The sequence below is a fragment of the Mesocricetus auratus genome, unplaced genomic scaffold (genome assembly GCF_017639785.1).
Source record: "Mesocricetus auratus isolate SY011 unplaced genomic scaffold, BCM_Maur_2.0 Super-Scaffold_100062, whole genome shotgun sequence".
Lineage (NCBI taxonomy): Eukaryota > Metazoa > Chordata > Mammalia > Rodentia > Cricetidae > Mesocricetus > Mesocricetus auratus.
Genome location: NW_024429234.1, coordinates 2,275,704 through 2,346,498, shown reverse-complemented (window position 1 = coordinate 2,346,498; position 70,795 = coordinate 2,275,704). Strand labels below are relative to the sequence as shown.

The 70,795-nt window shown below is 44.8% G+C and overlaps 4 protein-coding genes and 1 long non-coding RNA gene across 5 annotated transcripts in view; 4 read left to right on the top strand and 1 right to left on the bottom strand.

The window, feature by feature from the left end:
* Positions 1-1,572, top strand: part of LOC101837070 (pyrethroid hydrolase Ces2e-like) — a 9,841-nt gene extending 8,269 nt beyond the window's left edge. The window contains exons 11-12 of the mRNA XM_013117831.3: positions 435-507; positions 919-1,572. Coding sequence (XP_012973285.2) covers positions 435-507; positions 919-1,105 — 260 coding nt within the window. The 3' untranslated portion in view covers positions 1,106-1,572. The remainder of the gene's footprint in view (positions 1-434; positions 508-918) is intronic.
* A 14,718-nt stretch (positions 1,573-16,290) lies between these two features.
* LOC101837339 (acylcarnitine hydrolase-like) lies at positions 16,291-23,791 on the top strand. Its single transcript, XM_040736540.1, has 10 exons — positions 16,291-16,365; positions 18,684-18,796; positions 18,883-19,141; positions 19,824-19,922; positions 20,940-21,080; positions 21,191-21,271; positions 21,450-21,594; positions 22,001-22,136; positions 23,127-23,195; positions 23,599-23,791. The coding sequence occupies exons 1-10, from the start codon at positions 16,291-16,293 to the stop codon at positions 23,789-23,791; spliced, it is 1,311 nt and encodes a 436-aa protein (XP_040592474.1).
* Positions 23,792-28,407: 4,616 nt separating this feature from the next.
* Positions 28,408-43,276, top strand: LOC101842264 (pyrethroid hydrolase Ces2e). The gene is made up of 12 exons (XM_005076183.4): positions 28,408-28,505; positions 35,626-35,830; positions 37,111-37,252; positions 37,968-38,101; positions 38,188-38,446; positions 38,865-38,963; positions 39,238-39,378; positions 39,976-40,056; positions 40,294-40,438; positions 40,849-40,986; positions 41,604-41,676; positions 42,107-43,276. Exons 1-12 carry the CDS (start codon positions 28,433-28,435, stop codon positions 42,291-42,293), a joined length of 1,677 nt encoding a protein of 558 aa, XP_005076240.1. The 5' UTR covers positions 28,408-28,432; the 3' UTR covers positions 42,294-43,276.
* Positions 43,277-55,832: 12,556 nt separating this feature from the next.
* On the top strand, positions 55,833-66,283 carry Ces3 (carboxylesterase 3). Its single transcript, XM_005076185.4, has 13 exons — positions 55,833-55,947; positions 57,516-57,720; positions 57,827-57,965; positions 58,129-58,262; positions 58,989-59,142; positions 59,256-59,360; positions 60,628-60,720; positions 60,838-60,978; positions 62,774-62,854; positions 63,997-64,144; positions 65,274-65,423; positions 65,552-65,630; positions 65,730-66,283. The coding sequence occupies exons 1-13, from the start codon at positions 55,860-55,862 to the stop codon at positions 65,923-65,925; spliced, it is 1,713 nt and encodes a 570-aa protein (XP_005076242.1). The 5' UTR covers positions 55,833-55,859; the 3' UTR covers positions 65,926-66,283.
* On the bottom strand, positions 56,480-57,624 carry LOC121136315. Its single transcript, XR_005873453.1, has 2 exons — positions 57,489-57,624; positions 56,480-56,688 (listed from the first exon to the last, which is right to left on the bottom strand). It is a non-coding gene; the product is annotated as an uncharacterized LOC121136315 (long non-coding RNA).
* Positions 66,284-70,795: the final 4,512 nt, after the last annotated feature.

Genomic DNA, 70,795 nt, shown 5'->3' with positions numbered 1-70,795 from the left:
GAGCAATAGCTAACTAAAAGCTTACATCCTGATCTACAAGCGCAGTACAGAGAGACAGTTAACTGGAGTAGACTGGACTTTTAAACCTCAAAGTCAACTTCCAATGATACACCTCATCCAACACATCCATTCCTCCTAATCCTTCCCAAACTGTTCCACTAACTGGGCACCAAGCATTCAAATATGTGCGTTTAGAGGAAGTATATCATTCGAGTCACCATACCTATGCTACATGGAATGAGGACACACTGGAACAGAACTGAACCTGGAGGCATTCAATTACAGGTGTGGGTGGCTCTTGGATCTGAATCTTGAAGGGGGAAGGGAAAGAGGCCTAAAGGTCAGGTTGCAGGAGGGGTGGTGAATGTGGAATGTGAATAGGCAGCTGCATCAGGTGACTGGAATCTGGACCTTTGTCTTCCCCATGGCTACAGCTGACTTCACTGAGGAGGAGGAGCTGCTGAGCTGGAGGGTGATGAAGTACTGGACTAACTTTGCACGATATGGGTGAGAGGATGCCCCCTCCCTCCACCTCCTCAGTGGTGGATCCCTATGAAGGGCTCCTTTTGTGGTTGATGGCTTCATTAGCATGCATGGATAACTCATCACATGATAGAGTCCTCATCATCCCAGGGCACACTTAGATACATTGGATTAGTTACTGGTCATACTGCAGTGACCTGGCAGGTGTTATGGTATTGTTCTTTAGATTTGGGCTCCCAGAGGGAGACATAAAATTGGCCAGGTAGACTTGACCCACATGGAGCAGAGAGTAGCAGGTGACACTAGTGAGGACACATGCCCCATCAACCTCCTCAACCATTGGTCCAATTGGTACACAGCCCTGACACTAATTGAGGAATCAAGCAATAGTTGGGAATGACCTTCACCATTCCTTGTTGGGTGGTATATCCACAGGAACCCCAACAGTGAGGGTCTACCCTACTGGCCTGTGTTTGACCACAATGAGCAGTACCTGCAGCTGGACACCCTGTCTGCCGTGGGCCGAGTCCTGAATGCCAGAAGGCCGGGGTTCTGGGCCAAGATTCTGCCAAAGAAGATCCAGGAGCAAAATAGGGGTCAGGAGAATCACAAAGAGTTCTAGTACCCTGTGAGACCAATGGTGTGAAGGGTTGAGTACACATGGGGTCACCGTAACATCCTTAGAGAATTCTGGTTAAAATGCAACAGTCACAGAACCAACCATCCCTTACAGTTGTCCATTTGGCCAGCATGTATGACACACCCTTGATGTGTCACTCATTACTCAATATGCTGGGACACCTTTCATAAGACCCACACAGTAAATGCCCCAAGACTGTATAGATTGTGATCCCCTAAGTGCCCCCAGTCTTCTTTCACAGTACACTGGGACCCAGCTCCTCCCTTCCTTTCATCATCTGCTTTAATCCTCTGTCCTCTTCCCCAAGCCCCACACATTATTCAATGAAACTGAAGTATTGAAAATATTGACTACATGGGAGTGGCCTGTGTCAAAATCCTATGTTCTCTCAGCAAGTCTCCTGTCTTTCTTACTTGTAAGTAGCCAATAAAGAAACCTAATAACCCAAAGTTCTATGGTTTCATTTCTTCAGGCTGTGATTCCAAAAGTTCACAGATTGCAAGCTGGGCTCTGTAGGTATCTGCGGCCCCTACTATTCAGAGGCTGAGACAGGAAGTTTCATGATTCATACAGTTTCAGGTCAGTATGAGCAACACAACAAAAACAACATCTCATATGTATCTAGAGGACACAGAAATAACAAAAATGTGTATAATTATTTATAAACCAAGAAATTCAACTTCAAATATCATCAGACTTGCTGTGTGGTAAGAGTTAGACCTCTAACTCAAAGATTTTATATTACATCCTCACTGAATAGAAGGAATGAATAATGATACACTTGATCTTCCAAGAGTCATAACTCTTAATAGCATCGGATTAGAAATTAGATTTCAGCAAATAAATTTGATCCCATGGCTTTCAGACCATAGCTCATAGAGGTCTCTGACATCAGCCACAGAGGATGCCAACTGATGAAAAACACCATGATATATATTATAGCTATATATGAAATTTTACAAATGCCTGCAGAAGCAGAGCTAAGCATGTTTGTGGGATTTTCAGTCTGGGTCAGAAGTTAGGGAATTGATCAGAGCTACATGGGTTTCTCAGTGCCAGTTTTCTAAAGTTTTCTCTTTGGATCAGGAGTTCTGCAGACAGTATGGAGTCCACACTTGCTTGATTCCACCACCTCTGTGAAAATACTTGTCTATGGGGTGTGTCCTGGAAATGGGGTGGTGGCATAAGAGATTCCTGTCCCTGGATCTCTGAGCAAGATTCTCCTTGTATGGAAATGCTTACCTGCCCTTCAATGAATTCTTCCAAAGCCTCTTAACATGTTGGTCATCCCTAATCTTCTTGATAGTCCATATGATTGATTCCCTTCGATGTTCCCAACAGCAGCACAAAGTCTCTTGCACTTTGCCATTTACAAAGGTGCCAAATTCTGCTGTCTGTACTTCTGCTCCCTCAAAGCACTTACTCTCTCTTTAAGGGCTATTGTCTTGTGTTCTGCAGGCTCTATGACCTTCCCATAGCTCTACCTCACACCATCTTGCCCTACTTGGACCAGTTTCCCAGAGCAAAGTCCCACTTTCCCATCACTGTACTGAATGCAAATTATAATGTACCATCACCTTTAGGTTAAAAAAAGATTTCGCCGGGCGTTGGTGGCACACGCCTTTAATCCCAGCACTCGTGAGGCAGAAGTAGGGGGATCTCTGTGCGTTCAAGACCAGCCTCGTCTACCGAGCAGGTTCCAGGACAGGCTCCAAAACAATATAAATAAACCCTGCCTCAGAAAAAAAAAGATTTCTGTGTTGCCTACCCAGGACACCAGGGAATAGCTGAGGTTAGTGTTGAGCCTTGTTTAAGAAGCTGAGCAGAGGGTTATTCTCACTGGGGTCTTAGTACACTGTTGAGATTCTGGTGAGACCAGTAGTTGGCTGCACCCCACCAGGCAGTCATATTGGGGTTTCAACCCTGAAGGCTTTCATTACTGAAAGCCTGGTGTCTGCTGACAAACACTTGTCCAATGCAGCTGAAGACTTTCCTGGTTCCTAGAAGAAAAATCAGAGGCAGACAAATAATCGTATGATGACTGACAGCTCATGCTGCATGCCACCCCCGTGGCTCTGGTTTGCCAAGCCTAAGCAAAAACAGAACAATGAAAGCTGGTCTTTGTGCCCTTCCTGCCACGTGTATCCCTGTTGACGGTTGATCTGGATCATCCTAGTCATCCTACCTTCTCACCACTCTCACTCTCAGACACTCTCCTTTTCCTGGTGATAAACTGTAACTGGTTTTTTTTTTTTAGTTTTCAAATTTATAATCTGCTTACAGAGACTTCCATATCAAGATCAATTCATTGTCTTGTCAGTTCTATTTTTTATTATTATTTAGGTTAAAACAATCTTGTTTCACATGTCACTTTACCCTCAGTGTCTGTGGGATTTCATTTGTCACATCTGTGAGACATGAACCAGCATTGGCCTCTGGTGTCAGAAGCTTTTGTGATGATTGCCCAGCACCGTTGCTCCAATACCAAGCTTTCAAAGTGTTTTAATGGGACTCTGTTGCAATGCAGGAGATCACTGAGCCTCACTACTGCAAACCCACTGCCAGGTGGCTTCCATTTCTCTGAATACACAGGACATATCACCAACAGCAATCTCAGGATACCCGTTAGACTCAGTAATTAATATGGTAACTACCCACAGAATCATGTCTCTGGGTGCTTGGCCCATAGGTAGAGTGTAACAAAAAAATAAATAAATAAATAAAAGACCTATAGAGACATATTGGGTTCATTCGTCAAGCTGACGATCAGAAAAGCTAAGCAGCTGGAGACTAGTGTGTGTATGTGTGGGTGTATGTGGGGCTGAGCACACACATGCACAAACACACATGCACACTTGTGCACACATGGCATGTAACACGGGTGGAAGGCAGAGGAAAACTTTTGAGAGTCTGTTGTCCCCTCCTGCCTTGTGGAGCCCAGGGATCACACTCAGCTCATCAGCCTTGGGAACAGCAACCTTACCCACTGAGCCACCTCACCTGGCCTCTCCTCAGACTCCTGTTTCCATTGTCTTTCCATGTCATCTTCCTCTTTCCATGCTCTGACTCTCTGTGTTTCTGTTTCTCTAGTCCTCCAGGTTTCTGTGGCAAGTTTTCCATCACCTCCCAATATACACAGAAATACTCTTGAGTTTCCTCTTCATTGAATAATACATTTACACAAATGTGTGTATGCGTGCATGTGTGTGCATACAGAAATGTCCATGAGAACAAGAAAGAATCCATACAGATTTTCAGACCATGACTATGAGAATTAAGAGACCAGGGCAGGGAACCAAGTAAATCAGGATTCCAGAAACTAAGGAAAGTTCAGGGTTAAGGGGAAAGTTATGGTTTCATGTATTTGCTCTTCCAGTCCGTTCACCCCATAATAGGCATGTCCGTTCTCACTGAAGGTGTGTCACTTCAGAGGAGCCCTTCTGAGTCTCCACTTACAGCAGCTTCACTCTGTCCTTTCATACCCAATGTTATGTTTGGACCTGTGACTGTCACCGGGTAAACTTAAAGACTGCAGGTTTCAGGTGCAGGAAACTGTATTTAAGGGGCTGCAGATGCCTCATGTGCCTTCAGAGGAGGCCAGAAAAATGCAGAAAGTGTGGAGGTGATGACAGTCCCTGTCTGCTGATAGTGATTTCACAAGCCAGCCTGTTCAGTGTTGTTCCCCTGCAGCACATACTTCCCAGGCCCTACCCAGGGCCCCACCTACACTGCTGGGTCCAAACTCCAGCTCTAGTCCTCAGGTGCTGTCTGGTAAAGCCTAACTTGCCCTACAGGATTCAGACACACTCCTGTGCACCACCACGGGACCGAAACAATTTCTCACTCGGCTAACCACTGGGGTCTCTAGGTTCATGCTTCTCCTCCAAGTTCAGGGTGAGGCTCTCATGGGAGTGGTGGGAACCATGTCAGAGCTGCCACATTGTGCAGAGTCAACAAGGAAACTAGGGGAGGAAATGGGCAATGGAGGACTAAAATGGTGAACTTCACTGCTCAGGAACCTTGCATCCCTCAAGAGTCAGAGTGGGCCCCCCAAGCCATAGAGCAGAGAGGCTACCTAAGGATGCCAACCTTCAAGGAAGGAGCTCAGAAGGAGGGGGTTTTGAGGAATGACAGATGAGCAATGCTAGACAACAAGCAGCCTCTAGATAGGGAGTCAGGACAATCACTCCTGGGTTTATGGCTGGAGCTATATGCACAAATTAAACAGCATGAAGATACCCTACATGGCCATTTGACTCTGATGTATCATTTCCTTGGCCTGAGGAGTAGCATGGCCTTCTCAGAAGTTTTCAAGTAAAGTTTCTTACACTTGAGGATACAGGAGCTGAATCCAGCACCTGAAATTGATTCTGAGAGGTCCCAGGGTGCTTTTTTACATCATATATTTGTCCTGGCCTGAGGCGGCTGTGTGACTTGGCATCCAGGAGAAAGATGACAGAACTCTGTGCCTGCCAAGTAGTTTCCACCTTATTTGGAGTTAAGTGGATAGAATTCCTGAACACGCACCTCAGTCATCATTCTCTCCTCTCAAGGGCTCTTCCTGAAGGGACTAAGTCTTGCCAACCTTTTCCAAGTTTCCAATTTCCATAAACCTATTCGTCATGCCTTACCTCCAAAGGCCTTTCTCCCTCACCTCATTTGACATTGCTCTCAAAAGTCACCAGGACCTTCCAGGTAAGAGATCTGCCTACACTCCCTAATGGCTCCCATTTTAAATAGTGGTTGAGTTGAGCCCGTACCAGGAAACACCATTAACAACTCACAGGAGAGCACAAACATGGATCCACCCTCTTCTGTCTCATCAACTCTTGGTTCTTCTACAGGAAACATAAGGTCCCTTGGACTTATACACAGGTTTCAGGAGTTTGTCTAAGAATAGATAGAGCTGTTAACCCTTGATTTCAACCGAAATACTTACAAATCCACTCCATTTCTGTCACCACAATTAGTCTTCCTAGCAAGGAGATCACCTCACGCTACTACATGCTGGAACTCCCTAGTACCATTCAATGGGAGGCTTCACTTCAAAGATAATCAGTTAATGCAACAAATCTAAAATCATGAATATTGTATCATATTCTTTTCCATTGATATAACGATGGACCTGAGGCCTCAGTAGCTGGTAACTAAAGTGAAACCCATGAACAGAGATCTCATTCCCCATGAAACACTGTGTCAGCAGCATGTGACAGAGTAGAAGGTGCCTTTTGACTTGGATATCTTAGTGGATTGGATAGCCATGCCAAACTTCCTGAAGCCACATAAGGGCCAAAGGAACAGTCTTTGTTCAGATTGCAATTTAGAGTTTGAAAATTTATTATCAGGTGGCTCACTCTAGTGAGGCTCTGCTCAGGGTCTTCTAGCTATGTCACAACATGCCAATGGCATTTCACAGGAGGTGTACACGGGAGAGAGATCTCATGGTAAAAGAAGCAATGCACCCTGGGAATGTTCATAGTCACTCTTGTCTGACAGCTGCTCACTCTCACCACACGACCTAACCTGTTTCAAAATCCAGCAGTAATCCCTGTATGAGGGTTCCCATGACTCAGTCACCTCCCACTAGACCATATTTCTTAAAGGTTCCACAACCTCAGCAGCAGAACCCTACAGTAAGCATCTGGTATATGAATCTTTGAGGTACAAAACATATACAAGTCAGTGCATTCCAATTTAGCCCCCTCCCCCTCATTCATGTGCTTCTCACAGTACAAAATATGAGCATGCCACACTTTCAGCCAAAAAAAAATAACTCCCAGCCTGGTCTCCAGAGCAAGTTCCAGTACAGGATCCTAAGCAATACAAAGAAACCCTGTCTCAGAAAAAAAAGACTTAACTCCTGTGGGCATGATTCCAAAGTTCAAAGTCCGAAGTACCACCTGAATTTCATGGAAAACTCCATCTAGCTGAAAGCCTTTAAAGTAAAACACATGTTTAATGGTTTTAAAAATTAATGTGCTGACTGGCTTTTGTCAACCTGAAACAGTCCTAGATATCTGAGAAGAAGAACTCTCAAATGAGAAATCAATTACAGGTGATTGGCCTGTAGGCAAGTCTATGGGAACATTTCTTGATTAATTATTAATATCAGAAGGCCCAACTCATCATGAGTAACAACTCCACTGAGCCGGGGTCCTGCATTATAAGAAAGCCGACTAAGCAAGCCATGGAGAACAAAATCAACTAACAATATTCTTCCATGGCCTCTGCTTCAGCTACTGCCTTGAATCCCTACCCTGCCTTCCCTTCAGGACTGTAATCTATAAGATGAAATAAACCCGTTTCTTCTCTAAGTACCCATCAGTCTGGGTGTCTTCAAACAAATAGAAACTAGGACATTCCTGATGCACAAAGATGAACAGGAAAATAGAAACTGGTTTCAAGGATCAACCAAGAGAGATAGAGTCTCAAAACTCAAAACTCCCCAGCATGCTATGCCCATGAGAGCAGGCAATGGGCCACAGGGACTCATGTGCCCTCATACCTATCATGTGACACTGCTTGCTGTATGAGTTACTTTTTTTATTTCTGTGATGAAACACCTCAGCCAAGGCAACTTAAGGAAGAAATGTTTAATTGGGATTACAGTTCCAGAATGACAAAAGTCCAGAATGGCGAGGATAGCATGGTAGTCAGCCGCAGATACAGCTGAGAGCTTACATCTCAAACCACAACAGAGAGAAACTGGGAATTGAGCATAGTTTTTGAAACCTCACAGCTCTGTTCTCAGTGACTTCCTCCAGCAAGGCCAGGCCTTCCAAAAGTATCCAAGCAGAGCCATCAACTGGGGATCAAATATCCAAATATCTGAGCCTATGGAGACCGTTCTCATTCAAACCAGCATTCTGGCTGCAGCCTACCTAGTTGCTCTCTCAACGTGCATAATTTTGCCTCCTGGCTTTCATAGGCTGATGCTGCCAATTGCCTGTATTTGCACAGTCCTGGAATCTCAAAAGCCATGGTCCCACCCCACAGCTCACACAGCATTCTGGTGAGAAATCTTGGCAGTGCTGCTGGGGTAGAGCCTCCCACATTTTTCTTAGAAATCTCAGTAAACCTGCTACCACTTTGAATTATGTATGCAACATATTAGTACCAGGTAAATCCCCCAAGATATGCTGCTTAACCCCTTTGGGGCAGTGTCAAGAGTCCATCCTAGACTGGTTCTGCCATGGCTAGAGCAGATTTACTTCATTATTCCACAATGTAAAGAAGCAGAGTCCTAAAGCTACCCTGAACAAGAAGCATATGGAGTGCACTCAGTCCCTAAACTTCCAGCCTTTCTGCTTGTGATATGAGGTTAGAAGAGGAAAATGTTTGCAAATGGAAGATTTCTATGACGTCTCCAGGGTGTCTTTCCCATTGTTCTAGGTCATTCCTCTGAGCCTGGCTTCCTTCTACCCACAGTATTTTCCATTGTACCTTCACAGTCTTACCAAAGTCGTCTTTGCGCTTTACATGGACATGATGTGAATTATCAGATTTATAAGCTCTGCCTCCCTCTCCAGGGATTATTGTGAATTTGACTGGATATGGCCCAGAAGACTTGCACAGTTCCTAATATGGTTTACTTTGAATTTTTTTCTCTAAAGGCTTTTGGACATCACTCTTAAAGTTGACTTTCTGTATACTTTAGTGTGTGGGTGCAATGCACTCGGTATCTTCACAATACATGACACCAGTTCTCACTTTCTCCTGGGATTTTCTTATTATATCTTTCCTGTCAGCGTTGTTATTGGCAACATTCTGGACATGACCATGTAAACCATCTATGAACTGCAAGATCCTTCCTAGTCCTTTGTCATCAGAGCCCTCATCATAAAAATTTATAATATTTACTTTACAGTAATATAGGACTCTTTTTTTTTTTTGGTTTTTCGAGACAGGGTTTCTCTGTATTGTATTGGAGGCTGTCCTGGAACTTGCTCTGTAGATCAAGCTGGCCTCAAACTCACAGAGATCCTGCTGCCTCTGCCTCCCGAGTTCTGGGATTAAAGGAGGGTGTCACAAATGCCCAGCTAAAATACGACTCTTGTAGGTTGTCCCTCCAAACCCTTCATATATTTTGCCACTAACGTGTTCAAATCCCATTTCTATATCTTCAGTTATTGTTACAGAGCAACAACATGCTTGTTGCTTTTACAAAATAACCAACACTGGATACTGTTTTTTAAAATGGCTTCTTTAATTCATAGCATTGAAGGCAGAAAATCCATGATGAGTGAAACTCTCTGGTGAGCTTCTGGTAATGGCATTGGAGCCCTGTCACAACATGTGGCAATGACATTCCATGGATGAACGATATGGACAAGCATCAACCAATAGAGAGGAGAGGGGTCAAGCTAGATTGTGATTACAATCTGCTGTCACTCTCAAAAGAAGTAACCCACTACTGTGAGATTAAATTAACTCCAAAGGACCAGCATAAAACCTTTTCAAGGCCAGCCATGATCCAACCACCCTCCACTATCCTGCCTCTCTACAGATCTACCACCTCAGCGCTGCCACTGTTGGCAAACAAACCACAGCAGAGAGACAGTACAAGCTTGTCCTCTCTGACACCCGTGAGTGGCTGCCAATTCTGGCCTTTCTTTTAGCAGGGCACTTGAAACTGGTTGATCCCTGCAGAACTATGAGTGTGATACAGCAATAGCTCCCTGAGTCCTTAGCTTCCCCCTGTAAATCCTGGCTTAGATCAGCCAATTCTATACGAGTGAAACAGAAAACTAGACAGAAGGTCCAAGAGAAGTGAGTGGTTGAGGAGAAAACAATAGCAAGGGAAGGTACCCTACAAGGATACATCTCCCCCCACCCCGAAGCACGTAGTGGGCTGGAGGTGCTTGAGTCCTGCACAGCATGGAGGACTGAGATATCCTAGGACTTGAAGAAATATTTAATGAACAGGAGTGCCCAAAATCCATCTTCAGGTATTTCCAGTCTGACACAACCTAGAAGTACTTGGATTGCATCATATTCTTTTTGCCATTATTTGATGCAAATCCCAGTTATCAAATGTGTATTATTCTCTGTGAACAAAGGGAAGGAGAAGAAAAAACTGACAGATGATAGAGAGATTATAGACAGACAGACAGACAGAGACAATTAGATGTTTCAACAGTTAATTCTCACTGTAATCAATTTTCTTTTCAAATTTTTTCTCTTTTTGTTTTTTATTTTATTTAAATTAGAAACAAGCTTACTTAACATGCCAATCAGAGCTCCCTCACCCTCCCCTCCTCCCCTGGCCCCCAGCAAACCCCCACTCCATCCCCCCTCTGCTCCCCAGGGAGGGTGAGGACCTCCATGGGGAATCTTCAAAGTCTGTCATATCATCCTGGGCAAGGCCTAGGCCCTCCCCCATGTGTCCAGGTTGGGACATCATCCCTCCCTGTGGAATGGGCTCCCAAATTCCATTTGAACGCCAGAGCTAAATACTGATCTACTATCCAAGGCCCCAAAGATTGCAGAGGCCTCCTCACTGACACCCATGATCAGGGGATCTGGATCAGGTGCATGCTGGTCTCTCAGTCACCATGAGCTCCCCCTTGTTCAGGTCAGCTGCCTCTGTGGGTTTCACCAGTCAGGTCTTGACTTCTTTGCTCATCATTCCTCCCTCTCTGCAACTGGATTCCAGGAGTTCAGTTTAGCTGTGTGTGTCTGCCTCTGCTTCCATCAGCCACTGGTTGATGGCATATAAGGTAGTCATCAATCTCATTATCAGGGGAGAGCATTTAAGGTAGCCTCTCCACTATTGCTTCGATTGTCAGTTGGTGTCATCCTTTTAGATCTCTGGACATTTCCCTAGTGCCAGATTTCTCTTTAAACCTATAATATCTCCCTTCATTAAGGTATCTCTTCTTGTTCTCCTCTGTTCTTCCCCTGGCTGGATCTTCCCGCACTCTCCTGTCCTCCTCTCCCCTCCTCTTCTCCCCTTCTCTTTCTTCTAACTCCTTCTCCCCTCCCTTCATGCTTCCAATTATCTCAGGAGAACTTGTACCTTTCCCCTTCTCAGGGGGACCATGCATAATCTCTCTTAGTGCCCTCCCTGTTTTCCCAGATCCTCTCACAGTGGATCTAAAATCCATATATGAGTGAGTACATACATTTTTGTCTTTTTGTGTCTGGTTACCTCACTTAGGATGGTTTCTTGTAGTTCCATCCATTTGCCTGCGAATTTCAAGATTCCATTGTTTATTTTCCACTGAGTAGTACTCCATTTTGCAAATGTACCACATTTTCTCTTTCCTGTCTTCAGCTGAGGGGCATCTAGGTTGCTTCCAAGTCCTGTGTATTACAAGTAATGCTGCTTTGAACATAGTGGTACAGATGTCCTTGTTGTATTAATGTGCATCTTTTGGGTATATGCCTAAGAGTGGAATTGCTGGACCTGGTGGTAGACTGAATCCCATTTTCCTGAGAAATATCCATACTGATTTCCAAAGTGGTTATATAAGTTTACACTCCCACCAGCAGTGAAGGAGTGTTCCCCTTTCTCCACATCCTCTCCAGAATAAATTGTCATTGGAGATTTTGATTTTATCCATTCTGACAGGAACAAGATGGTATCTCAGAGTTGTTTTGATTTGCATTTCACTGGTGGCTATCAGTCATTTTAGACTCCTCTACTGAGAATTCTCTATTTAGTTATGTATCCCACTTTTTAATTGGATTATTTGGTGTTTTGGAGACTTGCTTTTTGAGTTCTTTATAAATTTTGGAGATCTGTCCTCTGTCAGATGTGGAATTGGTGAATATCTTTTCCCATTCTGTCGTTTTGTCTTGTTGACTGTGTCCTTTGCCTTACAGAAACTTCTCAGTTTCAGGAAGTCCCATTTATCAATTGACAATCTCAGTGTCTGTGCTACTGGTTTTATGTTCAGGAAGTGGTCTCCTGTACCAACTCACTCAAGGGTGCTTCCCATTTTCTCTTCAAAAAGGTTCAGTGTGGCTGGATTTATGTTTAGGTCTTTGATCCATTTGGACTTAAGTTTTGTGCATGGTGATAGATATGGATCTATCTGCAGTCTTCTACATGCCAGCATTTGTGGAAGATGCTTTCTGTTTTCCATTGTATAGTTTTAGCTTCTTTGTCAAAGATCAGGTGTTCATACGTGTGTGGGTTAATATCAGGGTCTTCAATTTGATTCCATTGGTCTACCTATCTATTTTTGTGCCAATATCAAGCTGTTTTCATTACTATACATTTATAGTAGAGCTTCAAGTCAGGGATGGTGATGACTCCTGATGTTCCTTTACTTATACAGGGCTGTTTTGGCTATCCTGGGTATTTTATTTTTCCATATAAAGTTGAAAATTGTCCTTTCAAAGTCTGTGAAAAATTGTGCTGGGATTTTGATAGGGATTGCATTGAATCTGTAGATTGCTTTTGATAAAATTGCCATTTTTACTATGTTGATTCTACCTATCCAAGAGCATGAGAGATCTTTCCATTTTCTGGCATCTTCTTTAATATTTTTTAATGACTCAAAGTTATTGTCACACAGGTCTTTGACCTGCTTGGTTAGAGTTACCCCAAGATATTTTATGTTGTTTGTGACTATTGTAAAGAGTGATGGTTCTCTGATTTCTTTCTTAGCACATTTATTGTCTATACATAGTAAGGCTACCGATTGTTTTAGTTAATCCTGTATCCTGCCACTTTGCTGAATGTGGAGTTCCCTAGTAGAATTCTTTGGGTCACTTACAAAGACTATCATATCATCTGCAAACAGTTGAAGTTTGACTTCTTCCTTTCCAATTTGGTATCCCCTTGATCTCTTTTTGTTGTCTTATTTCTCTAGCAAGAACTTCAAGTACAATATTGAAGAGACAGGGAGAGAGTGGACAGCCTTGTCTTATTACTGATTTTAGAGGAATCGCCTTGAGTTTCTCTCCATTTAGTTTGATGTTGGCTGTTGGTTTGCTGTATATTGCCTTTATTATGTTTAGGTAAGTTCCTGTTATCCCTGATCTCTCCAGACCTTTATCATGAAGGGGTGTTGAATTTTGTCACAGGCTTATTCAGCATCTAGGGAGATGATCATGTGGTTTTTCTTTTTCAGATTGTTTATATGGTGGGCTAAATTGATGGATTTTCATATGTTGAACCATCCCTGCATCGCTGGAATGAAGCCTACTTGATCATGGTAGATTATTTTTCTGATGTGTTCAAGGATTCGATTTGTCAGTATTTTATTGAGCATTTTTGCATCAGTGTTCATGAGGGAGATTGGTCTGTAGATCTCTATCTTAGTTATGGTTTGGGTACCAATGTAACAGTAGCCTCTTAAAAAGAGTGTGGCAGTGTCCTTCTGCTTCTGTTGTGTGGAACAATTTGAAGAGTGTTGGTGTTAACTCTTCTTTGAATTTCTGGTAGAATTCTGAGATGAAACCATCTGGCCCTGAACTTTTTTTGTTGGAAGACTTTTGATGGCTGCTTCTATTTCCTTAGGGCTTATAGGTCTATTTAAAATATTTATCTGTTCTTGATTTAATTTTGGTAAGTGATATCTAGCCAGAAACTTTTCCATTTCCTTTAAATTTTCCAATGTTGTGGAGTACAGGCTTTCAAAGTATGACCTGATGATTCTCTGGATTTCCCCAGTGTCTGTTGTTATGTCCCCCTTTTCATTTCTGATTTTGTTAATTTTCATATTCTCTCTGCCTTTTGGTTAGGTTGGATAAAGGTTTGTCTATCTTGTTGATTTTTTTCAAAGAACCAACTCTTTTTTTCATTGATTCTTTGTATTGTTTTCTTTGTTTCTACTTTATTGGTTTCAGCTTTCAAATTGATTATTTCCTAGAGTCTACTCATCCTAGGTGAGTCTGTTTCTTTTTGTTCTAGAGTTTCAGGTGTTCTGTTAATTCTCTAGTGTGGCTATTCTCCAGTTTCTTCATGTGGGCACTTAGTGCTATGAACTTTCCACTTAGAACTGCTTTCAGAGTGTCCCATAGGTTTGTGTATGTTGCACCTTCATTTTCATTGAATTCTATGAAGCTTTGATTTCTTTCTGTATTTCTTCTTTTACCCAGGAGTGATGCAATTGAGCATTGTTCAAGTTCTATGAGTTTGTGGGTTTTCTGCAATTTGTGTTGTTGTTGAATTCTAACGTTTAACCATGGTGGTCCTATAAGATACAGGGGGTTATTCCAGTTTTTTGTAGCTGTTAAGGTTTACTTTATAGCCAAGTATAGTCGATTTTAGAGAACATTCCATGTGGCGCTAAGAAGAAGGTACATTGTTTTGTGTTTTGGATGAAATGTTCTATAGATGTCTGTTAAACCCAATTGGGTCATAACTTCTGTTAGTTCCATTGTTTGTTTGTTAAGTTTCTATCTGGTAGTACTGTCCAGTGGTGAGAGTGGGGTATTGAAGTCTCCCACTCTAAGTATGTGGGGTTTAATTGTGATTTGAGTTTTAGTAATGTTTCTTTATGAATGTGGGTGCCTTTGTATTTCGTGCATAGATGTTTAAAATTGAGATTTCATCCTGATGGATTTTTCCTGTGTTTAATATGAAATGACCTTATTCAACTCTTTTGATTAATTTTAGATATTAGGATAGTTGCACCTGCTTGCTTCTTAGGTCCATTTGCTTGGGAAATCTTTTCCCAACCCTTAACTCTCAGGTAACATCTGTCTTTGAAGGTGAGGTGTATTCCTTGTATGCAACAGAAGAATGGATTCTGTCTTCTTATCCATTTTGTTAGACTGTGTCTTTTTATAAGTGAGTTAAGACCATTGATATTGGGGGATATTAATGACCACTGATTTTTGATTATTCTTTGTTTTGGATTTTTTTGGTGGTAGTGGTATTGTGTGTGAGTTTTTCCCCTATTTCTGGCTTTTGGTAAAGTGAGATTATCTGTTGCCTATGTTTTTATGAGTGTAGTTAATTTCCTTGGGTTGGAGTTTTCCTTTCAGAACTTTCTGTAGTGCTGTATTAGTGGATATATACTGGGTAAATCTGTTTTGTCATGGAATATCTTGTTTTCTCCATCTATAGTGATTGAAAGCTTTGCTGAATATAGTAGTCTGGAATGGAATCTGCGGCCTCCTAGTGTTTGTAGAACATCTATTCAGGACCTTCTGGCTTTCAGAGTTTCCATGGAAAATTAATTGTAGTTCTGATGGGTCTGCCTTTATATGTTACTTGGTCTTTTTCCTTCACTGCTTTTAATATTCTCTCTTTATTCTGTATGCTTGGTGTTTTGATTATTATGTGGCAAGGAGCCTTTTTTTTTGGTCCAGTCTCTTTGGTGTTCAGTAAGCTTCTTGTACTTTCATAGGCATGTCCTTCTTCAGGTTGGGAATGTTTTCTTCTATTGTTTTGTTGAATATGTTTTTCTGCGCCTTTAAGCTGTGCTTCTTTGCCCTCTTCTATACCTATTATTCTTAGGATTGGTCTTTTCACAGTGTCCCATATGTCCCAAATATTTTGTGTTAAGGATTTATTGGACTTAAGATTTTCTTTGGTCGATGAGCCTATTTCCTCTAGTTTATCTTCAGCACCTGATATTCTGCCTTCTATCTCTTGTATTCTGTTGGTTATGCTTGCCCCTGTAGCTCCTGGTCATTTACTCAGCTTTTCTATTTCCAGAATTCCCTAAGCTTGTGTTTTCTTTATTGTCTCTATTTCAGTTTTCAGATCTTGAACTGTTTGATTTGTTTCCTTCATCTATTTGATTGTTTTTTCTTGGCTTTCCTTGTTTCCTTTAAGAGATTTGTTGATTTTTTTTATATTTTTGGTTTGTTTTTTCTTCCATTTCTTTAAGAGATTTTCTCATATCCTCTTTGAGGGCCTCTATCATTTTCATGGTGTTGTTTTTAAGGTCATTCTCTTCTGTTTCATCTGCGTTGGGATGTTCAGGTCTTGCTGGTGTAGAGTCCCTAGACTCTGGTGGTGTCATGTAAGTCTTTCTATTGTTGGATGTGTTCTTATACTGTCATCTTCCTATCTCTTCTTTCAGAGGGTATAGATGGGGTCTCTCCCTCTCCTGATGGGTATGGTTTCAAGGCTCTATACTCTTCTCTGTCTCTCTCTGTGTCTCTGTCTCTATCTTTCTCTCGCTCTGTCTCTCTCTCTCTCTCTCCAACTCTAGGTCCTTCCCTCTCTCTCTACCAGAAAATGGAGGGGCAAGACCGGAATGGCGGCAGATGAAGTGGAATGCTTTGTTCTGTCTTTGGGTCCCTCTTTGGGGTTTGGTGGCAGGAAGGATCTGGTGGCCATGGATCAGGGATCTCGAAGAGGGGGGAGGGCTAGAAAAGCCCCTGGGACTCATATCTCACCCAAAGGGTCATCAACAACCAATTGCTATAAATCTAAGTATCTACACATTGTCTTCTCTTACCAGAGAAAAGGTCCAGGCCTCTTAATTCTTTGGGGTCTACATCATGTATGTTCAGCATCTCTAAAGAGAAGAGAAGAGAAGAGAAGAGGAGAGGAGAGGAGAGGAGAGAAGAGAGCGATTTCCTGTTTGTCCCTGCTTATATTCTTATTCTGCCCAGCTATGGCACTTCCTGCCAGGCAAATAAGTCAATCAGTGTTTTATTCATTAACCAAAAAGAGAAACATACACACAGAAGGACTTCCCCCATCAGTAGTATACATAAGCAACCCCAAAAATTCTACCAGGGAACTCCTACAGGTGATAAACACCTTCAGGAAAATGGCTAGATATAAGATTAATTTTTAAAAAGTAAATAGCCCTCCTATATACCAAAGACAAATGAACTGAGAAAGAAATCTGGAAAATAGCACCCTCCACAATAGCCACAAATAATAAAAAATATCTTGGGATAACACTAACCAAGCAAATGAAACACCTGTATTGATGTGTGATAATGTTCTTGTACAATATAAAGATTTTCCATTTATATTAGTTTAATAAAATGCAGATTGGCCAGTAGCCTGGCAGGAACTATGGGAGGGCCTAGCAGACTAGGAGAATTCTGAGAAGAGGAAGGCAAAGATACAGTCACCAGCCAGATGCAGAGGAAGCAAGATGAGAATGACTAACAGACAAAAGGTAACAAACCCTGTGGCTAAACATAAATAACAATTATGGTGCATATGTCTTCAACAGCCTGCTTATATGTGTGGCCTAACTGTAACCTCTGTGCTTCATCTTGAGTCCCATTTTGCCTGGGTGCCTACTAGCATGTACCTGGTGGCACATGTACTTATGAATAAAATAGGTCACATCTGCCTAAAAATAATGAACCAGGAGGTGAAGAGATGGCTCAGAGGTTAAGAGCACTGGTTGCTCCTCCAGTGGTCATGAATTCAATTTGCAACAACCACATGGAGGCTCACACCATATGAAATAAGAGCTGGTGCCCTCTTCTGGCTTGTTACTCTATATGTAACAAATAAATAAAATTGTAAAACAAAAAAAAAGAATCAGAGGAGGGGTAGGAAGGGAAGAAGTGAAAGAGAGAAACATCGAAGCATAATCGGGGCTGGAGAGATGGCTCAGTGACTAATAGCACTTGCTGCTCTTGCAGGGAACTGGGTTCCATTCAACCACATAGCAGCTCATAATCATCACTCTAGCTCCAGGGGAATCCAGGACTCTGTGATCATCAGGATCACACAAAGTGCCTCTCCATTCATGTAGGTAAAACCTTACACATAAAACTTAAAAATTAAAAATGAAAGTATTTGAAAATGTAAAGTAGAATATTGGGAGGGAAGGGGATCATTGCTGAGAGTTGGAAGAAGACAAGTGAGAGTATCTAGGGGTGAGTGAGATTAAAAACATTACATAAAAGTATAAGTGTCATAATAAACATTATCATGTAATAAAAAACACACTACATTGCCACAATTGCAGTGAGTTTCACTGAAACAGCCATGGCTTCACAGAGAGGGTATGTGTGGACTTATGATCACCACTGTAAAGCAGAAGGGACCTGAATGCAGACTCAGTGAACTGTGACCAAAGAAGTTTTGGAGAAAAGGGTGTTCTCGGAGCACCCTATGCTTAATCAGGCTCTTTCTTTATCAAGGCAATATTCTCGAGTATTCGTTTCACCTGTCTGTAGACAGGTTGAAGGGAAGCTTCAGGTAGTGTTCTGTTGCAGTGATAGGGACAACCATGAGACTCCAGGGTAATAGAGAGTGGGAAATGTCCACAGGCAGCCTACCTGGTCCCAGAAACCTAGTGTTAAAGACATATATCACCACGACCAGCTATGTGCCAATGATTTCTTTGTTGTTGTTGATAATCAGGAGAGTCACTGATGAAAACACCCCTTTTCATTTCAAAGGAGTCTGAGAGTGAGTTTGTCATTACTCCATATTTGGAGACATTAATATAGGTTTGGAAACTTAGAGAAGTAGAGAGACGAGCAAGTATACTGATGGTACTAGGACCCTGTTTGTGGCCCAAGTGAGGATGTTCTGAGAAATTATGTCTGTGTGTCTATGCACACTGAGACAAAGCACTAGGTAAAGTAGAAGATACCCCAAGTGGAGTGTGTGCTGGGTAGAAAACTCCGGTCATCTGACTTGATTTCCACAGGTGTGGATCCATAGTGGTCACTAGTAACGGGCATGGCTTCTGTGCATGATGGATCCATGCTGGCATCCATGGAGGATGTGGTGGTGGTCACTATCCAGTACCACCTGCGTATCCTAGGCTTCTTCAGGTGAGTCTGGAGCTGGGCTGACCTGGGCTATGGTGCCTGAGGAGAATAAAGAGAGCCCTGTGAATCTTATCCCTTCCACTTCTCAGCTCTGGAGATCAGCATGCCAGAGGAAACTGGGGCTACCTGGACCAAGTGGCTGCCCTACGCTGGGTCAGGCAGAATATCGCCCATTTTGGAGGCAACCCTGACTGTGTCGCCATTTTTGGGGAGTCTGCAGAAGCCACAAGTGTGTCTTCACTTGTTGTGTCCCCCATGTCCCAAGGACTCTTCCACAGAGCCATCATGGAGAGTGGGGTGACCCTGGTACCTGTACTTATCTCCAACAATTCTGACGTGGTCTACACAGTGAGTCACTTCACCCATCCTACAGATGACCCTAGAGCCTCAGCCCCAGCCATCTGATACACTGGGAGTTTTCTCAATTGAGAAATCAAGGAGCTTCTTTCAGTAGTTTCTGAGATATCCAAGGGCTAGAATCTACTTCCCTCTACTTTATACAGGCTGGGTGTAAGTATTGTGCATAAGTACCTTGCAGTGTCCATTACTTTCTGGAAACAAATATGTGTATAGGATGAAGATATGGTTCAATAAGTAAAAGCATAAAGATCTGAGTTCAAATTCCCCCCCAGAAGCCACAAAAAGCTGCATGTGGTGACTAGTGTGTAATCCTAATAATATAACAATGGTGAGATGGGAGAAAGAGACCAGAGAATATCTGGAGGGTCACAACTTAGATTGATTCTTGTAGGCAGAAAGAAAAAACAAAAGGTCATTTCTCAAGCGAAATAGAAAATGAGAACTAGAGACCTCTAATCTTTGAAACAAATCACATTTTAAAGTATTTAGGTAGAATGGCCCCTCTATTTGTCACATCTGAGCAATAACAAAATGGAAATATCCAGCTTAAGCTAATCCACCAGTCCAAGGTGTGATGTGATATTTGGACACAATGCCATTCAACTGGGATTGAGAAAACTCTTCTGCTTGCCTAAAAGGATTAATCAACTCCTGCCTGGTCCCTTTACAGACAGTGGCCAACTTATCTGGTTGTGAGGCTGTGGACTCAGAGACCCTGGTGCACTGTCTGAGAAACAAGAGTGAAGAGGAGATTCTGGCTATTAACAAGGTTGGAAGATCTGTGTGACTTGGAGGACCTGGTCAATGAGATGTGGGAGAGCTGGCACTTACTACTCTAAACGAATACTTCTGATCCATGGTTTGGTATCCTTTTAATCATGTGCACACAATGAACACCAAGATATCCTCAGATACGGAGACTCTCTGTATCTTTTTTTTAAATATTACTTTATCTTTCTTTTTTATTTTAATTTTAAATAGCTTGTTTTACATGTTGATCCCAGTTCCCTCTCCCTCCCCTCCTCCCGCATTCACCTTCCCCTCCAGCCTCCCACCCTATTGCCAATTCCTTCCACATAGGGGATATCTAGAGTCTGTCATTTCACTCCGGGTAGGGTCCAGGCACTCCCCTAATAGTCCAGGCTGAGAGAGCATCCCTCTTTGTGCTATGGGCACACGATGACTGTTTGTATTCCAGGGATAGACACTGATCCACTGCTCAAGGCCCTATAGGTTGCCCAGGCCTTCTCACTGACACTCATATTTGGGGGGTCCAGATCAGTCCCATGTTAGCCTCTCCGCTGACGGTCTGGGGTCCAAGAGCTCTCCCCTGTTCAGATCAGCTGTCTCTGCTGGTTTTGCCAGCCCATTCTTTGCCAATTTGCTCATCACTCCTCTCTCTCTGCCACTGGGTTCCTTGGGTTCAGTTCAGTGCTTAATTGTGTGTTTGCCTCTGCTTCCATCAGTCACTGGATGGAGGCTCCCAGATGGTTATAGACATCAAGTTCATTATCAGGAATGGGCATTCGAGGTGGTCTCTCCACTATTGCTTAGCTTGTCAATTGGTGTTATCCCTTTAGATCACTAGAGGTCACTCTGGTGCCTGATCTGTCTTCTAACCTATGATTCCCTCTTCCCCTATTCTACCCCCACCCACTCAACTTCCTGTTCCCCCATGACCTACTCTTGAGACAGTGACATGTGAGGGGTAATGGTTAGGGTTTCTCAGTGTATATAAGAATATGTATGGAATTGACCTTCAACGCTGACCTTGGATATCCATCAGGTCTTCAAGATGATCCCTGCTGTGGTAGATGGGGAGTTCCTACCCAGGCATCCTCAAGATTTGTTGGCTTCTGTGGATTTTCACCCTGTCCCCAGCATTATTGGTGTCAACAGTGATGAATATGGTTGGCTTCTACCCGAGGTGAGGGACAGTTCCAAATCTTTAAAAGTCTGGAGACTCTTAGGGTGGGTAGAGGAATCTTGATCCATATTCATCCCACCTTACACTGAAAACTGTCTGCTGTCTCCCAGATCACAGGCACTGACAAAACAATAAAGAACATAACAAGAGAGACCCTGCAGGCTGTTCTGAAGAGCATGGAAGCACAGATGGTGAGATATCTTCATTACTGCCTCCAATAAAAAGGACCCCCAATATATCCTTCTCAGACAGCATGCCTAGAAACCAAGGTTCTCAGCACTTATACCTTTCTCTATTCTTCACACTGAGGCTGTTGACTTTCCAAACCAAAACCTGCCTAACCTCATTCTCCCTGATATCCTGGTGTAGATGTTACCTCCTGAGTGTAGTGACCTGCCAATGGAAGAGTACATGGGGGACACTGAAGGCACCCAGACCCTCCAAATACAGTTCAACAAAATGTTGGGGGACTTCTTGATCATTATCCCTACACTCCAAGTTGCAAATTTTCAGTGTGAGTACATCTGTAATGAGACCAAGTTGGGAGAAACTCTGAGTCATGGGTTCTAGATGAGTTCTATAGTGTTCAGGTCCCTACCCATGTCTGGATCATGTCTTTGGTACCAAATACCCAACGACCATTAAATCGGTATTTATTCATTCTAGTGTAAGAGACATCTTATGCAGATACAGATGAGAAACCTTGTTGTTAATAGTCTGTTGATTTGCCAAAACTACTCACTTGAATGGCATGGTTGCTGTTTAGCCAAAGGCTTTCCCATAACTAGTGATCCAGCCTAGAGCCACTCACCTGAAAATTATGACATCAGATAACTTTATATCAGCATATTTTGTCACCAAGGGTTAGGCAGGAGAGCTCCAGGTGAGAAAACACTATCGCTATGTGTCCTCACCTCTAGATTCCCATGGCCCTGTCTACTTTTATGAGTTCCGTTATGACACCAACTTCTTCAAAGATGTCAGACCACCCCATGTGAAAGCTGACCATGGAGACGAGGTTCCCTTTGTCTTTGGGCCCTCCTTCTGGAGCATAAAACGTGAGTCTTCATTGGTTTCCATGAGCTGGATGGGGCCCCAGGTGGATAACTGTTGGGCAAGTGAGCTCCTAGTCCCTTTGAGAAAATCAAGGCTGTGAGAAAGGCCATGATCAAGTATGTAACTCAAAAAGTTTAGTAGATTAGTGTTCACCATGGCATACAAATGAACTTTAGGTGCCCATTCCACATGGAGGGATGCTCTCTCAGCCTGGACACATGGGGGGAGGGCCTATGTCCTGCCCTGGATTAAATGACAGACTCTGGAGATTCCCCCAAGAAGGGCCTCACCTTCCCTGGGGAAAGTTGTGGGGAATGGGCAGGGGGTGGGGATTGGGGTGGGGCTGGGATTGACATTTCAAGCATGCATGCTTCTAATTTTAATAAAAAGAAAAGAAAAAAGTTACATCCAGATTAGAATCTGCTGTGATAAGGCACTAGGACCAATTAAAGTGATAGAAGAAAGAATTTATTGGAATTTATACTTTCAAAGGGTTAGTTAGAGTCTGTGACCATCGTGGAGGGGGAGAATAGCAGCATGCAGGCAGGCATGGCCCTGGAGCAATAGCTAACTAAAAGCTTACATCCTGATCTACAAACACAATGCAGAGAGATAGTTAACTGGAGTAGACTGGACTTTTAAACCTCAAAGTCAACTTCCAGTGATACACCTCATCCAACACATCCATTCCTCCTAATCCTTCCCAAACTGTTCCACTAATTGGGCGCCAAGCATTCAAATATGTGCGTTTAGAGGAGGCATATCATTCCAGTCACCATACCTATGCTACATGGAAAGAAGACACACTGGAACATAACTGAACCTGGAGGCATTCAATTAGAGGTGTGGGTGGCTCTTGGATCTGAATCTTGAAGGGGGAAGGGAAAGAGGCCTAAAGGTCAGGTTGCAGGAGGGGTGGTGAATGTGGAATGTGATTAGGCAGCTGCATCAGGTGACTGGAATCTGGACCTTTGTCTTCCCCATGGATACACCTGATTTCACTGAGGAGGAGGAGCTGCTGAGCTGGAGGGTGATGAAGTACTGGACTAACTTTGCACGATATGGGTGAGAGGATGCCCCCTCCCTCCACCTCCTCAGTGGTGGGTCCCTATCTAGGGCTCCTTTTGTGGTTGATGGCTTCATTAGCATGCATGGATAACTCATCACATGATAGAGTCCTCATCATCCCAGGGCACACTTAGATACATTGGATTAGTTACTGGTCATACTGCAGTGACCTGGCAGGTGTTATGGTATTGTTCTTTAGATTTGGACTCCCAGAGGAAGACATAAAATTGGGCAGGTAGACTTGACCCACATGGAGAAGACACTAATAGGTGACACCTGTATGCTGATGTGAGGACACATGCCCCATGAGCCTCCTCAGCCATTGGCCAACACTGAGTGAGGGATCATGCATTGGTTAAAGATGACCTTCACCATCCTTGTTGGGTGGTATAACCACAGGAACCCCCAACAGTAAGGGTCTACCCTACTGGCCTGTGTTTAACCACAATGAGCAGTACCTGCAGCTGGATACCCTTCCTGCTGTGGGCCGAGCCCTGAAGGCCAGAAACCTGCATTTCTGGACCAACACTCTGCCAAAGAAGATCCAGGAACTAAAGAGGGGGCAGGAGAATCACAAAGAGTTGTAGTACTCTGTGAGAGGAATGGTATGAAGGGTTGAGCACATGTGGGGTCAGCCTAAAATTCTTAGAATGCTGGTTAAAATCCAACAAGTGCATAACCAACCATCCCTTACAGTTGTCCATTTGGCCAGCATGTATGTCAAACCCTTGGTATGTCACTCATTTCTCAACAAGCTGGGAATACCCTTTATGAGAACCACAAGGTAAATGTTCCCTTGACTATATAGATGTGTGATCCCCTAAGTGCCCCAATCTTCTTTCACAGTCCACTGGGACCCGGCTCCTCCCTTCCTTTCATCATGGGTTTCATCCTCTCTCCTCTTCCCCAAGCCCCACACATTCTTCAAATGAAACAGAAGCTTTGGAAATACTGACTATATGGAGTGGCCTGTGTCAAAATCCTATGTTCTCTCAGCAAGTCTCAGATCATTCTTATTTGAAAACAAAGTTCTATGATTTCATTTCTTCAGGCTGTTATTCCAAAAGTTCACAGATTGCAAGCTAGGCTCTGTAGTAGGTATCTGCGGCCCCTTCTATTCAGAGGCTGAGACAGGAAGTTTCATGATTCAAGCAGTTTCAGGTCAGTATGAGCAACACAACAAAAACAACATCTCATATGTATCTAGAAGACACAAATAATTAAAAATGTGTATGCATATTTATGAACCAAGAAATTCAACGTCAAATGCCATCAGATTTGCTTTGTGGTAAGAGTTAGACCTCTAACTCAAAGATTTTATATTACATCCTCACTGAATAGAAGGAATGAATAATGATACACTTGATCTTTCCAGAGTCACAACTCTTAATAGCATTGGATTAGAAATTAGATTTCAGCAAATAAATTTGATCCCATGGCTTTCAGACCATAGCTCATAGAGGTCTCTGACATCAGCCACAGAGGATGCCAACTGATGAAAAACACCATGATATATATTATAGCTATATATGAAATTTTACAAATGCCTGCAGAAGCAGAGCTAAGCATGTTCGTGGGATTTTCAGTCTGAGTCAGAAGTTAGGGAATTGATCAGAGCTACATGGGTTTCTCAGTGCCAGTTTTCTAAAGTTTTCTCTTTGGATCAGGAGTTCTGCAGACAGTATGGAGTCCACACTTGCTTGATTCCACCACCTCTGTGAAAATGTTTGTCTATAGGGTGTGTCCTAGAAATGGGGTGGCGGCATAAGAGATTCCTGTCCCTGGATCTCTGAGCAAGCTTCTCCTTGTATGGAAACGCTTACCTGCCCTTCAGCGAATCCTCCCAAAGCCTCTTAACTCGTTGGTCATCTCCTAATCTTCTTGATAGTTCTTGTGATTGATTTCCTCAAATGTTTCCAACCCGAGCAGCACAAAGTCTCTTGCACTTTGCCATTTACAAAGGTGCCAAATTCTGCTGTCTGAACTTCTGCTCCCCCAAAGTACTTTCTCTCTATTTAAGGGCTATTGTCTTCAGGCCCTAGGGCCTCCCCATCCTTCTACCTCTCACTATCTTGCCCTACTTTGGCCAGTTTTCCTAGAGCAAAGTCCCCCTTTCCCAATCTCTGCACTGAATACAAATCATAATGTACCATGAACTTTGGGTTAAAAACAAAGATTTATGTGTTGCCTACCCAGGACACCAGGGAATAGCTGAGGTTAATGTTGAGACCTGTTTAGCTGAGCAGAGGGTTATTCTCACTGGGGTCTTAATGCATTATTGAGCCCTTGATGAGACCAGTAGTTGGCTGCACCCCACCAGGCAGTCATATTGGGGTTTCAACCCTGAAGGCTTTCATTACTGAAAGCCTGGTGTCTGCTGACAAACACTTGCCCAATGCAGCTGAAGACTTTCCTGGTTCCGAGAAGAAAAAACAAAGGCAGACAAATAATCGTGTGATGACTGACAGCTCATGCTGCATGCCCCCCCCATGGCTCTGGTTTGCCAAGCCTAAGCAAAAACAGAACAATGAAAGCTGGTCTTTGTGCCCTTCCTGCCACGTGTATCCCTGTTGACGGTTGATCTGGATCATCCTAGTCATCCTACCTTCTCACCACTCTCACTCTCAGACACTCTCCTTTTCCTGGTGATAAACTGTAACTGGTTTTTTTTTTTTTTTAGTTTTCAAATTTATAATCTGCTTACAGAGACTTCCATATCAAGATCAATTCATTGTCTTGTCAGTTCTTTTTATTATTATTATTTAGGTTAAAACAATCTTGTTTCACATGTCACTTTACCCTCAGTGTCTGTAGGGTTTCATTTGTCACATCTGTGAGACATGAACCAGCATTGGCCTCTGGTGTCAGGAGCTTCTGTGAGGATTGCCCAGCACCCTTGCTCCAATACCAAGCTTTCAAAGGGACTCTGTTGCAGTGCAGGGGATCACTGAGCCTCACTACTGCAAACCCACTTCCAGGTGGCTTCCATTTCTCTGAATACACAGGACATGTCACCAACAGCAATCTCAGGGTACCCGTTAGACTCAGTAGTTATTATGGTTTGAATTTAAAATGTGACACACAGGCTCATATTTTTGAGTTCTTGGCCCATATCTAGAGTGCAACACAAAATAAAAAACCCATAGAGTGATATTGGGTTCAAACTTCAAGCTGATGATCAGAAAAGCAAAGCAGCTGGCCACTAGCTCTCAGCTCAAGCGCAGGCTGAAAGGGATGATCCACGCAGGAGCTCTTCACCAAACCTCAAACTGCCACCTCTCCTAAGCATGGCTGGAGAATTCTGAGTCTTCAGTGACTTCCCATCCTCTTTGATACTGAGCCTTCCTATCTTCAGTGTGGCAAGAGAATGAGTGCCTGATGCTGAGACCTTGCTCCTGTCTTATATACCTCCCTAATGCTGGAATTAAAGGCGTGTGACCCCAGGTGCTGAGATCTTCTTTGTGTGAGCTGTTTTATCTTTAGTACTGGATCAATCTTGCGTAGATCTGGGTGACCTTGGAGATTTATCTTTTAATCCTGAACCCTAGGATTAAAGGTGTCTACCACCACCTCCTAGTTTCTGGCTGCTGGAATTATAGGTGTGTACCTGGCATCTGTGCTCTGTGACTGACTGCTTTCTGAATCCTCAAGTAAGCTTTAATAAATCATAAAAAATATATCACTACACTACAGGGCTATTTTAAAGACTGTGGATCCTTTAGGGGGTAGGGTCTAGCTGGAAGGATTATTAGGGGCAGACATGTACCTATATCATATTGCATATATTTGCCTGGACTTTTATGTATATTGTTGTTGTTATCATTATTACTGCTATGATTGGCTAATTTGTATTTTGTTGGTTGACACACAATCTTCCTGTATAAGCCATGATGAAGTCAAACTCAAGACTCACCTGTCTGAACCTCCCAAGTTCTGGGACTACTTATGTTAGTCAACATACCTGTTCTCCCTAGACTTCTATTTTTTATTTTCTGTCTCTCTATGTCTCTCTCTGTCTCTCTCTCTCTCTTTCTCTCTCTCTGTCTCTCTCTGTCTCTCTCTCTCCCTCTCTCTCTCCCACTCTTCCTCCATCCCTCTCTCCCTCCCTCCCTCTTTCCCTCCCTCCCTCTCTGTGGAGAGTGTATATATGTACGTATGCATGTTCATCTGTGTTTTTCTGTGTGTGTCTATGTATGTGTATATGTATGTGCTTGTGGGTGATGGGCACAAACACACATGCCCACTTCTGAACACATGCCATGTAACACGGGTGGAAGGCAGAGGAAAAACTTTTGGGAGTCTGTTCTCCCCTCCTGCCTTGTGGAGCCCAGGGATCACACTCAGCTCATCAGCCTTGGGAACAGCATCCTTACCCACTGAGCCATCTCACCTGGCCTCTCCTCAGACTCCTGCTTCCATCTTCTTTCCATCTCCATCTTCCTCTTTCTATGCTCTGACTCTCTGTGTTTCTGTTTCTCTAGTCCTCCAGGTGTCTGTGGCAAGTTTTCCATCACCCAATATACACAGAAATACTCTTGAGTTTCCTCTTCATTGAATAATACATTTACACAAATATGTGTATGCGTGCATATGTGTACATGTGTGTAGACACACATACAAAATTGTCCATGAGAAGAAGAAAGAATCCATACAGATTTTCAGACCATGACTATGAGGATTAAGGGACCATGGCAGGGAACCAAGTAAATCAGGATTCCAGAAACTAAGGAATGTTCAGGGTTAAGGGGAAAGTTATGGTTTCATGTATTTGCTCTTCCAGTCTGTTCACCCCATAATAGGCATGTCCGTTCTCACTGAAGGTGTGTCACTTCAGAGGAGCCCTTCTGAGTCTCCACTTACAGCAGCTTCACTCTGTCCTTTCATCCCCAATGTTATGTTTGGACCTGTGACTGTCACCGGGTAAACTTAAAGACTGCAGGTTTCAGGTGCAGGTAACTGTATTTAAGGGGCTGCAGATGCCTCATGCACCTTCAGAGGAGGCCAGAAAAACACAGAAAGTGTGGAGGTGATGACAGTCCCTGTCTGCTGATAGTGATTTCACAAGCCAGCCTGTTCAGTGTTGTTCCCCTGCAGCACATACTTCCCAGGCCCTGCCCAGAGCCCCACCCACACTCTGCTGGGTCCAAACTCCAGCTCTGCTCCTCCTGTGCTGTCCAGTAAAGCCTAACTTGCCCTACAGGATTCAGGCACACTCCTGTGTACCAACCATGGAACTGGAACAAATTCTCACCCAGCTGACCACTGTGGCCTGTGGGTTCCTGCTTCTCCTCCAAGTTCAGGGTGAGGCTCTCGTGGGAGTTGTGGGAACCATGTCGGAGCTGCTACATTGTGCAGAGTCAGAGAGGACACTAGGGGAGGAAATGAGCAATGGAGGACTGAAATGGTGGAGTTCACTGCTCTGGAACCTTGCATCCCTCAAGAGTCAGAGTGGGCCCCCCAAGCCATAGAGCAGAGAGGCTACCTAAGGATGCCAACCTTCAAGGAAGGAGCTCAGAAGGAGGGGGTTTTGAGGAATGACAGATGAGCAATGCCAGACAACAAGCAGCCTCTATATAGGGAGTCAGGACAATCACTCCTAGGTTTACGGCTGGAGCTATATGCACAACCTAAACAGCATGAAGATACCCTCCATGGCCATTTGACTCTGATGTATCATTTCCTTGGCCTGAGGAGTAGCATGGCCTTCTCAGAAGTTTTCAAGTAAAGTTTCTTACACTTGAGGATACAGGAGCTCAATCCAGCACCTGAAATTGATTCTGAGAGGTCCCAGGGTGCTTTTTTACATCATGTATTTGTCCTGGCCTAAGGCGGCTGTGTGACTTGGCATCCAGGAGAAAGATGACAGAACTCTGTGCCTGCCAAGTAGTTTCCACCTTATTTGGAGTTAAGTGGATAGAATTCCTGAACACGCACCTCAGTCATCATTCTCTCCTCTCAAGGGCTCTTCCTGAAGGGACTAAGTCTTGCCAACCTTTTCCAAGTTTCCAATTTCCATAAACCTATTCGTCATGCCTTACCTCCAAAGGCCTTTCTCCCTCACCTCATTTGACATTGCTCTCAAAAGTCACCAGGACCTTCCAGGTAAGAGATCTGCCTACACTCCCTAATGGCTCCCATTTTAAATAGAGGTTGAGTTGAGCCCATACCAGGAAGCACCATTAACAACTCACAGGAGAGCACAAACATGGATCCACCTCTTCTGTCTCATCAACTCTTGGTTCTTCTACAGGAAACATAAGGTCCCTGGACTTATACACAGGTTTCAGGAGTTTGTCTAAGAATAGATAGAGCTGTTAACCCTTGATTTCAACCAAAATACTTACAAATCCACTCCATTTCTGTCACCACAATTTAACTCTTCCTAGCAAGGAGATCACCTCACGCTACCACATGTTGGAACTCCCTAGTACCATTCAATGGGAGGCTTCACTTCAAACAAAATCAGTTAATGCAACAAATCTAAAATCATGAATACTGTATCATATTCTTGTCCATTGATGTAACGATGGACATGAGGCCTCAGTAGCTGGTAACTGAAGTGAAACCCATGAACAGAGATCTCATTCCCCATGAAACACTGTGTCAGCAGCATGTGACAGAGTAGAAGGTGCCTTTTGACTTGGATATCTTAGTGGATTGGATAGCCATGCCAAACTTCCTGAAGCCACATAAGGGCCAAAGGAACAGTCCTTGTTCAGATTGCAATTTAGAGTTTGAAAATTTATTATCAGGTGGCTCACTCTAGTGAGGCTCTGCTCAGGGTCTTCTAGCTATGTCACAACATGCCAATGGCATTTCACAGGAGGTGTACACGGGAGAGAGATCTCATGGTAAAAGAAGCAATGCACCCTGGGAATGTTCATAGTCACTCTTGTCTGACAGCTGCTCACTCTCACCACAAGACCTAACCTGTTTCAAAATCCAGCAGTAATCCCTGTATGAGGGTTCCCATGACTCAGTCACCTCCCACTAGACCATATTTCTTAAAGGTTCCACAACCTCAGTAGCAGCACCCTACAGTAAGCATCCAATATATGAATCTTTGGGGTATGAGACATATACAAATCAGTGTATTCCATTTTGGCCCCTGGTTCATGTCCTTCTCACAGTGCAAAATATGAACATGCCATGCTGTCAGCCAAAGACTCAACTCCTGTGGGCATGATTCCAAAGTTGAAAGTCCCAAGTACCATCTGAATTTCAAGGAATACTTCTTCTAGCTAAAATCCTTTAAAGTAAAAAAAAACAAGTTTAATAGTTTTACAAATTAATGTTGTGCTGACTGGTTTTTGTCAAGCTGACACAATCCTAGACATCTGAGAAAAAGAGCTCTCAACCGAGAAATCAATTCCAGGAGATTGGCCTGTATGCAAGTCTGTGGGAACATTTTTTAATTAATTATTAATGTCAGAAGGCCTAACCTATCATGAGTAACAACTCCCCTGGGCTGGTGGTCCTTCATTATAAGAAAGCAGGCTAAGCAAGCCAAGGAGAACAAAATCAACTAACAATATTCTTCCATGGTCTCTGCTTCAGCTACTGCCTTGAATTCCTGCCCTGCCTTCCCTTCAGAACTGTAATCTATGAAATAAACCCTTTTCTTCTCTAAGTTCCCTTCAGTCCTGGTGTCTTCAAACAAATAGAAACTAGGACATTCCTGATGCAAAAAGGATGAACAGGCAAATAGAAACGGGTGTCAAGGACCAACCAAGAGAGGTAGATTCTCAAAACTCAAAACTCCCCAGCATGCTATGCCCATGAGAGCAGGCAATGGGCCACAGGGACTCATGTGCCCTCACACCTATCATGTGACACTGCTTGCTGTATTGGTTACTTTTTTATTTCTGTGATGAAACACCTCAGCCAAGGCAACTTAAGGAAGAAATGTTTAATCGGGATTACGGTTCCAGAATGACAAAAGTCCAGAATGGGGAGGATAGCATGGTAGTCAGCCGCAGATACAGCTGAGAGCTTACATCTCAAACCACAACAGAGAGAAACTGGGAATTGGGCATAGTTTTTGAAACCTCACAGCTCTATCCTCAGTGACTTCCTCCAGCAAGGCCTGGCCTTCCAAAAGTATCCAAGCAGAGCCATCAACTGGGGATCAAATATCCAAATATCTGAGCCTATGGAGACCGTTCTCATTCAAACCAGCATTCTGGCTGCAGCCTACCTAGTTGCTCTCTCAACGTGCATAATTTTGCCTCCTGGCTTTCATAGGCTGATGCTGCCAATTGCCTGTATTTGCACAGTCCTGGAATCTCAAAAGCCATGGTCCCACCCCCACAGCTCACACAGCATTCTGGTGAGAAATTTTGGCAGTGCTGCTGGGGTAGAGCCTCCCACAATTTTCTTAGAAATCTCAGTAAACCTGCTACCACTTTGAATTATGTATGCAACATATTAGTACCAGGTAAATCCCCCAAGATATGCTGCTTAACCCCTTTGGGGCAGTGTCAAGAGTCCATCCTAGACTGGTTCTGCCATGGCTAGAGCAGATTTACTTTCATTATTCCACAATGTAAGAAGCAGAATCCTAAAGCTACCTTGAACAAGAAGCATATGGAGTGCACCCAGGCCCTAAACCTCCAGCCTCTCTGCTTGTGAAACAAGGTTAGGAGAGGAAGATGCTTGCAAAATGGAGGATTTCTGTGAAGTCTCCAGGGTGCCTTTCTCATTGTTCAGGTCATTCCTCTGAGCCTGGCTTCCTTCTACCCATCTTTTCTTTTGTGCCTTAGCATTCTTACCAAAGTCCTCTTTGCTCTTCACATGGATATGATGTGAATTTTCAGATTCATAAGATCTGCCTCCCTCTCCAGTGATTATTGTGAATTTCACTGAATATGGTCCAGAAGACTCCCATAGTTCCTAATATGGTTTACGCTTTTGGGTATCACTCTTAAAGTTGGCTTTCTGTGTACTTTAGAGTGTGGGTGCAATGCACTCGGTATCTTCATAATACATGACACCAATTCTCACTTTCTCCTGGGACTTTCTTAGTATTCTTTCCTGTCAGCGTTGTTATTGGCAACATTCTGGACATGACCATGTAACCCATCTATGAACTGCAAGATCTTTCCTAGTCTTTTGTCATCAGATGCCTCACCATAACAACTTATAATAGTTACTTTACAGTAAAATAGAACTCTTATAGGTTGTCCCTCCAAACCCTTCATATATTTTGCCACTATTGTGTTCAAATCCCATTTTTATAACTTCAGTTATTGTTACGGAGCAACAACATGCTTGTTTTGTATTGCTATTACAAAATAGCCAACACTGGATACTGTATTTTAAAAAGGCTTCTTTAATTCATAGCATTGAAGACAGAAAATCCATGATGAGTGAAACTCTCTGGTGAGCTTCTGGTAATGGCATTTGAGCCCTGTCACAACATGTGGCAATGACATTCCATGGATGAACGAAATGCACAGGCATCAACCAATAGAGAGGAGAGGGGTCAAGCTAGATTGTGATTACAATCTGCTGTCACTCTCAAAAGAAGTAGCCCACTACTGTGAGATTAAATTAACTCCAAAGGACCAGCATAAAGCCTTTTCAAGGCCAGCCCTGATCCAACCACCCTCCACTATCCTGCCTCTCTACAGATCTACCACCTCAGCGCTGCCACTGTTGGCAAACAAACCACAGCAGAGAGACAGTACAAGCTTGCCCTCTCTACACCTGTGAGTGGCTGCCAGTTCTGGCCTTTCTTTTAGCAGGGCACTTGAAATTGGTTGATCCCTGCAGAACTATAATGAGTGTGATGCAGCAATAGTTCCCTGAGTCCTTAGCTTCCCCCTGTAAATCCTGGCTTAGATCAGCCAATTCTATACGAGTGAAACAGAAAACTAGACAGAAGGGCCAAGAGAAGTGAGTGGTTGAGGAGAAAACAATAGCAAGGGAAGGTACCCTACAAGGATACATCTCCCCCCACCCTGAAGCACATAGTGGGCTGGAGGTGCTTAAGTCCTACACAGCATGGAGGACTGACATATCCTAGGATTTGAAGAAATGTTTAATGAAACTGCAGTGTCCAAAATCCATCTTCAACTATTTCCAGTCTGTCACAACCTAGAAGTACTTGGATTGCATCATATTCTTTTTGCCATTATCACATACAGTAGCATTCTCTGGGGACATAGGAAAGAAGGAAAAACTAAGCAATTATAGATAGATTATAGACAGACAGGTTAGATAGATAATAGATATTTCAACAGTTAATTCTCACTATAATCAATTTTCTTTTCAAATTTTTTGTCTTCTATGCATGCTTGTGGATTCTTCAGATTTGTTGTTGTTGTTGATTTATGTTTTAGACCAGGTCTATCTATGTAACCCAAGCTAATCTGGAACTCATCTATAGCCAAGTATGACCTCAAACATTTGAATCCTCCTGGTTCAGCCCTCAAAGCGATGGAGTTACAAGCAGGTGCCATCTTGCCCAGCCAAAACATGTTTGGGTGTGGTGGGGTTGTTTGTTCTTTCTGTGGTCCTAGAAGTTAATAATCAAGGCCTCTTGTAATACTGGAAAGCACTGGAACACTGGTATACACTTCAAGCACATTCTGGTGCTTCAAGGTTGGGGAAGATTGATGCAGGGTCTGGGTAGTGTGGCCCAGGTAGCCTCAAACTCTCCATCGTCATCCTACAGACCCATGAGAGCTGCTGGGATTTCAGGCTGTGCCTTCATACTCAGCTTAGCCAATTGCTGTAAATATTCCTATTCCAAATGATATTAATACAAAGTGTTTAATTAAGATTTAAAGATCAAGACGTTTTAATTTTTATTGAAACTAGATTTTTTTGTGCAGTGTATTCTGATTATAGTTTCCGATCCCCCAACTCCTTCCAGATCCTCCCTACTCACCCAAATCCACACCCTTTTGCTCACTTTCTCTCTCAAACAGGCATCTAATAATAATGACGATTTTTTTGGTTTTTTATGAGACAGGGTTTCTCTGTATTGTTTTGGGGGCTATCGGTCCAACCCGGCCTCGAACTCACAGAGATCCGCCTGCCTCTGCCTCCCGAGTGCTGGGATTAAAGGCGTGCGCCACCACCGCCCGACAATAATGATGATTTTAATTGTTGTTGTTTTGTTATTCTTAAAACAAACATTATTATGACAAAAGAAACTAACAGGAAAAGTGAGAGCCAAAGAAAACACCTAACACATACAGACACAAAGACACATATATTCAAACACACTGAAATCCCATAAAAGCACAAAACTGGAAACTATAGTATATAAGCAAAAGACCTGTAATATATATATATATGTGTATATATATATATACATATATATATATATAGAGAGAGAGAGAGAGAGAGAGTTATGAGAGGGAAAACTATTACAAAAATTCCATTGCGTTCATTTTTGTGTTGGATATCTACTGCTAGGTGTGGAGCCTGCACTTAAGTGTGGTTTATATGTCCAATAGGACTCCATTGGAGAAAGCTTTTTTTTTTCCTCTGTGAGTGATTATCATTGGCGATAGTGTCTGGGTTAAAGATAGGGGCTTGTGTCTACTCCCCCTCTCAGTGTTGAGACTCCATCTGGCTTAGACCTGTGAAGACCCTATACATGCTACCACAGTCTCTGAGTTCGTATATGTGGCAGTCCTGTTGTGTCCAGAAGGCCTTGTTTCCTTAGTGTCTTTCATCCCCACTAGCACTTAATACCTTTTTGCTTACTCTCCTGCAGAGTTTCCTGAGCCCTGAGGGGAGATATTTGATGGAGACATACCATTTAGTACTGAGTGCTCCAAGGTCTCTCACTTTCTGCACATTGTACAGTTGTGGGTCTTTATATTTGTTCCCATACTTCAGAAGGAAGCTTCTCTAATGATGCGTATAATTGAATGTCATTAGGAATCATTTTATTGCTACATTTCTGAAGAATAGAATTTGGCTTTCCACTAGGTCCCTAGGCTATCTAGTCTCAGGTTCTAGGCCACCCAAACAGTTTCTGGCATGTGTCCCATCTCATAGAGTGTGCCTTAAATCCAATATGACAGTAATAGTTGGTTACTCCCACAACTGGTGGGCTACTATTGCATCAGCATAATTTGCAATCAGGTCACCATTGTATCACAACATTTGAGATACAGTTGAAATATCATAACTACCCATTTCAGGGTTCACTTCAGTGGTTTTTCATTATTCAGAGTTCTCCCAATGTATACACAAATCTTAGCATTCAATACTCAAGAGTCATGAACAGTAGTGACATGAGGCCACTGAGCTAAACCATAAGTGTATGAAAATGATGTTTGCTGTCCTTGGTCCTTGGAAATGGCTGAGCTGAGGATAACAAGGAAGTCAGGAAAAAGATCTTACTGTGGTAGCAGCTGATTGTGCAGGCTCAACCCTGATGTTACCTCTCCATCCACAGGCCAGGACTCAGCCAGTCCCATCAGGACCACACACACAGGCCAGATACAAGGCAGCCTGGTCCACATGAAGGGCCTAGATGTGGGTGTCCACACTTTCCTGGGAATTCCCTTTGCCAAGCCACCGATAGGATCACTGCGCTTTGTGCCCCCGGAGCCACCTGAACTGTGGAGTGGAATGAGGAATGGGACCTCCTATCCGGCCATGTAAGTTCTCCTGAGGCCCTGGGATTGATGAGAACTGGGAAGTCTGGGGCAGATAGCAGTAGTTCCTCATCTCAAACCCATAGCATTTTCCCCCTATGCAGGGGAATTACAAGAGTATTTTCAGAACTTGCTAATACTAAATGAGTGAGGTGACTCTGCCAACCTCTTAGTTCAGGGCTTATCATCTGGATGGCATTGATCAGACTATTTCTAGTGTTCTCTGACAGCCAAGGAAGGATCTCTGGGAGAACTTTGGTTTGACTCTTAGAACCTGTAAGATCCCCAATTAACAGCATCAGAAACTAGGTCCTTGAAGAGGACAATGATAAATCCTTGAAAATTCCACCTTCCACTGCCACTGTGCCCTTCTGGGCTAGATGTCACAGGAAAAGAAATAAGTATATGTGTATGTTAGGTACTTGTCTTATTGCTGGGACCAAAAGCATGGCAAAAGCAACTTAACAACAAAGAGTTTACTTTGTTATATAATTCAAGGAGGAAAGTCATGGCAGCAGGAACATAAGGTAACTTGTCACATCACCTTGCACCAATATGGAGGAAGCAGAGAGAGAGAGAGAGAGAGAGAGAGAGAGAGAGAGAGAGAGAGAGAGAGAGAGAGAAATGGATGATGATGCTCAACGTCCTATCTCTTTTCTATTCAGTTCAAGGCCCCAGCAAACAGAGTAGTACTGTCCACTTCTAGGCCATGTCTTCTTATCTCAGATAACCTAATATAGAAACACCCTCACAAACAAGTCTCGAGGAGTGTTTCCATAGTGATTCTAAATCTCATCAAATTGACATTCAAGATGTCACAATATTCTTCTACCTGGACATTATGGAAGAGATGAGGATCCCAAAAGTCTGGACTTGGAATGAGGAAGGTTCCCACTGGCCTATGGGAAACTGGCCTCCACTCATTCATGAATTGCAGTGTGACACGGCTTTCCTCTTCCAGAACTGGTTGGCTAGAAGGAGAAATGGTGAATGTCAATGCCTTCAACCAAAGGTTATCAAAAGGGTCATGATTTCCCACCCTCAGGAAGAATAGGATCCAAGCCCCTCAGCAACCTTGAGGTGTTACTGGAAGTCTGGGCTCCATCTCAGCTTCTTCAGAGACCATAGTCTGGCCTTGATGGGCAGGAACTTAGAGAACCATCTGTGTATGCAAGACATCAGGAAGGAAGTGCATAGGGATATCTGCAAGCGTATTTTCCTGAGGGTCTATTTCTGGGTACCCTATGCCCTGGGGCTGACTGTCTGTCACGGTTGGTCACCAGGTGTCTGCAGGACATCACAGCAATGAATATGCAGGCTCTTAAGCTATTGAAGCTCACCTTGCCTCCCATCCCCATGTCTGAGGACTGCCTGTACCTTAACATCTATGCACCAGATCATGCCCATGAAGGTTCCAACCTACCTGTGAGTGTCAAGTCATGCTCATTCTGGGGTAAGAGGACATTTCTTCTAGAGAAAGATTAGATCAACCTGGGCCATGCTGCAGTGAACGCTGACGAGAGCTCTCTTCCTGTAATCTAAGCAACTACCAACGTGCATCTAGATATATTGAATGCACAACAGCTGCACTTTGAACTTGCCAACGACCTAGCCACTGATTTTCATTGAATTGATGAGACTTAAGAACATATTTGGGAACTGGAGAGATGGCTCAGTGGTTAAGAGCACTGGCTGCTCTTCCAGAGGACCCAGGTTCAATTGCTAGCACCTACACGTCAGCTCACACCCATCTGTAACGGCAATTCTTTCCAGGGCTTCTGACACCCTCCCACAGACACACATGCAGACAAACACCAATTAAACATAAAATAAAAACATTTTTAAAAGAAACATTTTTATTAATTTTCATGGGACATAATGAAGGAAATATCCCTATTAATCCCCCATAAAAGTTTCTGAGAATAATGCAGTCAGGCTTTGATGCTGTAGTAGACTCCAAACAGAGAGGAAGGCTTGCGTCCATGACTGCACTTGAACCCCTCACCCATAGAAATGTCAGTATTCCAATTGGGCATTTGTCTATGTGGGCAGCTACTTAAAGCAGAAGTTGTGCTAGCTCTGAAGGGAAGCCCAGTTGGGATATATGGGAGACACATGGCACCTATCTTGACTTCTCCAGGTGATGGTGTGGATCCATGGTGGTGCACTGGTTATAGGCATGGCTTCCTTGTATGATGGATCCATGCTGGCAGCCATGGAGGATGTGGTGGTGGTCACTATCCAGTACCGCCTGGGTATCCTAGGCTTCTTCAGGTGAGTCTGGGGCTGGGCTGGGTTGAGCAAGGTGGCCTCAGAAGAATAAAGAGAGCCCTGTGATTCCTGTCTCTTCCACTTCTCAGCACTGGAGACAAGCATGCCAGAGGAAACTGGGGCTACCTGGACCAAGTGGCTGCCCTACGTTGGGTTCAGCAGAACATCGCCCACTTTGGAGGCAACCCTGACAGAGTCACTATTTTTGGGGAGTCTGCAGGAGGCACTAGTGTGTCTGCACATGTTGTGTCCCCCATGTCACAAGGACTCTTCCACAGAGCCATCATGGAGAGTGGGGTGGCCCTGATGCCAAGCCTCATCTCAAAATCCTCTGAAGTAATCTACAGAGTGAGTGCCCCCAGCCACCCCACCACTGAGCTGCCACCTCAGTTTTCACCCTCAGAAACCCTGGTTCTCTGCCTGACCAATGTGGACAGGGACCATGGAGGAACCTAGGCAGCTGCCTCCTGTACAGGAATTTCTGAAGAGCTAAAGGTTAAAATCTACTCCCGCCTCACACCGGCTTTGGAGCCCATAAAGCCATGTTGGGGATTCCTGGTGTTATAATCAAAGCATGTCATCGGGTGTGTTAGTTCCTCTGGCTGTTACCTGTAATCATCAAGGAAACAGAAATAATTTCACACCTGCCATAATCTACATACATATGTGCCTTATGAGATTTGCGGGACACCTGAACCCAGGTGGGACCTTGGAAAAATACTTCCCTGCCTGATGTCTTGGCCATCCCATGCCTGATGCCTTTTAGATGGTTGCCAACCTGTCTGGATGTGAGCAGATGGACTCAGAAGCTCTGGTGAATTGTCTACGAGACAAGAGTGAAGAGGAGATTATGGCAGTTAACAAGGTTGGAATGAATGGTAGGATGGAGGGGCAACAGGGAATAAGATGGCCTATTCTTGGTAGCCTTCAACCCCCTGGACAATTACTTCAATCCATCCTTCATAACCTAGAACCCAGGAAGAGATCTGAACACCAGGATATGGTAAACCAGCTGTAGGACCTCATAGACTGAGTGTGACAATCCTGGATGAAACAGACAGGAGTAGGCGATTATAGCCTAACATAAGAATTGTCAAGGATCTGATGGCCTTCCTCCTTAACAACCAATGTCTCTGCAGGCCTTCAAGATCATCCCTGGTGTAGTAGATGGTATCTTCCTGCCCAGGCATCCCGAGGAGCTGCTGGCCTCTGCTGATTTCCAATTTGTCCCCAGCATTATTGGTGTCAATAATGATGAGTATGGCTGGATCATCCCCTCGGTAAGCCCAGGTCCAAGGCCCTTTGTCTCTGGGAAGCCCACCCTGTAGTGATATATTATATATGACTTATTAAAGCTTGTCTGAGGGTTCAGAAAGCAAAGCCAACCACAAGCTATAGAGCCAGTGGTACATAACTTTAATCCCAGCAGCCATACTAGCAAGTCACAGAGCCAGGCAGTGGTGACACTCACCTTTAATCCTAGGACTCAAGAGACAGGCAGATGGATCTCTCTGCATACAAGAGATCCTACCCTGGCCTACACAAGAGTGAAGAATAACAGAGTTCACACCTTTCAAACCAGCACTTGGGATCAAACACCTTTAATCCCAGCACTAGGCAGGTGGAAATGGGAGTGATATGGCTGGACAGAGAAAGGAATATAAGGCAGGAGGAGACAGGAACTGATATCTTTTGTCTCTGAAGATTTGTGGAGACAGGATTGCCATTTCAGCTTGGTAGAGGTAAGATCTACTGACATGGCTGCTTTGCTTCTCTGATATTTAGGAAAGCTTTAATAAATCATTAATATCATCGCACCACCCTATAGCTCCATGTGATCTTGACCACAACACAGACTCTCTCCTCTTACCACTTAGAGCATAAGCACCACTGACTCCCAGAAGGAAATAGACAGACAGACTGTAAAAGCTATTCTGCAGAGAAGGGCAGCACAGATGGTGAGGCTTCTGGGGTACTGTAAGTAAAACAAAGGGCACCTGCATGGTATCCTGCTCATGCAACAAACAGCAGGAACAAAGAATGAATCATGATGGCACTGGTGGCTTGAGTGTCCCCAGAACTGGACCTTTCTTGATTTCACTTGTCTGATGTTGGGCCCAACTGTTCATCTTGAGGCTCTGGCCTCACTGCCCCAGGACCTGTCTAACTTGACTCTTCTTTATCCCTCTGGGTAGATGTGGCCTCCTGAATTTAGTGACCTGCTGATGGAGGAGTACATGGGGAACAATGAGGACCCTCAGCTTCTCCAAGTGCAGTTCAAGGAGATGATGGAAGACTTCATCTTTGTGATCCCTGCACTGCAAGTAGCACATTTTCAGCGTGAGTACATCTGGAACTGAGGCCTGATGCCTAGAGGCAGCTCAAGTTGTGGTGTTGTTGAACTCTGGGGTGTCCAGATCCCTACCCATGTCTATATTGGACCTCTGATAGCTAATGCTTAATGTCCCTCATCTAAATAAGTTCTTGGGAATTGTCTAAGACATAGAAACCTTCCCAATTTTACTTGGGAGGAATCTAAATGACAATAATATCATAAGAGTGCATAGCAAAGATTTCCAAGACCATGATTTAACCAAGTCTCTCCCTCAGCCTCTGCTCCATCATGGGGTTTCATACTATCCAAACTCTATCCAGCTTTGTCCCTCAATCCAGCTAGCTATCTTGTCATCGCAGTTGAGGAAGGGCATCCTGAGGCAAGGATCCCTTTCTCAGCCTGTCCTTGCCTCCAGGTTCCCATGCCCCTGTATTCTTCTATGAGTTCCAGCATCGGCCCAACTTCTTCAAGGACTCCAAGCCATCCAGTGTAAAGGCCGACCATGGTGATGAGATTCTCTTTATCTTCAGATCATTTTGGGGAGGCACCCAAGGTGAGTCATCTTTATTCGCCAGGCTGCAGGCCTTCAGGCATATTCAGATGGGGAAACTGAGGTTCAGAGTAAAGACAGCATGGCTTGTGTACCATGATGCGTTTCAAAAGGCTGATGTGAGATTAGAAGCCCAACCCCTTTCCACTCCTGCCTGTTTTTCCTCCATTTGTCCCTACCTGCAAAGGCCATGGGATAAGGCATGGTGAAAGAACGGGTTATTTTATACTACTTCTTTATTTGCTTGTTTTAACTTTTTGAGGCAAGGTCGTCCTGTGTAGCCCATAATTCATGACAGTTCTCTGCTCTCAGTCTTCTAAGTGCCAACATTAGAGGCGAGCACTACAACTCCTGCTGTAAGAAGGGTATTCAAAAGGCATGATTACCCCCAACTTCTTTTGATCACAAGGAAGGAGGACAGTCTGGGGCATGATTGAGCCTGAGGGGGTAGAAATTGGAGTCTGAGATGAGTAAGACAGAATGTGCAGGTGCAGGAAATGAGTTATGGGTGGCAGGAAAGGAAGGGAAGGGACTAGGCCCAAGAGTAAGCTAGAGCTGAGATGAGTGACCAGCTGCATGGGAAGCAGGAGTCTAGACCCTTAAACTCCTCCTCTCTGCAGTCGCCCTCACTGAGGAGGAGGAGCTGCTGAGCAGGAGGATGATGAAGTACTGGGCCAACTTTGCACGACATGGGTGAGAACACGCCCCTTCCCTAACCTCTAAGGAATTGATTGACATCCAGGGCTGCCCTTGTGGTTAGTGGTCTCACTAGAAATCATGGGGTCTTTCATCACATGATAGCCTCGTCCCCACCTCAGGATCCACTTAGACAATTGTAGGTGCTGTTTGCTGACCATCACCCAGTGACATAGATGCAGAGCTGTGGTGTTGTGGTACCGTTCTTTAGAGCAGGCCTCTGAAAGGAGGGGGGAAATCAGGCCAGGTATCTTGGTTCCTCATGAAACGGACAGTAATATCCTATTTTCCTACATCAGTACACCTGCCTCTAAATTCCCATAATTCCATAACTTCTTAGACCCTGACCCAAATCAGAGGCTATGGCCCAAGTTCAGCAGAGCCTAAAGTAACTTTTGATCTCCCTACTGGGAGGATTTGTCCACAGGAACCCCAACAGTAAAGGCCTGCCCACCTGGCCCATGTTTGACCATAATGAGCAGTACCTGCAGCTGGACATCCAGCCTACTGTAGGCCGGGCCCTGAAGGCAAACCGGGTGCAGTTCTGGACCAAGACTCTACCCCAGAAGATCCAGGAGCTAAAAGAGGTTGAAGACAGTCATGGAGAGCTGTAGCGCCTTGAGTCAAGTTGCAGTTCATCCTGGGTTCAAGTGGGTTTATTTGAGGTTTCCAAACACCTTTAGAAGAGATAGAAAGGATCCACACTTATATGTAGTCATCAAGCTCATACAACCCAACAATTATGAAGTCTCCTCTACATGATATATGTTCCCTGCTAAGCCTGATATGGGTCACCTCTGTTACACACACCAAACATACAGGTGGCTAATGACAAGTGAGTCCCAATAGACAACACCTTCCTCCCTGCTACAGTAGGCAAGGGTCCCTTCCTCCCTGCTACAGTAGGCAAGGGTCCCTTCCTCCCTCCCTCACCCACTCACTTTCTTCCAGCTCCTTCCCTCTCCTTTCTCTTCTCAGACCTCCCACTACTAGTGATGTTCCTCGGAGAGGATTTCACTAACCTTCATGACTGAATACCTTTTTCACATCTCAGCAGAGACAAATTTTAAAAGCAGATACTAAAAGCCCCAAGAGTTCATTGTGGAGCTAATCACACAATTATCACAGTGGGATGGCTTCAGCACAACAGAAATTCATTGCTATCTAGAAGCTGAAAGCTCTGGTGATGGTGGCACCCAATTTGATATCTAACAAGGAATTACTCTCAGAATCGTGGGTAGCACTTTGCCCTTCCCACCATAAGACAGCGAACAAGTTTCCATAGGCCCCATTCGTACAAATAAATTCCCACAGGCTCAATTCTTATAAACAAGTTCCTACAGGCCCCATTCATACAAGCCCCATATTAGCTTGTCCTTTATTATAACAAAATCTGAGCCAATAATTCATAAAAGGAAGAGTTTCTGAGATAACAAGATGACTCAGCAGTCAAGGGCACATGCCATAAAGTGTCACAACATGAATTTGATCCCCAGGACCCACACAGTAGGAAAGAACTGACTTCCCACATTGTCCTCTGGCCTTCACATATGTTCTGTGGTTCTATGGTGCATACACACACACACACACACACACACACACACACACAGGGGAATAAATGTAAACAAACAAACAATAAAATACTTTTTTAAAAAAGAAAGACTTTCTCTAAACTCAGTTTTAAGACAGAAAACTCTAAGATGGATACCTTCACCTAATGGTACACGGATGAGAACTGGCTGGACTGCCTCAAACATACAGAGAGCAGAAAAGAGAAAACACATGGGCTGTCCACAGTATTTAACAGCGGGAACCCAGGGGCTTATGTCAAGACCAGTGAATTCAGGACCTAATTACATCCCATCAGGCCCCATCTCATAGAGATTCTATCACATCTCAGTATTACCACCATGCAGCTTCTAGCACATGAAGCCACTCCTTACTGTCTTCATTTCTTTTCCACCTCTTTCCACAGTGCATGAACCATTCCCCTTCACTTCCTCTCCCATTTCTCCATCACATTTGCTTATCACAATGAGACTCATGGGTGGGCCCATGGATGTCTTCCCACCAGTCAGGGCTTGGATGCCAGGTGGCTAGTCCCCATCTGAGTGGAGCTCCATCAGGTGGGGGTGAGGGTGGGGTGGATGTATTCCCACTATCCCAGTGTTATGACTTATAATTAGACAATACATCTCTTGTCAAGTTTCATGTAGCCTTGGGATGGCCCACTCCAGCTTCTACCCCATCTAGGACCTGCTGGAGCTTGTGAAAAGACAGGTCCTGTAGAAGGATACCCCAGGGTCTCTATGACTCGGTGCGGTCATAGAATAGCCCAGAGGAGTTCTGGTGAAGATCCAGTGATGATGGTATAGCAGAAACCAGAGGCCTTGAACCAGACCAGTGACTCATTGCAATGAACACTTACTAGTAAAGCTGATAGGACAAAAGTGTATACTATGTGACACACCAATGCCCCCAGTGTCACCAGGATGAATGAAGATGTGCTGGAGAGGCAGAAAAGAAGGAAAAGCCAAGAGGTTTTTGGTTGTTGTTGGGGTTTTTTGTTGTTTGGGGGGTTGTTTGGGGGAGGTTTTTTTTTTGGTTTGCTTGTTCTTGGTTTTTTTGTTAGTTGGCATGCTTGCTTACTTGGTTTTGTTTTTGTTTGTGGGGGTGTTGTAGGGGTGAGGGGAGGATATTGGGGGACCAGGAGGTAAGCATAATTGCAGTGTGTGATGTAAAACTCCCAAATAATCAATAAAGAATCTAACAAAAATTAAAAACAAATAAGTCATAGCACCAATTCCATTCCCAAAGATGTTGTCCTTGTGGTGGGACTCACCTCAACACACTCCTTTGTGCTGGCTTGACACAAGCTAGGAGTTATCTGAAAGGAGGGAATCTCAGCTGACAAAGTGCCTCCAGAAGAGCCTGCTATGGGTCTATAAGGCATTTTCTTAATTAGTAATCAATCAGGGAGGGTGCCATCCCTGGGCTGGTGGTCCTGGATGCTATAAGAAAGCAGGTTGAGCAAGCCATGAAGAGCAAGCCAGTAAGCAGCTCTCCTCCATGGCCTCTGCATCAGCTCCTGCCTCCAGGTTCCTTCCCTGTTTGAATTCCTGGACTTCCTTTGATGTATAAGCCAAATAATCTCTATCCTCCCCAAGTTGCTTCAATTGTGGTGTTTGGTCACAGCAATAGTAACCCTAAGACTCCTCCTCCTTATGACAAAACTATGGAGACTGAGTTTGCACATAGTTATGGAGGCAGAAAACAATCCCTAAGAATATAGAGCTTAAAGCTCCCAGGTTTCAGCCACCATGGACATTAATTGGAGAAAACATAAAGGCCCCAGACCTTCGCTATTGACCCTGAAGATAGTATTTCATCCATCTTTGGCATCGAAGGAAATCTGCCCTCCATTTTCAGCGTGACACAGCACGCTGGGAGGAGAGGAGGGAAGGGAAACTGTGGTCAGGATGTATAATAGATAAATATTTTAAAAAGAGGAGCTAAGCAAAATGTACTCTACAGCCAAAAAGAAAAGAAAAAAAGAAAAAGAATCCAAATAAATAAATAAGAAAATATATCCTGGCCACTTCTGCCCACACTCGGGGCAGAGGCCAGAGGAGAGCACCGAGCCCCCATCTTAGACCCGATTTCCTCCTGCTCGCCCTCTCTCGGATCACCAGGCTTGGGGACAGCAGCCAGGTCGACTCCCTCCCCTGGAAGGACAACCAAAAGACCAGGAGCCTGCACAGAGAGCTGATCCACTTCCCCAAACCCAGGGCAGAGGGCAGAGGTGACACGCCCGCCCTCTCTCGAATATCCCCCCCCCCCCCCCGCTTGGGGACTGCAGCCAGGTCAACTCCCCCACCCCCACCCCCATGGATGACCAAGCAACCAGGAGCCTGAGAGAGAGCTGGTCCACTTCCGCCCACACTGGGGCAGAGGACAGAGAGCAGAGGCCAGAAAGTAATGGATTTGCTTGCACCCCCTGAAAGGGAACCCTGGTCGCCTATACACCAGGACAGGAAGAGACTCTATACCCACTGGAAGAAGTGATGGGGAAAAGGCAATATAAGAACACTAGAAGACCCAGCAATTCCACTCTTAGGCATATACCCAAAAGATGCCTATTCATACAACAAGGATGTCTGTTCCACTATGTTCATAGCAGCTTTATTTGTAATAGCTAGATCCTGGAAGCAACCTAGATGCCCACACAACTGAAGAGTGGATAGAGAAAATGTGGTACATTTACACAATGGAGTACTACTCAGTGGAAAAAAAAACAATGGAATCTTGAATTTTGCAGGCAAATGGATGGCACTAGAATTAACCATCCTGAGTGAGGTAACGCAGTCACAAAAAGACAAACATGGTATGTACTCACTCATATATGGATTTTAGACATGGATCAGCGGAGTGTCAGCCTGCAATCCCAGGGCCAGTGAGTCTGAGAAACAGGGAGATTCACAAGAGATATGCATTATACCCCAGAGAAGTGGAAAGTGGCAAGATCTCCTGAGCAGATTAGGAACATGGGGAAGAAGAGAAGGAACCAGGAAAAAGAGAGGGGGATAAGAGGAGGGGAGAAGAAGACATGGAGAAGCAGGAAGGCTGAGTTGGGGTTAGAATAGAGGAGACCAGGATGAGAGATACCATAATGGTTGGAGCCATTATAGCTTTGAGGAAAGAGCTGACACTAGTGAGATTCCCAGAGATGTACAAGGATAACACCAACTGGGAAACTAATTAATAGCGGAGAGACTACATTAATAGTCCCTACCTGATGATAAGGTTGGTGACTACCTTATGTGACATCCTAGAACCTTCATCCTGTGACTGATGGAAGCAGAGACAGATACTCACAACTAAACACTGAACTGACCACCTGGAACCCAGCAACAGAGATGGAGGAGTGATGAGCAAAGGGGTCAAGACCATGCTGGTGAAACCCACAAAGACAACTGACTGGACAAGCGGGAGCTCTTGAACCCAAGACTGATGACTAAGAGGACTACAGGGGACTGATCCAGACTCCATGAATGTAAAGTCAGTGAGGAGGCCTCAGAAATCTCTGGGGCCTTGGGTAGTAGACTAGTGTTCACCACAGCATACAAATGAACTTTGGGAGCCCATTCCACATGGAGGGATGCTCTCTCAGCCTGGACACATGGGGAAGGGCCTAGGTCCTGCCCTGGATGAAATGACAGACTCTTGGAGATTCCCCCAAGGAGGGCCTCACCCTCCCTGGGGAAGAATGTGGGGATGGGGGTAGGGGTGGGGCTGGTGGAGGGGTAGAAGCTGGGATTGACATTTGAAGCATGCATGTTTCTAATTTAAATAAAAATAACAATAAAAAAGAAAATATATCCTCTCCTATGTCTGTCCAAGTGGTAATTGGATTCATTTTTGTGAGATGAGGACGAGGTATGCACACGGTATGCTGATCTCTGAATCACCCTGCAGGGAGGTGGAGTGGGCCCAGGGGAGTTCCTTGTGTCCTGTCTCTGCCATTACTCCAGTGCCATTTGGTCTATAGACACTGTGAGGACCACACTCACAAGACCATTGCCAATCTGCTAAAATTGTCGTCTATGAAATCCTCCCTGGCTGTGGGATTATGGTGAGAAACAGGAGATCCTGACATGTCAAGGAGCAGAGGTTCCTACCCACTAGCTCTGTGGGGATAGGTAGCTCATGCAGGGAGCTATCTTCCTGCCTTTCACAGTGCTCCTGCAACCCCAGAGCCACCCGACCACCTCCTACTTGCCAGGGCATCCATATGAGTAATTTTGTCACCAACTGTTGCCCCTAAATATTCTCTATTCCCCCCATGCCTCTCTTGCTTGACTAACCTCCCCAAAGTATGACTAACTCCCCCATGTATGACTAATCCCTCCATGTATGGATAAGCCGGTACTAGCTCTTGCAAGCATGAGTTAAGACCAAAAGTTGGTGTTAGGATAGCTTTCTGAATTATTTCCCCATTTACTTTTTTGAGACAGGATCTCTGACTGAGCCTGGGTCTCACAGATTTACCTAGACTGCCTATCAAGTTAGCACCCAGGATCTGCCTGTCCCCACTTCTCAGCACTGAAGTTACAGGCGCACACTACCATGCCTGGCTTATGTCTGGTTTTTAAATGTGTGCAAGGGATTTGAGCCCAGGTACTCATGCCTGTACAGCAAGTTTACTCTAGCCCCCAGATCTGGCTACTTTTTAAGACTTATTTGTTTTCCGTGTATGAATGTTTTACCTGCACACGTGTTAATAAGTTTGGCTACTTTTAATAAAGCTTTATAATATTTGCATACATAACTTCATATGATCACATCAAATTTTAGAATTCAGACCTAGAGCAGACTCATTGAGTCATGTGGAAAGTATGTTGAACATTTAGAGAAACTGTAGGGCTAGTGATCAGCTCAATGGTAGAGGGATTACCTAGTGCACAAAACCCTGGATTCAGCCCAGAATTACCAAAAAAGGAAATAAAGTCAAACTAGGTGGTACAGGCCCATAATCCTAACTACTCAGAGGTTTGAGGCAAAAGATCACACATTAAGACCTGCCTGATAGACAGAGCTAACTCCAAGCCATCTGAAAAACTTACTGAGACCCTGTCTCAAAATTTAAAAAAATCAAGAAAAAGGGGAGAGACACGTGTTAAAACTAAGGCTCACAGTGTAGCACTTGTCTAGCATGTGAAAGACCTTAGGCCTGATCCCCACAACCAGAAACACATTTTTAAAGGCAAATAGGGAAAGAAAAGATAATGTTGAGTTCCCTTCAAAATGACCATCTCACACCAGACGAGTGTGAAGATGCCAGCTGCTTTGTGCCCTCGGGGCCTGAAATGTTATTATATTAGATGGTGTGGTTGTAGGCGTTTCCCTAAAATTTTAGTGTCTGCTTCTGGAGGTTGGGAGAGAGAGTTAGATATGCTACTTTGGTATCAGTTAACTTTGAGAGATTTATTTTTGCCACACTTTGGACCTTTCAGTGCATTCTAGCATGAAATACAAGATGTTCCAGCCATGCAGCAGGAGCATGTGATGACAAGTGCTCACTTGGTAGCAGATCAGAAAGCAGAGAGAGCCAGAATTCAAGAAAATTGTTCTCTGACCTCCACATCTGAATCTACTCGAACCTGCATGCATGCATACATACATGTGTGATCACACACACATACACCATACCGCATATCATAATAAATAAAACGTTCCTGTAACTCCTTCATTCTGTGTTTTTAAATTTAGAACCCCACTAAGCTAATGGATTAATTTCTAGATACATATGTCCTACAAAAAATCTCAAAATGGAAACATAAAAAGACCCAGAATGACTCAAACAATATTAAACAATAAAAACACTGCTGTACATCATCATCCCTGATTTGAAACATAGAGTTATAGTAATAAAAACAGCATGGTACTAGTGTAAACATAGGCACACTGAGCAGTAGACTAGAATAGAGGACCCAGATATAATCACACACTGATACGGCTCCCTGAGTTTTGACAAAGAGAACACAACACACTTTGGAGAAAAGGCAGTATCTTCAATAAATGCTAATGGACCTCAACATGAGACCTGACATTCTGAATCCAACAGAGAAACACACTTGAACTTATAGACACAGGAAAGGGTTTTCTGAACAGGACTCTGGTAGTTCAGGCTTAAAACCAAATGGGACTTCATGAAGCTAAGCCTTCTGTACAGCAAAGGCAGCCTACAGAATGGGGAAAAAATCTTTACTGGCTATATATCTGCCAGAGGTATGGTATCTAGAACATACAATGAACTAAGGAAGGAAGGAAGGAAGGAAGAAAGAAAGAAAGAAAGAAAGAAAGAAAGAAAGAAAGAAAGAAAGAAAGAAAGAAAGAGGGAGGGAGGGATGGAGAGAAGGAGAGAGGGAGGGAGGGGGAGGGGGAGAGAGGAAAGAAAAAACTAAACATCAAGGAAACAAACAACCCAATTAAAAACTGGAGCATGCTTCCACAAGGCCTGGGTTCAATTCCCAAAACCCACGTGGCAACTCACAATTGTCTGTAACTCCATGATCCAACACCCTCAAACACACATACATTACAGGCAAAACACCAAATAAAATAAAATAAAAATAAATATATGTAAACTGGAGCACGGAATTAAACAGAGAAAACCAAAAGAAATACAAATAACTAAGAGATATCTTTTTAAATGTTCAACATTCTTAGCCATCAGGAAAATGCAAAATTGAAAGTATATTGAGATTTAATCTTAACCCAGTCAGAATAAGGTGAAGATAAAAAGGAGGAGGAGGAAGAGGAAAAGGAGGAGGAAGAAGAAGATAAATACAGGATTTATGGAAGTGCAAACTTAATCTGGTGTATCCACATGAAAACCCAGTGTGGAAATTCCTCAGAATGTTAAAAATGGATGCTGGAGCAATGACTCAGCAGTTGGAAACAGTGGCTGCTCTCTCACAGGACTGAAGTTTGACCTAGCAGCCACTTGGCAGTTCATAACTGTTTATAGTTCCAGGCCCAAGGGATACAATGCCCTCTTCTGGCTTCCAGGGGCACTGCATGCATTGGTACACACACACATATGTAGGCAAAACACCCATAAACACAGACTAATAAAGATTTGAATCATTAATTTTTTAAAAGCTACCAATAAGGGCTGGAGAGATGGCTCATGGGTTAAGAGCTCTAGCTGCTCTTCCAGAGGACCCAAGTTCCATTCCCAGCACCTACATGGTAACTGCAGTTCCAGGGGATACAACACCTTCTTCTAGCTTCTGGGCATCAGGCATGAAAGTGCTACACAATACATACATGCAGATGAAACACCCATACACATAAAATTAAGTTAAAATTTTAATGTTAAAAACATTTTCAGATTGCCTGGGAACTGCCACAGAGCTTCCCGTCCTGGTGGGAGCCAAGCACCCCAGATTCCAGGTTTTCTCTTCCATCAACGAGACCAGGAAACCAGCAGATCCAGGTAAACAAGGCCCCACATCCCAGCGTGCCTTCCAGTGACTGGGGAAGGCCACAGAGCTTCCCATCCCGGCGGGAGCCAAGCACCCCAGATCCCAGGTCTTCTCTTCCACCAATGAGACCAGGGGACCAGCTGGTCCGGTGGGACCAGGTAAAACAGGCCTTGCATCCAGGCCTGCATTCCAGTGCCTGGGGATTGCCTGGGAACTGACACAGAGCTTCCCATCCCAGCGGGAGCCATGCACCCCAGATCCCAAGTCTTCTCTTCCACCAAAGGGACCAGGGGACCACGTGGGAGGCTAAGCACCCCCAGATTGCTGGCCTTCTCCACCAATGGGACCAGAACTAAGATGAGGAATAGAAGAACTACCAGATTATTGGACTTGCTAGCACCCACCGAAAGGGAACTCTGGTCCCCTAACCACCAGACCAGTAAGGGGCTCTTTCTGCGCCCATTAGAAGAAGAGATGGGAAAGAGACAATACAAAAACACACTCAACAACAGAAAAACAAATATTACACCGCCAGATTCTAGAGACTCCACACAAGCAAGACTCCAACATTCCAATGCAAATGAAGCAGAAGAGAATGACCTTAAAAACAACTTCATGAAAATGATAGAGGCCCTAAAAGAGGATATAGGAAAATCCCTCAAAGAAATGGAAGAAAAAACAAACAAAAATATAAGAAATGGAAGAAAAAACAAACCCAAAAATGCAAGAAATGGAAGAAAAAACAAACAAAAATATAAGAAATGGAAGAAAAAGCAAACCAAAAAAATGCAAGAAATGGAAGAAAAAACAAACCAAAAAATAAAAGAAATGGAAGAAAGAACAAACCAAAAAAATTCATAAAATGCAACAAATGGATGAAAAGATAACCTGAAAATTGTAAGAAACAATCCAAACAGTGTAAGGTTTGAGAACTGAAATAGAGACAATTAAAAAAACACAATCTGAAGGAAGGCTGGAAATAGAAAAGCTGGGCAAACAGTCAGGTACTACCTATTCAAGCATTACCAACAGAATACAAGAGATGGAAGAGAGAATTTCAGGTGTTGAAGATACACTAGGAGAAATGGATTCATCAACCAAAGAAAATCTTAAGTCCAACAAATCCTTAACACAAAACATCCAGGAAATATGGGACACCATGAAAAGACCAAACCTAAGAATAATAGGTATAGAAGAAGGTGAAGAAAACCACCTCAAAGGGGCAGAAAACATATTCAACAAAATCATAGAAGAAAACTTTCCCAACCTTAAGAAAGACATGCCAATGAAGGTACAAGAAGCTTACAGAACACCAAATAGAGTGGATCACAAAAAAAGTCCGCTCACCACATAATAATCAAGACCCCAAATATACAGAATAAAGAAAGAATATTAAGAGCAGCTAAGGAAAAAGGCCAGGTAACATATAAAGGCAAACCTATCAGAATTACACCTGACTTCTCCATGGAAACTCTGAAAGCCAGAAGGTCCTGGATAGATATTCTACCAACACTAAGAGACCATTGATGCCAGCCCAGACTACTATACCCGGCAAAGCTCTCAATCACTATAGATGGAGAAAACAAGATATTCCATGACAAAACTAGATTCAAGTAATATGTATCCACTAACCCAGCCCTACAGAAAGTTCTGGAAGAAAAACTCCAACCCAAGGAAGTTAACTACAACCAGAAAAACATAGGCATTAGATAATCCCACTTTACCAACAGCCAAAAGAACAAAGGGATGGAATTCCACACATAATTCCAACAACAACAACCATTCCAAATCAAAGAAGAATGAGCAATCAATGGTCACTAATGTCCCTCAATATTAATGGCCTTAACTCACCCATAAAAAGGCACAGGCTAACAGAATGTATTAGAAAAAACACACCTTACCCTCAAAGACAGACATTACCTGAGAGCTAAAGGTTGGGAAAAGATTTTCCAATCAAATGGACCCAAGAAACAAACAGAGGTGGCAATCCTAATATCTAACAAATTAGACTTTAAAATAAAATCAATCAAAAGAGATGAAAGAGGTCATTACATCCTCATCACAGGCAAAATCCACCAAGATGAAGTTTCTATTCTGAACATCTAAGACCCAAATACAAAGACATCCACGTTTTTAAAGGAAACATTACTAAAACTTAAATCACATATAAAGCCCCACACACTTATAGTGGGAGATTTCAACACCCCACTGTCACCACTAGACAGGAATACCAGACAGAAACTCAACAAAGAAGCAAAGGGTCTAATAGAAGTAATGACCCAACAGGGATTAGCAGACATCTATAGAACATTTCATCCACATAAAAAAGAATATACCTTCTTCTCACTACCACATGGAAGCATCTCAAAAATCAACCACATAATTGGCAACATATCAAACCTCAGCAGCTACAAAAAAAATTAGAATAACTCCATGCATCTTATCAGACCACCATGCTTTAAAATTAGAATTCAACAACAACACAAATTGCAGAAAACATACAAACTCATGGAAATTGAATAATGCACAACTGCACCATTCCTGGGTCAAAGAAGAAATAAAAAAAGAAATTAAAGACTTCCTAGAATTCAATGAGAATGAAGACACAACATACCCAAACCTATGGGACACTTTGAAAGCAGTGCTACGGGGGAAGTTCATAGCACTAAGTGCCCACATGAAGAAACTGGAGAATAGTTATACCAGAGAATTAACAGCCCAGCTGAAGGCTCTAGAACACAAAGAAGCAAACTCCCCCAGGAGGAGTAGACGCCAGGAAATAATCAAATTGAGGGCTGAAATCAATAAAGTAGAAACTAGGAAAACAATACAAAGAATCAATGCAACGAAGAGTTGGTTCTTTGAGAAATTCAACAAGATAGACAAACCTTTGTCCAAACTTACCAAACAGCAGAGTGTGAACATGCAAATTAACAAAATCAGAAATGAAAAGGGAGACATAACAACAGACTCTGAGGAAATTCAGAGAATCATCAGGTCATACTTTGAAAACCTATACTCGACAAAATTCAAAAATTTAAAGGAAATGGATGACTTCCTGGATAGCTATCACTTGCCAAAATTAAATCAAGAACAGATAAGCAATTTAAATAGACCTATAACCCCTATGGAAATATAAGCAGTCATCAAAAGTCTCCCAAACAAAAAAAGCCCAGGTCCAGATGGCCTCAGTTCAGAATTCTACCAGAAATTCAAAGAACAGCTTATACCAATTCTTCTCAAAGTATTCCACGCAATAGAAGCAGAAGGGTCTTTGCCTAACTCTTTTTACAAGGCTTCAATAACCTTGATCCCCAAGCCACACAAAGACACAGCTAAGAAAGAGAACTTCAGACCAATATCCCTCATGAACATTGATGCAAAAATACTCAATAAAATACTGGCAAATCGGATCCAAGAATACATCAAAACAATCATTCACCACGATCAAGTAGGTCATCCCAGGGATGCAGGGATGGTTCAACATGTGAAAATCCATCAATGTAATCCACCATATAAACAAGCTGAAAAACAAAAATCACATGATCATCTCACTAGATGCTGAAAAAGCCTTTGACAAAATCCAATACTCCTTCATGATAAAGGTCTTCGAGAGATCTGGGATAATAGGAACATACCTAAACATAATAAAAGCTATATACAGCAAACCAACAGCCAACATCAAACTAAATGGACAGAAACTCAACGCAATTACGATAAAATCAGGAACAAAACAAGGCTGTCCACTCTCTCCATACCTTTTCAATATTGTACTTGAAGTTCTAGCCAGAGCCATAGGAAAACAAAAGGAGATCAAGGGTATACAAACTGGAAAGGAAGAGGTCAAACTATTTGCAGATGATATGATAGTTTACATAAATGACCCAAAGAACTCTACCAGGGAACTCTTACAGCTGATTAACACCTTCAGCAAAGTGGCAGGCTACAAGAGCAACTCAAGAAAATCAATGGCCCTACTTTATACAGACAATAAAAGGGCTGAGAAACAAATCAGAGAAACATCACCCTTTACAATTGCCACAAAACAACATAAAATACCTAGGGGTAACACTAACCAAACAAGTGAAATACCTGTATTGCAAGAACTTTGAGTCTTTAAAGAAAGAAATTAAAGAAACCCTCAGAAAATGGAAAGATCTCCCATGCTCTTGGACAGGTAGGATACATCCACACACATACATAAAAATAAATAAATCTTTTTTAATGCATACACATGCACACGTATTCTGTTTAGGATAATAGGAAGGGTGCCTTGTGGACATCTCAGAAATCATAAATGATGTCCCTCCTGTAATAACAGTCAAGACTATTAGTTCTTCACTTTAAAGGCTGGCCTGGGATTCCCTCTACAAGCTCAGTGAACAGGGTCACCTCAGGATTCCAATACCCTGGTAACCGGCTCATTAGCTTCTGTAGTCATGGTCCAAGCGGGCTCAAGCCACACTTAAGCAGACTTTCATGGTGGGCATGGCACCAGGACTATGCATATTCAGGATGCCAGTAAGGGTAGCCTGGTGAATGTTTAAAAAGAATGAAGCCAGGCAGCAATTTGTGGCAAGCTGAGTTCCTTCGGGGTTCTCTCAATAGGGTAATGCCTAAATGGAGCCAAAATGGCTACCTGGGGATCCTATAAAGGTCGAGAAAGCAGCAATACGCCACCTAGGCTTGAAAAGTTGTAAACCCCAACACATAAGCCTATGAAAAGTACCAACACGTACCAGAAAAGCAGGAGGGCTTGGAGCCATCCCTCATCACAGTGTACACAAATGCTGGGCTGGGAGACTTAGAGAGGTCTCTGTGCTTCTGGGTTTCAGTCTAGGTTGGAATGATTCCTCTTTTCTACTTGCCTAGTCCTCCTTTGGGGAATAGGAATTCATCTTGAGTCGTACAGGAAGCTCAGAGTCTAGCTGACCTGGAATTCAGCCACTGCAACTGTAGGAGTGTAGCACCATGCCAAGCTAGAGCTGGTGTTTGAACACCAGGGGGCGCCATATCATCAGGCCTCTCCAGGAGACTCATTCTGCTCTGGGAGCCGCCAGAGCACAGGACGCTTAACTCCAGAGCTGACCATCAACCAATTAGGGTGAAGCAAGTTAATTTTTACAGGATGAAAGGTGCTATAAAACGCAAGTCCTCCCCTGATTTCCACAGCTTCTTCCACTGCTGGTTATGAGAAATATGGGGACAATGGTACAAGCTGGGACCAACGTCCTAGTCTGGGTGGCCTGTCTACTGGCATTTCCTGCCACAGTCACTGGTAAGACATACTCCCTGAACCTGTGAAGTGGGGTTTCTGGCTTGATAGGAAACCTGAGGAAGGAGGAGACAAGAGTGAGGCAGGGACCAGTAAGAGTAAGCAGCCCTCTCAGGGAAGGGGCCCAGTGTAGAAGAATGCAGGCACTGTGTATCCTCCTGAGCAGGGGCCCTCATTATCTTCCTGCATGGTCTATGGGGGATAGGGGTTTGTGATGGTGATGGTGTTTATTTACTTTCTAGTGCCTGAACCCCAGGGCCTTAACATACTAAGCACCACTGAGCTATATCTCCAGTCTTATCTTTATGTCCTTTATTGTTGTTGTTGTTTTGCACTGCTTTAATATTTTTATTTTTCAAGTTCCCACAGAACATCCCACAGAGCTTAACATTCAATGTCTCTTCTAGGCCAAACTTCCAAAGCCCTTCCACAAGCCTCAGAAAACATAGTCAGATCTGTCACAATGCCCCACTGTTTGTACAAATTTTCCTTAGGCTTTCTAATGTTGCAACAAAACACTTAAGCAAAAAGCAAGTTGAGGAAGAAAGGGTTTATTTGGCTTCCAAATCAGCATTTCTGTTCATCACTGAAGGAAGTCAGTATAGAAACTCAAACAAGGCAGGATCCTGGAGACAGGAGCTGATTCAGATGGCGTGCACTGGAGATGCTTACTAGTTTGCCTCCCATGGCTTGCTCAGCCTGCTTGCTTGCTTCCTTTCTTCCTTTCTTTCTTTCTCTGAAACACTTTTTTATTATATATTAAAATTAGAAACAAGCCTGCTTCCCATGTCAGTCCCAGCTCCCTCCCCTCCACGCCTGCTTCTCCCCACCAGCCCCCCAGCCCCCCACCCAATCCCCACTTATCTTCATGCTTTAAAGGACACAAGTAAGACAAGAGTGTCATGAAGGAAGTTTACTCACAGTCCCCTGAAAAGTGGGGGTACAAATCACCCCATAAGACCACACAAGGAAGTCACCAGATGACAGAACAAGTACGGGGAAACGGGGATAGACTCCCTTCTTGTTTTTGCAAGTGGGCAAGAGTAAGTAATGCAGGCTAAGTGGACTTAAAATAACCAGGCTCCAGATGTCAAGGCATCTAGGCACAGGAAGTAACAAGGTTGACTAACACGCCATATTTAGCACGTGATTAGCCTAAAGCTCTAGTGGGCAGCAGGTCTGATTCAGCCCAGAGGTTGTGACACAAAGGTAAAGAAGAGGAAGCCAGGGATGATCATAGAGATAGAAACCATGTGTGCTAACACGCACTTGTAATCCTGGCACTGAGGAGGCAGAGGCAGGAGGATCAGAGGTTAAAAGCCAGCCTCCACTATGTAGCAAACTCAAAGCCGGACTGAACGTTCCCAAAAACAAATAAATAATAATCACGAAAGTAACCACTTGCTGGAGAGCTCAGCCATGATACTGTGTGGAGAGTGCTCAAAATAGAACCAACCCCACAGAATAGACACTGGAGAAACAAACGCTCCCGCATTCTAAAAGTCCGTCTTTCCTCAATCCCCTCTTGGAAGCTGTAGACTCACCCGGTGACCTCTCTCTCCCGATCTCAGGAGCCAGTGTCACTCAGCCTGAAGTGGATACCCCCCTGGGTCGTGTGAGAGGTCGGCAGGTGGGCGTGAAGGGTACAGACCACCTGGTGAATGTCTTCCTGGGCATTCCGTTTGCTCAAGCACCACTAGGGCCTCTGCGGTTCTCAGCCCCACTCCCACCACAGCCCTGGGAAGGTGTGAGGGATGCCAGCACCAATCCCCCGATGTGAGCACCCCTGCAGGAGGTGGGCAAGAGGGTAGGGTGGCGGCACCTGCTGGACGCCAGGGCGTGTGGAGCTGATAGCCGGCCCTGGGATCCGCCTTGGCTGCAGGTGCCTGCAGGATGTAGGAAGAATGATCAACGGCAGATTCACCCTCAACGAAAAGCTTCAGATCTACTCGACTTCTGAGGACTGCTTGATCCTCAACATCTACAGCCCCACGAAGACCACCGCAGGGGCCAGACTGCCGGTATATAGTCCAGAGGAGCCTATCCAGCTGTGCCACGTCGCCTGCCTCTCTACACCCCCCTTTCCTAAACACCCCAGAAGTGCTTAGCACACCCTGACTGGCTGTTGGGTGGGTGGCAGAAGTCCCAGAAGCGGGAGCCACTGACTCATAGCCATTTCTACAGGTCATGGTATGGATCCATGGGGGCTCTCTGGTAGTTGGCTCTGCCACCTCCCATGATGGATCGGCCCTGGCTGCCTATGGGGATGTGGTGGTAGTCACTGTTCAGTACCGCCTCGGGATCTTTGGCTTCCTCAGGTAAGATAGCCAGCCTGGAAAAGGACATCGCAGCCCGGAGGAAGGTCTTCTCCTGAGAATCTAAGGGTAGAGGAGGTGAGGGTGTTGTTCACCCAATAAAGTTTGCTTGCCATGCAAACATGAGGACCTGAATTGGGGTCGCCAACATCCATATAGAAGCTGGATATGACTGCATATGTCTGTAATCCCGGCACTAAGTAGTCAATAGAGACCCTGTTTCAAAAACTAAGAAGCAGCTAAGCAAGATGCCTAATGTTGCTGTCTGGTCTCTATGTGTGTACACTTGACAGGAATTCATATGTGAATGCACCACACACACACACACACACACACACACACACACGTGAGAGAGGGGAGAAAAGGAGAGAGAGGGAAAGGGAGAGAGAGAGAGAGAGAGAGAGAGAGAGAGAGAGAGAGAGAGAGAGAGAGAGAGAGAGAATCTCAGGGCTCCACAACTGAACATTGAACTTGGGCAAAGGGTGGGGCGGAGTCCTAGCAGGGAATGGGGGCAAAGAGCAGCAAGATCCATTATTGATCTGAGAGCCAACTCTACCAGGCTGCCCTGCTACATCTGCCCACACCATATACTGGGAAAACAGGTGCCAATGGTGACTCAACCAAGCCAGGACTGGGAAACAGAGGAGTGCCCAATGCCCTGGCGACTGAGTCAAAGCAAATATGTCCTGGGAGCTTTCTGTGCTAATCATTGCCTTGCCCTGCCCCTAGCACCGGGGACAAGCACATGCCTGGTAACCGAGGCCTGCTAGATGTAGTGGCTGCTCTACGCTGGGTACAGGGAAACATAGCCCCCTTTGGGGGTGATCCCAACTGTGTCACTATCTTCGGTAACTCTGCTGGTGGCTTGATCGTCTCGTCCCTGGTGAGTTACCACCGAGAAGTAACAATTGTGGCCAGGTCTGAGAGGGCTCCTGGGGCCCCAGACCCCCTAGTTCCTCTGCCTGCTGACATCATCCGTCCTCCTTGCTGTTCCAGGTCCTGTCTCCAATGTCTGTGGGGCTCTTCCACAGAGCCATATCCCAGAGTGGGGTTGTCATCAACAAGATACTGAAGGAGATAAACCCATGGCCTGAAGCTCAGGTCTGCCTTTCCTTCACTCTCTTGTACTAAGTGTGCCTTAAAAACCAGCCTGTGCTAACCTTTGGGTCAGGTATGTAGCCAGGAGTCACCACTAGAGAGCCACCAATAGGCTCAGAAGCAATGACTAGTGCAGCCCAGGAGGTAGGCAGAGCCAGACGTGGCTTTCTGGAGAAGGCCACCCTGAGCAGGTTATCTCTGGCCCTTCCCTGGGGGCATTTGTAGTGATCTCCCCATTACCCAAGGGTTCTTCGGGAGCCTTCCATTCCCAGCCATGCTGTTGCCCACGAGTTTTGTCCCCTTGTGAGGAGTAGCCAGAAGAAGCCACCAGGAGCTTCTCTAATAGGAACTGTGCATGCAGAAACTCCGAGCATAAGTCAAAGTGATGGGTCATAGAAGCAGGAAGCCATCAGGTAGGAGCCAGGGCAAGAGGCGAATGTACTGAATATGTAGAGAGCAGTGTGGGGACCTGAAAGACCACGTCTGAGAGTTAGGGCAGGATGCCAAGGGCTCCGAGTGGCAGGGAGACAAACGTATGCCATATGGAGTGGACAGTTGAATGGAGAGAGCAATTCTGGAGGCCAAAGGCCAGGGAGATGGTGAAGACAGAGTCTAGGCAAGCTCTGGAGATACTTCTGGGGTGAGTGACGAGAGGCTGGCTCCAGGCCCTGGCTGTGATGGAGGAGTGGGCAGTAACACTGGGTTTGAGGGATAATTCAGGAACTGCAGAGGGACATATTGCTTCTTCTTTTATTTTTTTTTTGAGACAGGGTTTCTCTGTGTTGTTTTGGAGCTTGTCCTGGAACCTGCTCTGTAGACCAGGGTGGTCTCGAACTCACAGAGATCCGCCTGCCTCTACCTCCCGAGTGCTGGGATTAAAGGCGTGTGCCATCAACGCCCGGCAACATATTGCTTCTTATAGACCCAAGAGATAACCTTCATCTCACCATAGAGAGGGGAGATTTCCTTACCACAAATTGCAGACCTCCTCTGTCTCTCTGGAAGCCATCCCTCCAGCCCCCCTACCCCTGCTCCAGACTCAGCACCCCTTCCATTTTCTGCCAGACATGCTCATGCATGTCCTTATTGGTACTACAAACTATTACTGAACTAGAAAAAGGACACAGGAACAGGGATCAGCCCCCTGGTTGGTAGCTGGTCTCTCGGACTAGCTTGGACCCAGACAGTGACATCACAGCTCATTACAGAGAGCAGTGCTCAAGATGTGAAAGGTGTGTGACTAAGGCAACGTTCTTCTGTCTGTCCTCAGACCTTTGCCAACTCCTTGGCCTGCAGCTCCGTATCCTCGGCCGAGTTGGTGCAGTGTCTGCTGCAGAAGGAAGGAAAAGACCTTAACAAGCAAGTATGTCACCTCTTTGAAGATGATGACAGACAGTGACCCAGAGGGGTCCTGTCCAGTTCTTGAGGAATCAATAGGCTGGGTCCTCAAAGTGGACCTCCTGCCTTGCTTTTCCTGCAGAATAATGTGAACGTTTCCTACATCATCAACGATTCCTTCTTCCCACAAAGCCCAGAGAAGCTCCTAACAGAGAAGCAATTCCCCACTGTGCCCTACCTCCTGGGAGTCAACAATCATGAGTTTGGCTGGCTCATACTCAAGGTGAGTGTCCTCTGGCCCTGCTCTTCAAGGCCCTGTGCAGGCAGCCTTCTCCACATCATCACCACAACGGCCATGCTCCAAGCTCTCCAGCAACTCCCGTTTGACAGGTGAGAAAGCAGAGTGTCATTTCACCAAGCAAATGTCCCCTGTGTTAAAGACCCAGCTTTTGCAAAGTGGTCTTCTGGGAAGTGCTAACCTACAGCGCATTCTTGATGGTGGCTGGCTGATAAACTGTGCTGCTCTGAGTGATGGGGGAGAGAGACTCTGTGCCTGAGAGACTGACTGACTAGAGATGTGATGGGTCAGGTGTCTTCTCATCCAGTCTGGGTACGCAGTGCTCCGCCGTGCTGGACTCCTGGGCACCTTGCTTCATCCCACCATTTTTACTTGTCTACCCATCTCGGCAGAAACGTTTCTCTCTCTCCGATGATGCTGAAGACCAAACACAGGTCTTCGCGCACGCCAGCCAAGTTCCCTGCCCCCAAGCCTACCCCTTAACCCATCAGTTGTTTTCAGTGGATGAAGCCTCTCACAGAGGAAAGAGCCCACAGTGTTTCTTCACTCTGTGGTTTGAGCAGCTACTAGTATGGGTCACTCCAGCTCACAGTGCAGTGCTCTGTTTAAGTGATGCCATGCTGTCAAAAAAGAGAAGCAAAAGACTTCTTGTCTTGACAACCCCCCCCCCCCCACTGAAAATCAATCCACCATAAAATTCAGCGTCTCTGTCCAGGGCTTGGATACACATGAATTGGATCCCACAAGGATCATAGGGGGCAAACCATTGACATTCTTTCCCAGATTAGAAAACTGAGGCACAGGAAGTTCAAGTAACTTCATGGACCTAGTAAGTGGTAGACCTGATATTTGAACTCAAAAAGTCAGATGTCATGTGTTACTAAAGCAAGATCATCTAAGTCAGGCATCAAGGATGCTCCTGTATCCACTCAGGTGGCAGAGGTAGGAGTGTCTGAGACCAGCCTGGGCTACAATGTGAGCTCTTATCTCAAAAGCAAAATTACCTGTAAGATATAAAGCCAAAACTTGATTTTATTGCCTGGCGTCTTTGTTTGTTTGCTTCTTGTTTTAAGGCAGGGTCTCATCCTGTAGTCCAGTTGTCCTAAGACTCACTATGTAACCCAGACTGGCCTCAAAGTTAAGCTAATCCTCCTGCCTCAAAGACATGAGCCAACATATCAGACAACATGTGATGCTTTTAACTAGCACCCCTGAGATTCTGAGGTGAACCATGGGGGAACCCTAGCCCAATCCCCAGCACACCCATAGAAAATCCAGGTAGGCACTGGATGCCTATAATCCCAGTGCTGGGGAGGAGAGGGCAGGAGGATCCTGCGGCTCACTGCTCAGCCAGGCTAGCCAAACAGATCAACTCCAGGTTCTGTAAGAGACTGTCTCACAAAACAAGGTGGAAAGAGATTGAGCAAAACAACCAACATCAACTTCTGACCTACACACACACACACACACACACACACACACATGTGCACACACACATATGTACACACAAATACATATACACAGAGATACAAAAGAAAATATTAAATAAATATTCTCCTCCCTGCTGGTTCTGCCATTAGCCTCTGACCACTGAATGCAATGCCGCTGACCTAGGCATCTCCACTCTTAGCAATCAGGAGCTTCTCAGTTATGGTTTGTGTGCTGTGGATTTGACTACCCATGGCTCTACCATGAGTCTGTAAACACTGGTTTAGGAATGCCCGAGGGCAGAGAACCCTGATTGAACTATACTGAGAGGACCTGGTGTCTGTCCCCACAGGTCTGGAATATGCTGGATAAGTTGGAACATTTGAGCCAGGAGGACCTGCTAGAGATTTCAAGGCCCTTCTTGGCCCTTATGGTAAGGTGAGAGGAAGGAGGGAGGGACCGCTGGGCACCTAGTACAGCACTCTCTGATCTGCTCCCAGCTGATTACCAGCCACCAAATCTCCTGACCCAACTGATGAGTCTCAATTTCATTAAAATCAAAGAGACCAGGAATGGTGACTGTGGGCTGTCATCACAGCATTTAGGAGGTTGAGGCAGGAAAATTACAGAAAATTTGAGGTCACCCTATGGGTTACATAGTGGGTTCTAGGCTAGCCTGAACTACAGAGTGAGACTCTGTCTTAAAAAAATGGTTTGAGGTAGTTATGGTTCTCAAAGGAAAATCAGCAGCAACAGCATTGTCCCCATGGACATTGTCCCCCTTCATGAGCACAACCAGCATGCCCAGGACTGTATCATGCTCAGCAGCTAGGCATCCATCCTGTTTGGTTCTCATGGCAGCTCTGTGAAGCAGAAACTGTCACTATCCCTGTTGCACAGACAAGAAAGTGCCCCAGAGCACAAATGTTAAGATCCCATTGTCAGGTGTGGAGCCAGGTGGACCTGGGGTCAGACAGATCCTAGTCCTGGTCACTTGTCGGCTTTTCCCAGTCCCTCGGAGCCCACAGCTCCAGTTCAAATGGAGATGATGCTTCCTGCGCGCCTGAGCTCTCCTGGGGAGACGGCACTGCACGTGAAGAGTTGATCAGATACCCAGGAAGCACCTACGTGTGCGCTCTTCTTTGGAAACCCCAGAGCCCTCTCCTTCAGAAACCTTGCTGCTGCTCTCTGGAACTATGAGGCGCCCCCACTTGTTGCTTATTTCCAGTTACCTTCCACCTAACATCAGCTTCCAGACCACACTCTGTGCTGCAGACCTCACAAACAACTTACCAGACACTGACTGTCAGAGCAGTCCAGGCACCTGCCCGATGTGGCCACTGTCAGTGGCCACAGGGCTAACACTTAACTCAACACTTGAGCTTTTCCTACCCAGACACAATCTATTAATAAAACACCCAGGGAGGCAGGGAGTGGGGCGGGAGGTGGGTGGCTGTCCCCTGGAGTATGAGCCCCAGGATACAAAAGAAGCTATGGCAGAGGATGTGAGAATCTGTAGGGAGTCTGTCAAAGCTGTGGGACCTGAACAGGCCTGAGCCTGACCTCTCACTCCAGGATATACCCCCTGAGATGATGTCCACTGTGATAGATGAATACCTAGACAATGACTCAGATGCACCAGCTACAAGGTATGCCTTCCAGGAACTGCTAAGCGATATTGCCTTCGTCATTCCTACCTTGAACTTCTCAAGACACCTCCAAGGTAAGCCAGCCCTAGCCACCTGCCCTGCCTTCCCTGTACCATCGCAGGTGATGATGTTGCTTTTGATAGAGACAGGGTCCTCAGATGCTTTGCATCCCTCGCCTGCTGCCATCTCCAAGCCCTTTTTCTTTGAGATGCAGCACTACAGAAGTGGGTGATGCCTCTGGCAGGAAAGTTTGCAGATGAAGCAGAGATTCAGAAAGCTAAAGTGACTTACCAAAGATCACCCAACAAGACCCATCACTAACTCTTTCTTGGGGAATCATTCGGTTGGTGAGAAATTTGGTTCTCTTTAAGTGCTTCTCCTGGGAGATGTCTTGCTTCCCCTGAACCTGGCACAGTCCTATAACAGCTCCAGATTCTTAACCTTGTGACTTTGTGCAAGAGGTCTTCTTTGGACTTCACTTTCATCATTTGTAAAGGGGGAACACAGTGGCGATTCATCTAAAGCAGTGGTCCTCAGCTTTCTTAAGGCTACGACCCTTTAACACAGTTACTCATGTTATGGTGGCCTCTGACCACAAAATGATTTCATTGCAGCCTGGCGATGGTGACGCACGCCTTTAATCCCAGCACTTGGGAGGCAGAGGCAGGTGGATCTCTGTGAGTTCAAGACCAAACCCACTCTACTGAGCGAGATCTAAGACAGAGAACAGCTCCAAACAATACAGAGAAACCCTTTCTCGGAAAAAAAAACAAAAAAAAATTTCATTGCTACTTCATAACTACAATCTTGCTACTGTTATGAATCATAATGCAAATATCTGTGTCTGATATGCAAGATATCAGATACACAACCCCAGTGGGTTTCGAACCACAGGTTGAGAAACACTGATCTAAAGGTCATCCTGTGAAACAAATGATACAACACACAGAGCTGTGCTTAGTCAGGCAGGTGCGGTGACTTCCATCCCAGCACTTAGAAAGTGGAGGCAGTAGGACCAGGAAGAGTTCAAGGTCACCTTTGGCTACATAGTAAGTCAGAGGAGAGCTCAGGAGAGCTTACTGCTTACCTCTGGTCTGCACCATTATTATGACAATGATGATGATTGATGTCACTGTAAGCATGTGCTGCCAGATGCCCTGATTTAACTGTGGTCACCTAACATGAATCCTGCCTTCTCTGTAGATGCTGGGTGCCCTGTCTTCTTGTACGAGTTCCAGCATACACCCAGTTCTTTTGCCAAGTTCAAGCCAGCCTGGGTGAAGGCTGACCATGGGTCGGAGAGTCCCTTTATTTTCGGAGGTCCTTTCCTCACAGATGAGAGCAACCTCCTGGGTAAGGATAGACAGACATTCAGTCCCAAGGTGGTCTTTTGAAAACAGAGCTTTCCAGTTTGTACCAGGGATCTTTGATCATAGTCTAAGCCTCACCTGATCCTGATCCAGATCTGTCCCTTCTACCAGCCTTCCCAGAGGCCACAGAGGAAGAGAAGCAGCTGAGCCTGACCATGATGGCCCAATGGACCAAGTTTGCATACACAGGGTGAGTAGGTGGCAGCGCATGCCAGGGTTTGGGTCTCATATCGGCCCCTACGCAGGGCATGAATTCAAACTTTGATTCTCATTCATTCCTCTCCCCCAGGAACCCCAACGGCAAGGGGTTGCCTCCTTGGCCCCAGTTAAACCAGTTAGAACAATACTTAGAGATTGGCATAGAACCACGGATTGGGGTGAAGCTGAAGAAGAACCGGCTACAGTTCTGGGAAGAGACAATGCCCAGAAAAATCCAAGAGTGGCACCAACAGCAGCAGAGTGGGAAAGCTCCAGAGGAACTCTGAGGCAGGACCCACCTGGGCCTTGCTGACTGGGGCCGACCCAAGAGTGGTGCAGTCACAGCAGGGCCTCCTCTTTCTGTTTCTACCCAGAGACTAGCCTGGACCAAGCTGATGTGAGCACGTGTTCCTTAAAGCATCAGCCACTGCAAGACAGGTATGGTGCACTCGTGAAATGCCACCACACGGATTTCTACCTCCGGACCCTTGCACAAGCTCCTGCTGCTTCCTGGGTTGTCTTGAGTCCTTGCTCTACAGCAAAGTCCAGAACATTACTCAAGCTCTTTGGAGCTTCTGTTCTCCTGGGAAGCCTCCTCTACCTTCTCTAGGACTCGTGTGCCCATTAGAACCCAGTCTACCATGAGCTCACGTGGTCCATGTCTGTGTCCTTGCCCTCCCAGAGAAGGTCTCTGAATATGGAAATGCACAACCTCACTGTTACCCACAGCAAGATGAGACAGGACCTAGAGACAGGGAGTGTTTCACAAATGAATGACAGACACAATCTGTGGTCATGGATCCTAGATTTGAACCTAGACCCTTAAGGCACCAAAATCATGTTCCCTCTCCCCACAGACGTCCACCCAGGCCAGGGAGGTGACCTCCAAAGGCAGAGTTCGGTTGAAGTAGAAGTTTTAGGTCATTGGGGGCCCTAGCTTCAAACAAACCTAGCACCTAGAGGCCTCCAGCCGGGACCTAGTCTCTTTCTCTCTACTGACTTGCCCATGCTTCTGCAAGGAAGAATGGGACTCAGACAGGTCACCCTCACCAGACACTCTTTACCTTCAGTGCCTGGCCTCCAAGCTTATAGACCAAGGGTAGGAGCTCATCACTCGCCTCCCAACAAATAGAAGACAATCCCAACAATCTGCCTGGCCCCCTTGGGACCCACCAGGACACAGCAGTGAAGGTTAAGACAAGGGGTCTGAACCCACGCCACAGGTTTTCAGAGTAAGATATTCACATCCTTTTTAAGAATCAGAGTATCATGCCGGGCATTGGTGGCACACGCCCTTAATCCCAGCACTTGGGAGGCAGAGAGGCAGGCGGATCTCTGTGAGTTCAAGGCCAACCTGGTCTACAGAGCGAGTTCCAGGACAGCCTCCAAAACAATACAGAGAAACCCTGTCTCATAAAGACCAAAAAAAAAAAAAAAGAATCAGTGTATCATTCCCTTAAAATGTCTGGATTTTGAGACTGGGAGAAGGGTACCCAGTGATAGAGCATCTGCTCAGTGTGCAAGAGGGACTGTCCAATGCGCAGCACACACTCAAAACAAATCTGAATTTGAACAACTTCCCAGTGTCTTGCCTTGTCCCCACTACCCCATCCTCTGAGCTACAGTCCCACACATAGTTTCTTGGTCAGACTGTATCATGACTGCTGTTGGATCCATGGAAAACATTTGTACCTGGGGCAGTTATGCTCTGGGAAGTCACTTTGAGCAAGAAGATAAAACAAAGCAGATGGGCTCTGAGCCCTGTCACTCCCCCTATTCAAAAGCACCTCATGACTTCCTGGTCCTCTTAGGATGGGTTCAAGGTCTTCCCATGGCATTTTAGGTTTAGTGTTCTCAACCCCTTTCTGTCCCCATCAGTGGACAGAGAGCCTGACAGCTGTAAAGAGGGACCCGGTGTGTGTTTCTGGTGACACAAGAGCTGTGAGAAATAGGCTATGCCTGGCAGCGAAGGAGGGTCATCTGAACCAAGACCTAAAAGATAAACAAGGGTACAATAGGATCAAAGTCCTAAGCAGTGGTTCTCAACCTTCCTCACCCTGCAACCCTTTAATGCAGTTCCTCATGTGGTGCTGACCCCCAACCATAATATCATTTTCAATGCTACTTCATAACTGTAATTTGGTACTGTTATGAACCGTAATGTAAATATCTGATATTCACGATATCTGTGAAAGGGTCATTCAACCCCTTAAAGGGTCACCATCCACAGGTTGAGAACAGCTGGCCTGGAGGAAGACACAGCTGAGGAAATACTCCTCTATATGGACAGACTGAGAGGAGATTATCAAGAGACCTTGACTGCAATCAAAGCTTGGACTTAAGAGTAAAATGACCCAGAAAGATTCTAACCAGGGGTGACATGAACAGATGTGCTATACAGTAGAGAGGGTGAGGCAGTGGGGTTGGGAAAGGAGGAGCCAGTGCATTTTCCAAGACGGAAACCGCTGGTACGAGCTTTTGTTTCGTTGACACAAGAGCTCACTTTGTAGCTCAGGTTGGCCTGAAACTCACTGTGTAGCCCAAGCAGGCCCCAAACTTACAGCCAACCTCCTGACTCAGCTTCTCATGAGCAGGGATTACAGGTGTGCACACCAGCTTTCTGACAGTCATCAGACATGAGGTAAGGGGGGAAAGACTCTCTGGGAGCAATTTTCACAAAGAGTAGCTCGGGCACAGAGGGTATGGTAGTGATGGCTTCTTCCCCGTGGTCTGAAGGTACACCACACCTGCTTTGATGCTGTCGTCTCACCAGGTTCCTGGAGAGAGTTAGCGAACCAGCTGGTGAGGCCTCAGGCCTTGCCTGGTGACAGCTTCTCTCCACTCAGGAAGGAATAACATGGCTGGAAGGTTCCCTGGGATTCTATGCCTCGTGTCTTTCCGTTTTGTTTTCCTGGGCCACTACTCCTGAGATTTACTGCACATCCCTCCCTTGCTGATCAGAGTGTCCTAGCAAATATATGTCCTTGTTCCAAAGACCCAGAAGTCATGTAAAACCGAGGCTATTATATAAGGCACAGCGTCAGGCTGGGTGGTGGCAGTACATGCCTTTAATCCCAACACTCAGGAGTCAGAGGCAAGTGGATCTCTGTGAGTTCGAGGCCACCCTGGTCTACCGAGATAGTTCCAGGACAGCTAGGGCTGTTACACAAAGAAACTCTGTCTCGAAAAACAAAACAAAACAACAACAACAAAAGCAAAACAAAACAATAAAAAAGACACATCTGCAGATGAGGATGGATCCTCAAATGGCAAGGTGACAGAAAGGGTGGCAATGTATTGGTGTGGTGTGGACACCAGGAGGCACTGTAGGACAGGACTCCTCACTCAGACAAAGGGCTTGCACTGCACTGCATAGGTACAACCCCATACAAACCAAGACGAAGTTTATTTCCACAAACTCTCAGTCTGATACATGCAGTGACTGATAGGCTTTTCAGTATGAGTCTACCATTTACTGGATGTGTATTTTAGGGCAAGTTTCATTTGGCCTTGATTTGTGTTTGCCCCTCCCCCTTTGGTTTGTTTGGTTTGGTTTTAGTTTGGGGTTTGGGTTTGAGTTTTTTGTTTTGTTTTGTTTTGTTTTGTTTTTTGAGACAGGGCTTCTCTGTGTGGCCTTGGCTGCCCTGGAACTCACTCTGTAGAACAGGCTGACCTCAAAATCAGAGATCCACCTGCCTCTGCCTCCTGAGTGCTGGGATTAAAGACGTGTGCCACCACCGCCTGACCAGTTTTTGTTTGAGGTTTTGCTGTGCGAATAAACAAGTCCTCTGCTTACTACTTAGGCAAGTTGTAGTCTTTGTTGCTCAATTGTCCCATTTGTCACTACGTGTTCCGGGTCCTCCAGACAGGCTATGTAGCTACAGCACAGAGTAGTCTGTACAGTGTTCTACTCAGTGCCAGATTGTGGCAAGAAGACAGTATTGGCAGGAACAACAGGTGATCCTTGAATTTTCTAGGAAGCCAGGAGTGGTGGCACTTGGAAGGCAGAGGCAAGTGGATATCTGAGAGTTCCAGGTCAACTTTGTCTACATAGTGAGTTCTAGCTTAGCTGAGGTTACATAGTGAGACCCTTTCTCAAAAAGAACAAGGATGATGATGGTGATGATGATCATGATAAGAAGAGGAGGAAGAAAAGAAAAAGTGCCTGGCACCTCTGAAGTCTATATCTGTACTCTCCCAGGTTGAGGTCACCTAAAAATTAGAGATAGGTAGTGGAAATGCCACAGTTCCTCCTGGACCAGATATTTATGAGGTCAGGGCTCAGGTCCATAAGACTCCAGGCCCTCCTGTGTATAGTCAGATCAGTCACTGGAAGCCAGGGTCTAGGCCAGGCTCTCACTAAGTACGGTAGGAAGAGCTAAGATTCCAAATCCGTTCAGTGAGTCTGGGCAAGATGGTCTCCTGTAAAAGGCTGAAGAGGTCTGCCTTTGTCCTCTGGGGTGTACATCCAGATAGAGACTCTGGACAGAGATAAATTGGGGTTTTTAGGCTATCTAGAAGTTCAGTTGCTTAACAGTGCAAGAAAGGACATCCCACTCAGACTGTGTTTGAAAAGGAGTGGTATTGGCCACTATCATCTCTCTGTAGGTGATACACTCCCAGTCTGAAGTTATCACTTTGAAAATCCCCTCCTTCGAGAGTGATGCCGGGTGTTGTTGGCCCACCCTTTAATCCCAGCACTCGGGAGACAGAAGCAGGCGGATCTCTGTGAGTTCGAGACCAGCCTGGTCTACAAGAGCTAGTTCCAGGACAGCTTCCAAAGCCACAGAGAAACCCTGTCTTGAAAGAAAAGAAAAAGAAGTCAAGATCACCCTGGGGAAACCCACAGAAACAGCTGACCTGAGGCAAGTGGGAACCCACGGACTCCAGACTGACAGCTGGGGAACCTGCATAAGACTGAACCAGGCCTCCTGAACGTGGGTGTCAGTTAGGAGGCCAGGGTAGTATATGGGGCCACTGGCAGTGGAACCAGTATTTATCCCTAGTTCATGAATGGGCTTTTTGGAGCCCATTCCCTGTGGAGGGATACTCTCTCAGCCTAGATACAATGAGGAGGGCTTCAATCCTGCCCCAAACAATATGACAGACTTTGATGATCTCCCATGGGAGGCCTCACCCTCTCTGGGGAGTGGATGG

Bases quoted from the DNA above. Each gene is read 5' to 3' on its own strand.
- LOC101837339 (XM_040736540.1), top strand. From the start codon at position 16,291: ATGGCGGCAGATGAAGTGGAATGCTTTGTTCTGTCTTTGGGTCCCTCT. The intron at 21,081-21,190 runs GTGAGGGACAGT...GCTGTCTCCCAG, and splicing joins ATGGTTGGCTTCTACCCGAG to ATCACAGGCACTGACAAAAC. The intron at 22,137-23,126 runs ACGTGAGTCTTC...CCCCATGGATAC, and splicing joins CCCTCCTTCTGGAGCATAAA to ACCTGATTTCACTGAGGAGG.
- LOC101842264 (XM_005076183.4), top strand. From the start codon at position 28,433: ATGGAACTGGAACAAATTCTCACCCAGCTGACCACTGTGGCCTGTGGG. The intron at 28,506-35,625 runs GTGAGGCTCTCG...CTCCATCCACAG, and splicing joins GCTTCTCCTCCAAGTTCAGG to GCCAGGACTCAGCCAGTCCC. The intron at 39,379-39,975 runs GTAAGCCCAGGT...CTTACCACTTAG, and splicing joins ATGGCTGGATCATCCCCTCG to AGCATAAGCACCACTGACTC.
- Ces3 (XM_005076185.4), top strand. From the start codon at position 55,860: ATGAGAAATATGGGGACAATGGTACAAGCTGGGACCAACGTCCTAGTC. The intron at 59,143-59,255 runs GTGAGTTACCAC...TTGCTGTTCCAG, and splicing joins GCTTGATCGTCTCGTCCCTG to GTCCTGTCTCCAATGTCTGT. The intron at 59,361-60,627 runs GTCTGCCTTTCC...GTCTGTCCTCAG, and splicing joins ACCCATGGCCTGAAGCTCAG to ACCTTTGCCAACTCCTTGGC.